The 51,448-nt window shown below is 37.2% G+C and overlaps 2 protein-coding genes and 1 pseudogene across 2 annotated transcripts; 1 reads left to right on the top strand and 2 right to left on the bottom strand.

Annotated features, from left to right (window-relative positions):
* Positions 1-2,222: 2,222 nt before the first annotated feature.
* LOC117211698 (forkhead box protein A4-A-like) lies at positions 2,223-8,888 on the bottom strand. The gene is made up of 2 exons (XM_033455868.1): positions 6,533-8,888; positions 2,223-3,161 (listed from the first exon to the last, which is right to left on the bottom strand). The coding sequence occupies exons 1-2, from the start codon at positions 7,737-7,739 to the stop codon at positions 2,899-2,901; spliced, it is 1,470 nt and encodes a 489-aa protein (XP_033311759.1). The 5' UTR covers positions 7,740-8,888; the 3' UTR covers positions 2,223-2,898.
* Positions 8,889-37,198: 28,310 nt separating this feature from the next.
* Positions 37,199-37,694, top strand: LOC117211635 (annotated as a pseudogene).
* Positions 37,695-46,864: 9,170 nt separating this feature from the next.
* Positions 46,865-49,603, bottom strand: LOC117211700 (fork head domain-containing protein crocodile). Its single transcript, XM_033455870.1, has 2 exons — positions 48,196-49,603; positions 46,865-47,348 (listed from the first exon to the last, which is right to left on the bottom strand). Exons 1-2 carry the CDS (start codon positions 49,554-49,556, stop codon positions 47,222-47,224), a joined length of 1,488 nt encoding a protein of 495 aa, XP_033311761.1. The 5' UTR covers positions 49,557-49,603; the 3' UTR covers positions 46,865-47,221.
* Positions 49,604-51,448: the final 1,845 nt, after the last annotated feature.

Genomic DNA, 51,448 nt, shown 5'->3' with positions numbered 1-51,448 from the left:
AATTTATTGTAAACAATAAGGTTCCTTTTTATTATCGACAATTTATGGTTGAACTTTTTGTTTCCTAATCTATGTAGTGTAAGTTGCGGAACGTTTGTTCCGACTTCGTCTAGCCTCGGATCGCATCGAGCAGTTTATTATTTTAGAGCGAACCCCTTCCTCTTGTATTCCTTGTCTTTCTTTATTCTTCACTCACCCTTCTTTAAATTCGTACCCTCTCTCTGTTGCTTCTTCTCTTTTTATGAACGCTTCGATAGCAAGGAGCTTTGAGATAATGCAGTCTCTCGAATTCTTTGGATCGCAGTTTTAAAAATCCACGTACATACGGCATTTCGTAGAAAAATCCGACTATCCTTGGACTTACACTGAAAGTCATTACCCTTTATTGTTCCCATTACTTTTGAACTTAGTAACAAGCTTTTTTATTTTACTCCACTACGCAGGATTTTCATCAGAATCATCACCCACTATGGACATACATGTATATGCGCTAGAAATAGACTCTTTAATTATTATGATTATGATATATTAATCTAAATATAAGTTCGTGTGAAAGAAGTCTATGATATGATAGGTAGGTATAGTTACTATAAAAGGATGTTATTATGATAGATAGATAATATTTGAATTTAACATTAAAATTGCCGAATAAAAATCTCTTCGTTTACCAGATAACACTAACAAAAAATAGAGGGATAAGCTTTTTCCTTAGACAAAAATGTATTGCAGAAATGAGAACACCATGAACCACGGGCCAAAGATGGCCTGTCAACGGCGTCATTGAGTGACTTCGTTTACACCTCGTGCATATTCGTCGTCTGGTTTACGTGCAATCCGGATGACGCAGTAAGAAGTGGTTCTTTTCGTACCACTTTAGTATCTGGACCAGGCGTTATTGATTAAGGAAAAAATCGGTCAATAAACCCGCCAACGAAACGGGACAGGATATCATAAACCTTACTTCATAAAAAATGTGATAAGTAATATATAATTACAGTAATATGTAATTAATCCATTATATCGTTAAGAAATAATCATTTACTTAATAAAAGATTTAAAATTCATTATAGAGAATGAGAGAAAATTTTGATTGTAAAATAGTATGACAATGAGATTTGAATACATTACTAAAGGAAATCAGAGTAATTTTCATTCCTTCACGAGCAGAATCCGATCTGCGGATCGAAGAAGAGAAAAATCTTAATGCGAAATTAATGTCGGTTATGAATCTGTTTCGTGTAAGCCGACACCACATGCGATCCGCCATCTCGCATAACGTTCTCTAATTTATTACATAAGCAATCCCGCGCCTCTTGATTCTCTAAGCCGATTCAAGGAAATCATCGATAGATAGCGAGGCTCGAATCGTCAAAACAAAGGTCCATCTATCTGTAAGTGACGACGGAGCAATGAAACTCGTGGTTGCAATTATATTCAAGTATACCAGCACAATATATTTTACCCTAATCGTAAGTACATTGTAAACATATTTACCATATACTTGTATATAAATACAAATTGAAACAAAATAATAAGAAAGAAATGAAGGAAACAGTATACTCGAATTTAACATTCTGATTCATCTGCAAGTTTCCCATGCTTCTTTGTATCTCCTCCCTGACCGCGATAATAAAACCTGGATCAAGTGTCATCGTATTATTTTTGGACGTGACATCGAGATCGATAATCAAACCAAATTTTCGCGGAAAAGTGTGGCACGTGATTTATAGGAAAGCTGATAAAAGGAACCGGCAATATTTAAACACGTGATGAGAAAAAACTTTCCGAAGAAACTCCATATTACTCAAATAAGTGCATCCTGGCTAGCCGAAAGGAGCCTCTGACTTGTTCTTGTCATTTTTATGGCAGGGACCGGCAACAAGCTGTTCCAATAGAACTCTGTCGCGTTACTACTGCATAGAGCACGTAACTATCGTTCACGACCATATTATCTCTTTTTATAACCTTCCTAAGAAAGATCCAGGACTACTGGTTCGTTTTTGAGTCCTCGAAAGTAACATTAGAATCTTTGCTGTTCGGTCCTTTTTACATCGCTTTTTTACAACGAAAAGAAAAAAAAAGGATAAAAAGACGAAGCAAGTTTTTGAGATCGTAAAACTCGCTCTCTTCTTCGAGTCTTCTTTTCCTTTTTAAGTAAAAAATTATGGAAATTACCAAGGATTCAAATGAGTTTTATTTTAAATAAGGAATGATCGAAGCTATGGAAATGAAAATCGTAAAAACTTTAATAACAATTTGTCATACGGGCTAACAAAAAGCATAATGTTGTTACGCAAGATGACGCTAACAAGAACCGGAATTCATGGACGAGAAGTAGGGACTAGGAAAGAGAGTTTGCTGCTATCAACAAATCCTTTATCGTCACCGCAAAACCATTGTTTGACGTGATTAATATTTAACTCACTCTGATACATCATCGGCAGTTATAGATTGTCTTAATTCGTAGAAATATCTATTTCAAAATCACAATGTATCATCGTCGATCCACTAAGCAAGATGAAAAAGCGGCAAAATGTGATTCAAGCAACATAGAACTTTCTCCTACTGTTTTCTCCTTCTTATAGCAAAGGATGCTTTAATTCTACATCTTTGATTCGCGGCGAACGGCTTAAATTAGTAACATTTATTCGTAATTATAAATATAAATAGGATCTCAATCTACACTGTTATCGAAGCGATCGTTTGAAAAACAGATTTCTTCTTTTCTTTACAAACTTGTACATCTGCACTCGAATAGATTTCATTCGCAATAGAGTTTCAATAGTGAATATTGTTAAATATTCGTTTTACCGCACTGTTTCGAAATTTCGTCGACACTAACGTTACATCGTTAATAAAAAGTACGTTGTTCCTCTTTGTTTCAGATAGTCACACGTTTCACATACTGTATTTGATCTGATCGTAGTACGTTGGCGGTGTTGTGGCTGTATGATGAATGTTCGACGAAACTGTGCCAGGTATATTTGATATACTCAAGCCACTACTCAAGCTGCCGATATTGCTCAAGTTAAGCGAGCTTAGAGAGCTTAACGAGCTCAAAGTAACTGATCCGGCCGGATGACCAAAGTAGGATGGTTTGCGATCAATGAGTCCACCTCCAGAACTGTTTGAATTGGAGTTCGAGCATTGCATCTTTATACCTGAAACAAAAGTAAAAGAAAAACAATTTTGTAAATAATCTTTTCAATATTTTTTAATATTTGGAACTTTGTGACATTTCTAAATTTTACGATATTTCAGTGGAGAGTGGAGGTGGACCACACATGAAGGGACAAGAGGAAATGAAGAGGAGAAGTGAAAGACCTCATGATACGAAATCAGTCCTTGTATAGGTATGATAAATCCGAAGCTCCGGCAGCTCTCAAGTAGTTCTTCAAGTACGCACTTCACTCGTGTCTCGACTCCTATCTTTCTCTCTTTATTTCCCTCTCGTACTTGTTCATCTTTTCTTTTTTACAAACTTTCCTGCATACTTATATTTTACATCTTTACGAAAACTATCAAATTCTGCCTTCATCAAGAAGATAAAGAAAAAAATGATACAAAAACGACATTAGATATTATCTAATCTGAATGACCTATAAGAAACGTAGCAATGCATACAGAAATCGTTATAGTTAAAAGTAAAATTATGCACGAGTTGATAATACCGAAGTAAAATCGCTGATAGATCGGTTTTGAAGGTAGCACGATTAAAAGCGAACGATGGCATCTCGATGGCAATTGGAATTTGGTTTAATTCCAGATCGAAGGCAAGTGTAACGAACGTCTTAAAACAGCGTCGTGTGTGGTCTCAATGGCAGTGCCGTCAGTCAAAATCTCTCTCGACCTCTCTACCTCCGTCGAATCCAAAGTTTTCTGGCTGCTTGAGCGATCTGTTTCTGCGCTCGTGCGCGCGAATTTCTCTGTCCTTTTCCTTTTCTTTCGAACACGGGACACGTACCGTGAATCGAAATACGATGGCAGTAAAAGAAGAGCACAGAAGCGGTTGCCTGAGCGAATATCAGCGCCCGTCGTTGCCAACAACGATGCCATAGTCGCGGAGTAGAGAGATCGGCTCCAGAAATACATCCCGAGACCGGGGTAGAAGAAAAAGAGAAAGAGGAAAACTGGGGCCTACCGAGGCGTCTGCAGATTGATCTCGTTTACACTTTACTGACTGAACGAGAAAAGAGAAGGAGGAGCAGGAGGAAGGGTGCGTGGGTGGTACGTTTATCCCTTGTCGATGCCATGGTGTATCGAGGTAGAGAGAAGGAATAGATTGTACTTATAAACGGGAGTGCGCGGATGAGAACGATCTGTTGATCTAGATAGCAAATATCGATTCTAGAGTAACCTCATCATAGATATCAGAGTTTTTAACCCTACTCACAAATATTCATTATTCATAAATATCAAAACTATAATGAAGAATTGTATATCTCAAACACGAAAACACGTAAAAGTTAAAGTTTCCATGACAGAGGATTATCGGGAATTATGAATAAGCAATAAAGAGCTACTATTTTTAAAAAATAAAATTAAAATATAAAATATACGGGGAGTACAGTATTCTATAGAGTTAAAATTGATCTGCATGAGTTTGATTTCGAAGAAACATTATTTAATTTTTTAAATGAAGAGTTGGATAAAATACTATTAGAGTCGTATAAATTTCGCAGAAGCTTACTATTAATTCATCATCATAGATAATATGTCTACATTGAGACCGCGGAACCACAGATCGAAGTCAGTTCCGTGGAAAGGTTTAATAAACGAACCAGCTAATGTTTGAGGTAGCTACATTCGATGTACTTAGATTAAAGAACATCTTGTTTACCCCACTTGTAAATGTTTACACGATAAGCGATTTGAGACCTCACTTACCAGCACGCGACTACCGGTAACTGATACAAAAAAACCGTGTATTTTCGTTCACTACGATCATTTGTTTACCACGCGATCGAACGTAGTAACTGTAGTAAACTTTTGCATTCACGAAATCGTTTCATTCATAAACGTAATGAATAGAACCAACGACTCTAGAACATTATTCTTAATGCGTCAATCGTAGTATGTAAATCTTTGTAGCTCATAATACAACACGCTTAACGATACACAGAATATTACAAGGTTGAACACATGTATAGAATACATAGAATATTACAAGATTGGTAGAATATATAGAATACATGGAATGCTACAAGATTGTATAGCACCACGCTCGTAGTGAAACATTAGACATTAGCCATATTACGACATAGTTAAAGACTCGATGAATTTCTCTGAGCCTTTTACTGCCGAAAAAAGTGGATGTTTAACGAATGTGCCGCCTCTGTGTTAACCGATTCGAGTTTCTACGCTAAATTAATCTAAACGGAAGACAAGCTGAGATTTCGTGTCATGCCCCGTTACACGTATAATGTTACGAGTTACGAATTACGACTTCTCGCATGGGCGTGACAGAAATGTCACCCTGGCTAATAGGTGCTGTCAGCTACGGTGATTTCATGTCTGTCGGCTCCGCGCGAAGAGTACTTTCGACGGTGCTATTAAACGGAACTTGACTTTCAAATTTATTGACTTTTGAATTTTGGCTTTGACTTTTAAATTTACGCTTTCAGGAAGTTGTTCCTTCTCTAATGTTATTTTTCATATTGCCTTACGGTGTATAATTAACGGTACTTATAATTAATATATAATATTTAACTATTAATGATGATAAAAATAATTTTCAGATAAGTTTTGGGTGCATTAATCTCAAGTGGATCTTTTATTGGATTTCAAGCTTGGAAAATGTTCAAGACGGACCACAGTTGTTCTTGTGAAACTCGTCGAAGAACTTTTTAAACGACTAGACTATGGTTCTAAGGAAACTGGCGCCTGTATGGTCGTAAACAGTCTGCGATTTTCCATATGGCCCCCCGACTGTCGTGAATTGTCATTGTTGCCTTCGACTTAAGAAAATCTCCTGCTAGTCTTGCAACTCTTGATTACAAGATCAATATCTACACTTTCAGAAACGTATAAGCAGGGCCTTTAATTATACTCATTATTTATACTCAATCATACATTTTTCCAACTGTCTTTCTGATCTGAAAATTATGTACCTATTTTCTTATTTTGTTTAGTATTTTATAGCGAATCAATCATTGTATTAACAAGAAGAATTGAACTTATAATGAATCAAACATCCTATTACCTAGGAGAATTGTGAAAGGAACAAAGAACGTAGTTGGTATTAAAATTACCAATGCAATGCATTCAATTCACCATGTTATTTTCCGTGCCCTTTTTTCAGAAATCTCCTCAATTATTGAAGTCTATTATTTAATTTCGACTTAAGTAAGTATACTCCTGACAGAGAAACCCAAACTAAAAACAGTTTCTTAATATTTCAATATCGCCTGATCCTCCAAACAAAATATACAATTTCACTTATTTTCTTCTTTCGTATTATCTTCATTATATCCATATGCGTATGTACTTACAACAGCTAAAAATTATCAAATAATATTAAATAACAACTTACCATTATCCGTTACAGGTGTCTGGCACCCACTGTGCGGCGAACTGACGTTTCCTACGGGACTGTTGTTGCCTGTCTGTTCTGGGATTCCCTGCATAGCGACGTTCACGTTGCTTCCAGTATTGTTGACCCCGGCGAGTCCGTAACCAACGTAATAATCTTGTCCAGGTGCTTGAGTAGTTGGTGCGGGATTAGACGGGCACTTATAGGTCATCATAGTTTCATTCTCCTTATAAACCGTCTCTGGATGATGCTGTTGATGATCTTTCACGGAGAACCCGTCCGTAGCTCTGTACGTCAACTGCTCCTGACTCCTCGCCGCATATCCAGGCTCGCTCTTAAATGCTACTATTTCTCCGTTTCTGTATACAGACGGTTCTCCAGTTTTGTATGTGACTTCCGTCGTCTTATATGTTACTTCCGATATGGGCGGTGTCTTGTATGTGGCCTCAGGATAGGACCAATCAGCGGAGACCGCGGCACCAGGTGCTGCGTACATCGCATATTCTTGATAATTTTGATACTGATTTTGATATCCATTCGCGTATTCCATGGCTCCAGGTGTTAAATTTTCGTATCCGGGAGTCTGGACGCCTACTGGACCACTCGCGGAAAAGTATTGAGGATACTGAGGCTTCAAGGCTTGGCACTTGCGACGGAAACCTCGTGGTCGTCGACGAAAGCTTCCTTCTTCAAACATATACTCTGTCGAAGGATCAATCGTCCAGTAGTGACCTTTACCTGGTCTTCCTAAACCCTTTGGAAGCTTGATAAAACACTCGTTCAAGCTCAAATTATGGCGCACTGAGTTCTTCCAGCCTTGATAAGCGCCACGGAAAAAGGGAAAGTGTTGCTGAAGAAACGAGTAGATCTCTGAAAGGGTTAATCTCTTTCCTGGACTCGCCTGAATCGCCATTACGATCAGTGCTATGTAAGAGTACGGAGGTTTCTCTTGGCGCCGCGCTCCAGGCTTCCTAGGTAACTCTGTACTGGCAGGGTTACACATCAACGGATCTAAACTCTGATCTTGGTTCAGACTGTTGGACATCGATAAATTGGTTCGAGGTACCACCGATGTGGAATTGGAATGAGCTACGGTAGACTGGTCTTGGATATGTAGATTCGAGTCACTTTCGTTCTTCATCGTGACTCTCGCGTTGTCCACGTTGCTTCCGCGAGGAGTCGACGGAACGATTACCGTTTGATCCATGAAGTCCGTCGAGACCAGTCGTCACGCTGTAGCGAACATTCTAAAACTCACAACTATAGTCCATTCACCTCACTGTAAATATCCTTAGAAATCTAAGGTGTATGTCTAGTTGTATATCTATGCTATTCTAACCACAATAATTTCACGAATTCCAATTCCAAAGGTATCTCGTACCACGGTAAATATGATTTGAAAAATGATCCGTAAAATTTTTAATGTCTTCCAGCAGTAATTTCGTACGTATACTGTCCTTGTCACTCTCACTATCAATCGCAACTGCGAACACGATCGAGTTTCGCTGTATTTACCGTTTATGTTTGCTGCATCGGCCGTTCCCACACGTCGTGGACGAATTCGTGTGGCGGCCACGCGTTTCCAAGCGTAATCACAATAAGGAGGAAAGAGGCCGTTATTTACGTGTGCCCGATGTAAATTGTTTGCACGAACGGTGGGGTCAATTATTTAGACTTGCCACTTGGCAGACGTTGCACTGATGCGCCACTAAGTGTTTTCGGATGACTGGGCCTCGGGATCAACTCCGGACCTGGTGGAAGCTTGGTACGTCGCGATGACGCGAACCACGCCGTCACGAACCAACCTCGTCCCCGGTAGGCGTGATGAACCGAGGGGACGTGGCTTGACTTTTCATTGGTCGATCAACAGTGTACGATACTAAAGCTCGCGTTCACGACCAATAGCGACTGGTTTCTACTACGATGTCACGCCTGATAGAAATAAGCTCCGGATACTGAGAACAACAATCGGGCACGCTGTGATTGCTTGACGAGAGATTGAAACGAAGAAGATTGCATAACTTTCCTCATTCTCGTTGTTGCAGTGAGATCTCGACGGTGTTTTGTTAAATTAGAGCTGATTTAATTAGCGAAAGACATGGAGATTTGTGCAAAATGTTTGGTGTTAATTCTTTGCATACCAGTGTTATATGAATGATATTCTTTTATCAAGAGGAGTCCTTAAAGTCCTACATGGTTTCTCTTCATTATTGCATTAGTTCCTGTTATTGTATTTTTGTTGTGGCTGCAAGCCTGCAAGTTCTATTAGTATTATAGATTCTGTATTCTGTTATGGTTTTTGAGTGATTCTACTTTACTTGGTATGTTAAGGATTAACATTGAATGGAACTTTGACGGCCTAGAAAGGATCCCATCTTTGTTATTAGTTTTAATTAGTTATACACATTATGGACATAAAAAAAAGAGTATTTCAAGAGAAGTTGCTTGTCAGTGTGATATATTATTTTCACGTAATGCAAATGGGATTGGATTTATCAATCTTTCTCTATCTCTATAAGAGATTATAATTAATTTCCGAATAATTTTACTCATAATATGGTACTCGCGAGTTAAATAAGACGTTCCATTTTATTCTCTTGTATTTTCTGATAACTGTTTTCGTTAATCCTAAGAAAATGTAGGTACTCAGAAAAGTGGAAAAGATATTGCAGATATATCTTAGTTAACAGAAACAATGCATAATTATCGATATTCATTTTTCGGTGAAAAACTACAATTTCCTTATTTTAATGGTATCTACAGAAGCGACTAACTCGCGAGCAATGAGTTTTACAATTTCAGGATACGCGCTTGCAGACGGTACGAAAAAGCTCGAAGAAACGATTGGTTCACCTGTTGACCAACGAGAAGTTAGAGCTATGCTCCGCCCGATCATAGAACCGCCCTCCATTTTCTGTTTTAGGTTCCTCTCGGAATTCGTACATCATCGATTATCCTGAAATTAGGGCTGATTATCTGGAAATTTTACTCGTGATGTCAGTTCCCGACAGATCTTAAGCGTCATCACGCACTTCCGTTCGTGGAACACAAAATGTCGGACTTCCATTATACCTTCTCATTTCACTTGAATCAAATTTCGATGAAAAAGCAAAATTGTTGTTAACACGTTCGCGATTTCAAGAACTAATTGTGCTTTTCACCTGAAAATTGTGTGAAATTTTCTGGCATAATTAATTCCCGAAATCGCGAAGAGCTCCACATTTTGAAGATCAATGTGAATAGGTGGAAAATCTTTTTACAAATTTTTTAAGTACTGTATGCTACATAAAAAAAGATATACATACGTACTTGTTAGTATTAATTTTATACTTCGAAACAAAAGAAGTACAATTCATAAAACATGTACGAATGGAAGACACAAATGATCTTCAAGAGCTTCAATGTGTCGACTTTATGTTACAAACCGCGGATATTGCGTTGGTACTGATTCTTGAATGAAAATGGAATAAAAATGATCCGTACTTTATTTTTTTAATGGCGTTATGTCAGCTTATTATGATTGTTTACAATTACGCCAATGAATTGAAGTGTCTTATCGCATCTGGTGAAAGTATCATTGTCTATCACAGGAGAAAAAGTATTATTTTCTTTTATTAAATTAGATTGTTAGATTATTGCGTAGATATGCGCGAAATCTAAAATTATACAACCTTGTGTTATTAATAATATAGATGATATATAAAATACGTATCTATATATAAGTACTTACATATAATTCATTATGAATTTCGTAGTCGATAACGTAAGACGTCGCTTTGTAATATTTACGAAGGAAGTCTCTAAACTTTCTTATCATAGTGTTCTCGATCCAATGACCCGCTGCGCATTAACTCGTTGATCGCAGTCAATCGAACCAAAGTGTTTACATATCGATACACGTGACGAGGTATCGGGTAACTGGTCCTGAAAGAATTGAGATCGACGTTTATCAACGATCACGATTCCAAGTACGTGCCTCGTTTCATTAGAATCTCCTGATGGTTTTGATCCATATAGGCTCTTCTATGTAGGCCTTTTTATTTAAAATCTTGTAATTAGTCTAACAAAATTGCAATAAACTCTATACGAAATTAATCTTAAATGATTCCAAAACCACTGTATAGAATAATAATATCCAATAATAGTAACAATATTACAATATAATAATTACAATCCAAAGATAAATATATAACAATGCAAACATCGCTAAAAATCTCTCTCTTGAATTTTTGTCGTTATCATATAAGTTATGCAATATTTAGAATTGAAATTATAATTCAGTGAAAATTGAAAACGAAATAGCAGATTAAATTACGAAGAACGAGCCTGAATATTTCCTAGCAATTGTTCTCTATTTATAATAATGAAATTCCAAGAAACATATGGAAACCTGGAAGTGGAGCATCGAGAGGGCAATTATTTAATGTCATCCAACGTCTATCCGGTGATATCGTACGCCCTGAGCTCTCTAGACCACGAATTCTCAAGAAGTTTGTTTGCCTTACAGCGAACGAACCGACGAAAGAGAAGCGTCACGGCCATCTTGTCTTTGCCTACTTGAAATCGTGCAACGTGTGTTTCGTGGTTCTGTTAACTCTTTGCCACACTGCTCTGAATGCCTCTCGCTACATTCTTCTTCTATAAATCCAATAAAAATTAAAAATTAACAGAAACGTACTTCCAAAACGTATATAGCATCTAACTGTAAAAAATACTGTAAAACAAAGTAGCTACATATTTTTCAATTAAATTAATTTAGAAATTATTCTGACAAATTTAAACGTTAGCCTGATTTAGAATAACGTAGCTTTTAAAACATCTTTACACTTATAAAGAAATTGAAACTGAGTATTTCAGTATACTCTTTCAGATTTATAGAATATTTAATAGTGGACCTCGTGGCTTAAGGGTTGAAAGTGAAGTACTCGCCCTTCCTTGTTGAGAGCACCCTCCGAAGAACATTTAGAAGTGTTTACCATTTTACTGCTTCCAAGATTTCCCCGTGTCGTTTTCTGCGACAGTCTCAAGTGCCACTTGAAAAAAAACTTAATTCAGTTCTTCGAGATATCTAGGAAAAAAGGAAAGAGCACGTTAAAGCGCAGAGACCAGAGTCTATCAGTGTCTCTATATCTAGCTACATTACAAGAAAGAAGATTATTGTCTATGGAAGGATTTAATAATTATCGTTCACCGTAAGAAAATAAGCGTCTTAAGTCTACGTAGCGTCCTTTGAAGGCCTCGAAACGACCATTTCTTTCTTTCTCAATAAACAACGCCACTCTTGGGGCAAATTGCGACAGTTCCGGATCAGTTTTTTTAAGATAAAACGGGGTACAAGGCGCCGACGACCAAGACCACCCGAAGAAAGCCAGTTTCGGTCGCACGTGTTCCCGTAGGAAAACCGCAGACCGGAACCAGACATTACAGGCTGTCTGTCTCACGTGCACGTTACGAACTTTCTCGTCTGTTTACATCCGGCGTCGCGGCCATTTTGATTCCTCCGGAGATTCGCTTTCTAAGCAAAAAAGCTTCGAGTTTCAAGATCTAGCAAATTTTGTCCTGGTCATATAGATCTCTTAATAATTGTTGACTATAGCAGAATAGGATTGTGCGACTTCTTTCGTATAGCAGAATTTCCATTTAGATTATGAGAACATAGATTGCATATGTGTAAGTTAAAGATTATCGTCAAAATTTTCATTAAGTCGAACAATACATAAAGATAGAAATATTTAAGATTGGATACTTTACATAATAAGATTCCAAACGTGAATTCCTGTGAGGCAAGTTCAATTTGAAAAGAGATATTCTTGTTTCTTCCTAATCTCGGAGAGATCTTAATAGATAGCGAGTAGAAGAATCGTTTTTGGTCAGTGATGTTGGCTAATTCGTTCGCGTGCTTCCGTTTCGTCGATTCTTCAGGGATTTACGCGATCCGGCTACACGACGAGACCGAAGTTAGAGTCTCACTGCTTGTGGAGAACACGTGAGGCCCTGACGGCCACCCAAGCGGCCATCAGACGCGCCGACGATATTCTCTGTTTACACAATACCGTAATTTTATACCGCCGATCGTGGGTGCACGTTACGAGCCTTACGTTCCTGTCGCATCTTCAACCCTATGCTCACCATCAGATCTGTTCGCGTACCTGTTCAATCCAACAATCGTTCTTTTTACACTGTAGATCGAAGATTAGAAAATTTATCGAAAATAGTTTACATAATTCAATCATATATAGTATAAATTAAAAATATTACACTTGTTCCCAATTTTTGAACATTTGTTTGTTGATCAAGTGTGAGGAATGTTGATACTTTGCTCGAAAAGTATACATTAAGTATGATGTATGGTTGAATACATTAGTTGCACCTCGAAGTGAAAACAACTCGGCTTCTTTTAAGGAAACGGATATCTTTTTTCTGGTAACGTGTCCCTGTTTTGATTGGGTCTTAAACTGTATTCAAGGCAAACAATTTTGTCTCTTCTCTCTTTTGTTGTGCCTCATCCCGGCCGCGAGGGAACGTGACGCCCGGTAAGTGGAAGGGGTAAAATGGAGCAGCACGTGGTTGCCATACCCGACGCCTTGCGTTCGTTCAGTACACCAATCTTCGAATCCTGTTAGTTAACCAGAACGAATAGAATTTCCTTAATTACGATAGTTACAGTTTATATTATAGCATAACTTTCTTCGATTAGATCTGAATTCTGAAAAGAATGGAATATTATTTAGTATAGGGTTTTCCAAACTTTTATGGCCCTTTTATCTTAAAAACGATAATTTCACGCGTCTCACTGGAAGATCATAGGAAGCGTAATTGTCATCGAGAATTGATTGATAAGCAATTCGAAATTGGTTTGATATAAATCAACGAGCGGAGAAGAACTAAACAGAAATAGTAATTCACATATGATGCTTAAGTGAAATGACTTTGAATTGATGAGTAAAATTCACAAATCTTCTAATATCAAATGATATGAAATTATATAAAATTTTCATTAACTCTTAACTAGTAGATATCGTTAGGCTATTGGAGACTGTAGCAATTTAGGGATAAATTATTTAGCTTTTGAAATGTTTCATTCAATTTAATTTTATTACTAATCTCTACTACGGAGAATGTAAAATAAATAAAAAAATCAAATATTCTAAATTTTACTAATCTATCGTGAATTATTTATAGTGGTCTGTAACCCAACGATACCATTTAATACGAAATTATTCTGGTTTCAATATTTATGAATAAAAATGCTTCTCTTTGTTCTTATCTCTTTAACAAAATCCTTCCAGATGATACGACGTTACGGCGTTTAAGATACTTTAAATTTCATCTATATATTGTCATCTACATGCTAGCCAGCAACGTGAGTGTCACCACCCAGGTCGTAGGTACTCGATGGCGATACGCTTTTTCCCACGAGAATTCTTGAAACGTTTCGTAGACAGTGGATGGACTGTTTTCACCACTTCAGAACATCGATTAGCATTCAAGAGGCACAGAGACATTGGGTGAAAAGGTACTACGTCTGAGTTGGAGGTCGCGTGCAAATCATCCACGGATCGATCTATCCAGAAGCTCGTAAATTTCCGTTGAACCGTTGGTTCGTCCTGGTTTCTTCGGGCGCCGTATAACTCCCTTAGATTTCTGCAGTCCATCCTTGGCGTACAGTGTCTGGATAGTGTTTCTTTTGCGTAAGATCAGGCTCGTCGGTGGAACAGGCCAAAGAGGAACGGAGAGAGAAGACCAGCTCTCAAAATAAGACATGTTTATCCGCTGATGCTGCTATTTTGGAAAGCGCGCAAGTCCCTCTCCTGTACGCGTAAGTTTCTATCGGAAGCTCCCCTTGGTTTCCTGCGGATACTCCACGAAAGCTCGGATTTCACGGTGTTCGTACGATTAAACGGCACTTTTCTGAAAATTTTCATATTTCTTTTCATTTAGATTGTTCCTATAAATGTGTAATTTTTCTTATATTAGCAATTCATTTGATTTTCTCATAAATACGTTTAATCCTTTTTAGTTTCCCAAGGAATTGCAGTAATATTTTTGTTGATTATTTTTATATCAAAGTTCGTTGGAGGTGAGTAGTAATAGCGTTTGTCTACGAATGAACGCCTTCCTGCTGCGTAGAAATTTTTCACTAACCGGGCCGCACCCCCGTGGAGACTGGTTGTTTATGCAACGTGTGTACCCCACTTAATCCACTGTTTTAGTGTTTAGATCTCGACTACCGTAGGGGGTTGTTCTGACACGACCTCTCCGAGATTCCGTCGTTTTGGGTCTTCGGACTCTTTTTTCCCCTCCTGTTTTTTCTTTTCCCGCGAAAAAGAAGAAAGGCAGAAAGAAATGGATACTTGTGTACACGATTTAATTTTCTAAGTACCGGCAACGGTATTACATACAACCAGCCAAGCATTGGGGTTGTAAATCATAATGAGTTTGGGAAGATATAAACAGAGATAGCAATACCAAACATCTTACTAACCTTGTTTGAAGATTTTAACAAAATAAGGAACTTTTTATAATATCCTTTCCTTTCAAAATTTTGTTTAATATTTGATCATGTTTTGTTCATCTGTTAAACTCTATATTCCCTATAAAATGAAGTAGGTGCATAAGTATATCATTTAATGCGTTGAAAGAATGTTGTGCAACGCTTCATTACGATGATATACGTCATAATATACATACATTCTTTATAGAAACTTTCTCATGATATAATTCGAACGATTTACTGTTCGCGCTACCACAATGTTTAGGCAATTACCATTGGAATCTGTAGCCGGACGCTTTATTTCATATCATTCACAAGGCTACGATTAATATTCCCTCATAACCTGGAAATAACATCTTGACGCGATAATAGAAAACGAATAACAGGTAATCGCGAAATCTACGGAACATAAATTACGCTCGCCCTGATATACCCCTCTCTTCGTGCTCGTTCGAGTTAGAACGAAGAGCGTTACAGCTGCAGCCATCTTGCCGGACCGACGTTTAACGGCATCGTTAAAAATTAACGACCGTTTGTTAAAAGACTCGGTCTACCGGAATAGAAACTGAGCACCGTGAACATACTGCGGCCTGCGTTACGAGTCGATGGTAACTACGCGCGATTTTTCAATTTATCAATTAGCCAACTGAAAATCATATTGGTGTAAGATACATGTTGAGAGTTTGGACATAATCATATATTTTAACTTGCGACTTTGGGATACCTGGTAAAATTATACAGGCGTATAAAGGATCCTTTGCAATTTTTCTGTTTGACAAATCATATATATATATTGCAATATCCCCTACTTTTTATTTTAATTTTTCTTCTCTCACAATTGATTATTTTGATTACTTGGTCGTCTAAAAATCATAGATAATAACAGATATGGTTTAGCTTTTAAATGTATTATGCTTTTAATATTATAATAAATTAAATTATAACTTTATTCTGTGTTACGACACATTTTCATGGTCTGTAAAGGTATAATCAATTTTTTACTATAATAAATACAGAACAATATTTTATGAAAGCTAGTGGTAAATTGGCTTACATCACCATGTTTCTTAACCCTCCAATTTTTAAACACCACTTCGGACGAAATATCTTTAAGCACTGAAAAATTATTTATTTATTGATAATTATTAAACAATACAGATTTTGATATCGATAGTAAATAAGAATATGGTAGGCTACATAAATAATAATTAAGTAATAATTACTATCAATATATGTAATATTATAGACATGTGTATACTTACTTATTTAAAGATGATCTAAAGGGGCGTAAATATTATATAGGTTAGAAAACACTATGAGTTAAGCATTTAAATCGAGCGATGTTCTCTTCATAGTAATGCTTTGAATCGATCTTAAATCGATGGTTTTCAGCAACCGCAATCTTTGCGAACCGAACGCCATCTTCTAAGAATCTTCTTCGATGAACCGGAAGTTATAAATCTTAACTCTTTCTTCCACCATTCGCCCTTCCTATCGATGAAAATCTTTAAGACAGATCTTCTTAAAGACGCTGGTTGTAAAGTAACTAAGAAACTGACAATACTTTCTCCGCCACCTTATGTTTACAAGACAGAGTATCGTTACGAGCTTTCGGACGTGAACCATCTGTTTGGACTGTCCAGCGGGAAGATGATACCAAAAAAGTATCTTTCTTTCCTGCATCTTAGTTTTTGCGTTATTCTCGTACGATTCTTCAAGGAAATAAGAATAAAAATAATTTTTAGCTTTTTTACAATTCTATTAAATTGTAATATTAGTAATAAGAATCGTTTCCTTTCTGAGTTTATATGCGTAAATGTTTCAATCAGAACCATATAAAATGCTTCACAGCAATATAAATACGAAATAAATTACTATTAACTGAATGACAAGAAGAAGCTTCTTTTTAGATAATCTAGATTTAAAGTGGTTAATTTCATACAATCTGTTATCGATATAGCAGTTCACACATTTTGAAAGTGAGTTACAGTCGACAAAGTAGAAACAAATAATGATAGCACTTGAACGTTGGTAAAGTAACTTTCATTTTTCTTTACTCCATCATGCTGTCTAGGGAAATCTACTTTATCGACATTATAAGATACGTTTCCACCTTTAGATGTCACCGAATACCTGTATTGATAATAAATTAATCTAATCAATATGTAATAATATAATATTTCAATATAAATCATGAAGGTGAAAATATGCAAATATCATAATAACAATTATACTATTTGAATCTTATACAATTTAAAGAATAAAAAGATATGAATTTCAGGAATCTGTAAAGAAAACATTCAATTTCTCACAAAGACTGAACTCATTCTTACTCTGGGTATTGAAAAATTAAAAGATTACATGTCGTAAAAATTCATAAAATTATGTGATACTTGGCATAATACGCAAAGTTGAGTTCTTAAATACTTTATCCCAGACTAAATAAAAACATCGTTCGAACCCCCTGTTTCAACCTGTTCACCGACTGATTTCGTATATTTTCTGAATCAATATTGAACCTTCCGCGTGACCTTGGCACAACAGGTAGGTTAGTTAGATCGAAACAGGTCTTGCTCATCGCTTCTTTTTCTCTTTATATTTTTACTGAACGAATTATAGTCATTTGTTCTCGATATCAAATTTATGTCCGTCAAAATCTTTCGTCTTAATGATCGATGGGCCAGTTTTCAATACCCAACCAACTATAATGCGCGATGCAATTTACATATGAATAGAAACACAGTGAGTCGACGAAAATATTTTTTCAGTTGCTGAGTTGCAAGTTCGCTGAAATAACCCTTTGCTTAATTCTACTCGTTCTCTTTTTTCTACCGATTATCAGGTGCAATTAAGAACTCTTTTTTTGCGTCAACGTTTTGCAATATTTTGATAATGATGCTATAACTCGTTACGCAATCTTTTTTTTTGGGAATGAAAAGATTTTAGCCCATTAAAAACCAACATTACGTTAACACAACATTTTACTTTCAAATCTTTAAATTTTCAAATTTTTAAATTTTCAAGTTCTCAGATTTTCAGTTATTCAGATTTGTTATTTTATAGCTACCTATTTTTTACATATTACCTCATTCCATGTTCCTTAATGGTTTAATACTTATATTTAATGATTTAACAATAATTTATTAATCAAAAAGAAGATAAGATAACTATATACTTTACTTTCCAGCAATTGTGGCTTCTATCATTTTCCATCTGTAATTCTCGATACAGAGAGATCGTTATCAATATATTACGATCTTTCAGAGAGACTTGTAAAATAATGAAATGCGGAGCCATTGAGAATGAAAACAGTCACTTCACGGCTTAAGGACAATTTCGAGGAAAGCGTCTCAAGAGTTTCAGTTGAGATGTGAAGAATAAGGTAATTCTGTAGGTAAGGTTGCCAAGAAGGTCGTGGTAAAAAAAATAATCGAAACGTCCTGGAAGCCATCACAATTAACATAGCTGGCAATAAAATAGAAAACGTATGAGTACACATGTCACGCCAAGTCTAAATATTCGATTTCGTTTCTGCCACTTACGAATCCTTCGAGTGTTCTCACTCTTGAGCTAAACGTTGCCACTTAAGGAATCAACTTGCGCCACTTTCTGCTCCAAAATGAAAGCACTTTTCTTTTATCGAATATTTTCCCTTAATGGCGTAAACGACGCATATGTAAGCACAGAATAATTTCGACAATAGTCGAATTTATAATTCAGTTTTCACCAGTTGCTATTCTTATTTTTAAATTCTGTAGTTTCTTCATAATTCAGTCAGTCACATTAAATTTTTATTTGTAGATATAAAATTCGTAATTCCAACAATACTTGGAATTTATTATGCAACTTACCTTTGTCACCCGATATGGTTATGTTTCTAACCTCTCCAACATCCAGTATTTTGGAACGCACCACAACTACACCTATATGCTTGTTAGCGAGTATGAACGTCATCCGTGAATTATATCGTACTTTTTGTTATCGAACAAGAGAGAGAACTAATTTGGACATCTAAATTTGCTTTCGGTAAAACATGCTGCGAAGAACATTTGTTTCTGTTCAGAAGGGAGTCTACACCGTGTAGGTAGGTGGTTGCCACGAGAAAACCTCTACTCCAGCCATCTGGAACGACTTAAAACACCAAAAAGCACGAGAGAAAAGAACGAACTAACCATCCATGGTCCTTCTCGATGTCCTTTTCTTTGGCCTCGTGCCCTTTCCCTATCTGCGTTCGGAGATGTACGTGCACAGAAAGCGACGAGTCGGATCTAAAAGAACGGTCAATATTTCCATTGACAGTGTGGCTAGATTAACTTGTAAATGGGTGTAGATTAACGTCTGGATTATGGATTTGATGTGAAACAATGCCACCAGTCGCTGAATGAGAGAAAAGGACAATTTGAAAGTTGTCATTTAGCATAACCTACATCAATCTTTGGATTAGACGGATTTAGTCGAATAACGCCACCAGTCGACTTGACGAAAAATCCTTTCTTATCCACAACTGCTCATTATTACTCAAGTAATACTCAAGGAATTATTACTCAAATTTTTACTCATGCTATTTTCTAACGGGATTTTTGTTAAAGATAAGTAAAATGAATGAGGTAGTTCACGTATAGTCTATTTACATATATATAATAAATACAAATATGAAATAGGTTACAAACACAATTATATGAAGTATTTCCTTAAAGGAACCAAGAGCCAAAACTGGAGATGAAAATAAATATAGATGCAAAATGAATGGAAATAGATAGATTAGTAGGCCTCATTGATTCCGACAACGAGCCCCAATTTCCAAGACAGATTCATACTATTCATACAGAAAAGATTCATACTAGCATATTTGGGTGAGTACAAAAATGACCTGAACAACCGTCAATATTTATAAACGCAATAAGATCTGCGAAAATCCCAAACGGTTGTTAACAAGAAAATTGTTTATAAAATTCAATAGCACAGATAAAACAAATAAAAAGACATAATAATTTACATCATATAAATTATAGTGTCCTTCAAGGAAGAGGAAGGAACAGAGGAAGTCTAGAAGATTCGTGAAGAAGACGGAAGGAGAGAGAGGCCGGAAAGAAGGTAGAGAAGGAAGAGAAGAACATCAAAGAGAAGCGACAACGGATACGCGTAAACCTTGAGCTGCGAATGCCGAAAAACCGACAGAGGTTCGAAGTAACTGACGCGTTCTCGGGAAAACTCATCAAAGAGCCGTGGATGGATAAATGTAACCGCCCGTTTAGCGTGAAACCCCTCGCTAATTTTAATTGCTGCCTGATTTACGTCTCGATACGTTCCTTTTCGCTCTTCTATTTTTTTCTTCTCTCTCCACTTCGTGCTACGAAGATCCCCTACTCCCCAGTGCTTTTCGCACATATGGGTAGACGTGGACGTCGCAGCAAGGAACTCGTTCTGTGGCCGCGAACGCGACGGCTCCCGTGAAAAAATGATAAATGCCTCGAAGACAAGCGGATACGGATTACTGTGATTTGTCGGTACTACAGGGCAACGATTTGTCACGGAATTTAATTACAGATGCCGCGAGGAGTGGTCTATGTGTTTACCTGACATACGACCTCATGCAACTGTGGTTATATGGTACAAGACATAAATCACATGCTATAGAATTGTTCTCTAGTTCAAGTGTTTGTAGATGTTAAACGATACAAAATTGAGAGGAAACAAGACATAGATACATCGAATTTTTATGAATTTTTCAGAAAGCTCAAAAGCTACGGTCACTGAATTATTAAGGAATGTAACTGTCATGTGCTCTTATTGAATGAAAAAGACACATAGACCTGAGATGAACCTCTGTACATAATTGGTGAACAAAATTTCTTTTGTCTTGATATTTTTCGCTATGAATTCTTACTTCTCATAAATTCTATTTCTTGTAAGTCTTCCTTTGTAACTTACATCTAACATAATAAATTTAATTTCAGAAAGTAAATGAAATGGAAAAAAGGAGAAGAAAAAAAGCGAATTCGTGTTGTGCACTGTCAAAAGGAGCAAGTCTCGTCGATATCTAAGTTCTATCTGTTTTCTAGTTCAGGCATATATATTTCAGTACAGAACTAGATTCCATTTTCCTCGCACGGTATTCTACCTTTCATACGTACCCAAGGGAACACGGAAGCGACCTAAGTGCGGACGCAATATTCAGTTTGGTTTGATGCCACTGTCCGTCACCCCTGCGGCTGTTTTCAGACAAAACAAAGAAACCCATCCCCCCCCACGTCTATATTCCCTCGTTCCTGTCATCGTTGTACTCCCTTCTCCTAGGGCGGTACTCTACCCCACCTAGCCATCCTTTTCTTCGTCGACCTGCGCCTTTCTTCGATCGTGGCACTCGGAAGTTTGGGGCTGCGGAAGCGGACATTAGGGGAGACAGTAGCGTCATTACCATTGGCTCACCCCTAGACATATAATTATGAAAATGATGGGGTTTGGAGAACGATGAGAGTAGAAGTGCCATGTACTTTTTATCGAAGTGAAGGAAGTGACTACTACGTTAGCAAGAACACGCATAAGAATTAGTATATTGAAACTAGAATATGATTCTGGCACGAATATTTATGGGAAAGAGAAATATTCAGATTTATTTGGTGTTACGCAAAATATAGCGTCAAGTTCGATTATACTATCCGAAGCATGGAATGTTTTAGCAAGAAAATTTGTTTTTAGAAAATGACACATTCGTATTAAAATATTTTGTGTTTGTGAATGCGATCATATTTTATTTCAATATATTGTATTCTGTTTTCTTCGTCCTAATAACCATGCATTGAAACAAACATTTTATATAAATACCACTTCTTACAATTATTATGACGAATTCAAAGATCAAAGAAATAAAACATGATCCGATAAAAACTATGGAAAATAGTACTTTTAGGTATTATTGGTTTGACCGAGTTACTAAGGATTTTCAAATATTCCCGAAGAAGGAAAGAAAGACAAGGATCAGCTGTACTGTGCGAACGTCGCCGCAGAATACTGTCTTCGGCAGACAGCGTGGCACCGAAGGTTCTCTATCCTCGTTTTTTTCTCGGGCGTGGCAATAAGGAAGTGGGCCCGCTGCTTAAGAAAACAGAGAGCCGCCAATATCGGGCAGGGCCTGCCGACTGCCTGAGAAAACAGTGAACCGTTTTCGGAATCCTGTCAAGGATACGGGGTGACTTAGCTTTCCATCATGAATGAAAACCTCAATGCTCGCAAGTTGTCACGAAAAACGTCGAAACGTTCCCCAAGCAACGGGTACGGGCAGGAATATTTTCGTGGATCGTACTATGCTTGGACTATTGGATCTTCTGAACCGCATATCTTAAATATAGATTATTCCACTATTGAAACTTTCAACATAGAAAAATAATTAAAAAATGTTTTGCAGGAACTTTTAATATTTTTATTACTTTACATTTTCATTCATTGAACATTTATATAAAACAAAGTAATATAAATCTATATAATTCTTATACATTTCAAAATATATATTTTGGTTTATTAACTATTTAGTTATTTTATTTCAATTATTCTGTTCTCATAGTTCATCGCCCGGATTAACGGATGAAAGAATTTACATGAAAATGAAGAGATAAAAAAGCGTTGTAATACAAGGTATACAATGAGATCTGCACAAAAGATGGACTTATTGTCTCATAAAAAAATGCAAGCTATCGTCTTTTCGGAATGTTTGCCACAAGACAGCGTGGCACCAGTGGCCAGAAAATCCGTCCCAACGCTCAGAGTAGGCGGTGACCGCTTAATTAACGGCCTGACGAAAGGCAGCGGCAATTAATATGATACCAGCTTCCTTCCAGGCTCGGGATCCCTTGGTCCAGCTTGCACGTGTGAAAAATCCAAGGACAACATTTATTACAATTTGTGACATGATATTCTTACTGTGACCTTTTCATCGCTGCATTGTCGTAGCATGTAAAACGATATGGTAATTAAATAAACAAACAATGTCAGGTAGTGAACGAGGCTTTACTGACAAAACAAAGTATCATTAACATCAATCTTATTTGCTTTGAAACAAAGCGTATTTGTTTCAGGACACAAAGGGCACTATCGACCACATTAATGGAAAACAAATTATATTTTATATAGCAAGTGGCAATACATCTAATCCTTCCTGAAGATTCAAAGACTTTATCATAAATTTTATAGATTCAAATAGTCGATAACTCTATTTGCAATTAACTCTGCTACTTTCTTTCGATCACTTTCGATCTAGTTATATATATTTTTGTAACGTTAGAAAGATATGTTCAGTTAAGACAAAATATGGAAAAAATGTTATCAATATGCATAATTTCCAATTTTAAGTTCTAATTAGAGTCCCAATTTTAAACATTTTATTAAAATATTACAAATCTTTTCTGATTTCTAAACTGAGAACAAAATTAAGATATAAAAATTCGACTTTCTAGCCAGCACTTCCGATTCGTCCAGCAGTTTGTACGCACCTTATCAATCTCAACCAAAAAAACAAAACTCGTTATCATCCTGTGAGCGACACCAGTCCTGTCTTTTGATTTAACGAGTTACCTTACGACCAACGAAAAGTTCGGTGAAGGTGCAACGCGAATATTGTGTACTTTTGCGTCGCGAAACCCATAATGGGACTTAATGGAGCTGACTGTCAGTGCAGAGTTTCTCCTTGTCTCGGTGGCAAAGTGTGACTGGACAATATATGCTCGGTAGTCATGCTGCCACCGTTATTTGACAGGACGTGTCCGCGCACACGTGGACATACGTACATTGTATGTACCATAAATGCACATAGTAGCAGAAGTGTAATGGTCGAAGGAAGCGAATGTCAAAACGGTTGAAACTGCGTTGTCAATTGCGACAAGTAAATTGTAGGTAACACAGTGAAATACCTACGCATTGCATAGTCTGATAAGAAGTTTATAATTGACAATTATTTTTAAATAAAGGACATAATGAGTAATGTATATATAAAGTTATAATTATTTATAATATTGGCATACTTAGTAGATATTGAATAGTTTCTGTTTCATATAATTTATATTCATTTTTTACGTTATTCCAAATTTATTATTGTCTCATTTATTAATGTTAAATATTTCTTTATACTTTTTTTGCGTTGACAACCCAACAATTGGCGATTTCCTTTCTCTTCAACTATTCTGTGGTGGCGAGTGTCGAAGTCAAGGTATTCTCAGAGGCTCAGTGTTTTGACATGATGGCACCTCCAAGGATAATCCTTTAAACGACCTCAACGGGTGGTCTCCGCGAGTCACCTTGCTAGGAGGACCTGCCCTGTCGCTTCTGCCTCTAATCCCGTGGGCCAATCCGGCACACGAGCACTTTCTGTCGTTCTCTAAGCAAAGAAAGTCTGCGGTTAATCCTGCGAAAGTCTGAGAGCCTTACACTACGCGCAGTTCCTGTGTACTTTTACCGAATTAGCGTATCTGAAAGTATGAAAATTGATTAGATCTCACAGATCTCTTATTTGCTGTATCTTATTGAATTTTTATTATCCTATTCAATAGTATAGAATCTATAGATGATAATTTTTCGTAAGAAAATATTTGACATATATTTTTCTCTATCGTAGTTGGAACACAATGCCATCATTGTCTTAGAATATAGACGAATACTGTTACAGTCACACATATGTTCCATGATGATGAACATCCTATAACCTGATATTCGAACAGGGATTCGATTGTCAGGCCGAGAATCGTAGAAACATATGAAGTTTGAATGGAACTATAGGATTTGCATTCGATTCGATAATTAGGAACTGAAACCTAGTACATACATCTCATTTTGAATATTATTCAAAATTAAGTATTCGAAACTTGCAAAAATTAAGATTACTGATAAAAGAAAGCTCTGATTATATTATTTTCTTTAGTTAATAGTAATAGTCATTTAATTTTGAGTTTAATTTAATTGTATGAATTTTATTTTTGTCAGGACAAAAAGAAATAAGTGGAGGGATAAAGATGAGAATAAGAAGAAAATTATCGGCTACTTGGCCTCTCCAAGGCTTGCGTTTTCTACGGGTGAACCTTTGTCTTCATTTCCCGGCATCCGGTTCCGGTCCTTATCTTACGTTACACATGTAACCTTCTATGCTATTTGGTCCATTGTTGGCCACATGTGCCTCGTCTCAAGAGGTTTGCTTATGTTGGCCCACCTAACATAGCAAAGCTATGCCGAGTCTCGAGTGTAAACTCCGCCGACAGACCGATCCTGGAATTCGATTGCATCTAATCGTTCTCTGGCAATGATATGACTCTATTTAAGTAACCGCAATAAGTTCAGGGCATGGTGAACGACTTATTTCGCTATTTCCTACAAAATATAACACAACATAGAATTAACTTCATTATGGTAATATTTATATTCCATCATTCGTAATTATTTAATATCCTCTTATTTGTAATTATTGTCTTTCATAGTTTATTTAATCCAAATTTAATGATAATATCAATCCAGCGACTATATATATTTTTTATTTAGTAGAGAGATTTTTACTTACGTTGTTTGATAATAAACGCTACAATTCAAGACGAAACTGTTTGTGTCCCGAGAATATGGTTACCCAAGTGCAAGCACATGTATACGAGATGTCATCATAGAAAACAAGATTTCCACGAGATTCGTGATCCTGTGGTTTCCGGATCGACAGAGCGAACGATGTTCATCCTCGCGTGAGTTCGAAACTCCTGGAATCTCGTATAAAGTTTCTACTACCGTCGAGTTTCCCGGAATGTACCTGCTACGAGATGAAATTAATTCCTGGTTAATCTCCGCAGAATGACTATGAAAAATCCTTCATGGTCATAAATCAAATGCATCCTATTATTCGAACATATTTTTTCTTCGAGGTAAAAGCTTTTATAAAATAGTAATATAAAAAGAAGAGATCCACCAACACGTCATGCTTGCAATTGCCAAACTATTATACTAATAAACGTATCTTTCTTAACTGCCTTAGATAGATATCGGACAGCGTATTCTAAACACCATATTGTGGAAACTCCACATAAAAATCTCAGTAATGGTAAATATGTACAGCTTCTTCCTTTCTAAAAGACACGATATTATGTAATAAAATCTAATCTCCATAATATTTACAGTCTTCATCATCGTCGCTAATAACCATAACGTTACAGTTACCATACCAAATACCATAACGTTACATGCAACTGATTAAAACCTATTAAAGGAAAAGGAGACAAAGAAGATAAAAATTAAAAAATTGCAATCGATGAAGTGTGAGTATTCCTTTTGATCAATCGAATGTCTCTCAAGTAACAATGAAGTGACACAATGGCAGGGCCGAATGTCAAATCCAGCGGAGGCTGCCGATCAGTCAGTGACATCTAATAAACGAGTAAATAATTTCGGTCACGTACCACTAGCAGGTACTGTCACAATGGCAGCTCCTTAAATAGGATTATATTAAGCTGTTTCACCAGCGATGAATGGCGAGTCAAATGGAGGATCGTCGAGGATGTTTTGGTAGGCGCGACTACGTGAGCAGTCGATGCCAGTGCCGATGCTGTGCCACCTCGGAGCAGTACTGGCACACGAAGAACACGAAGAAGAGGAAGAAGGTAGCTGACAGGTGAATGGTCATGGGCATCTTCGTCGTCTCTTGTCCATCAGCATTCCCACGTCCTGCAGAACTAAAAATCGCTGTCCTTTCGTTCAGCTTTTCTTCGTACTTTTCATGTCCCTTTTCTAACTCTGAAATTCAACGCAAGTGTCGAGATTATCGAATAAGGTGGTATTAAAGCGTGATATGTGTAGAGACTGTAGTGGAAAGTGGGGTGATTGTGTCTCATACGTATTTTGGCACTTTTAGTATATTAGGATGGTACAATAGTACAGATCAATAGGTGTTATATAAGTTATTAACTTATTAGAATCTACCATATTATCGATCGATGAAAATTGATCAATGATTATATAACAAAATACTGTTTTAATATTTTTTTATTTATATGGCAAGCTGTAATAGGTTCATTTGAATTTTTGATTTTTGAGATTGTATGTACACCGAATATTCTCGAAATTCGCAACTAATTTCGTCATCAACATGAATTTGTCATTGCAAATTCTCTGAATACCACAATCACAAATCAGTCCTAGACGTTTCGACGAAAAGGCCAGTATATCGAGCGCGCGGCCCGTTAAACTTTCATTTTGTACCGTACTCTGTTACTCATTTGCTCGGACACGTACACTTCGATTGAACCTCTGCCCATAAAACAGGGGGCTTTCATCGGATACAAGGCACCCAGTACGATCCGAAAATTTCGACGAACTATTTTGAAGACGCGACGGCGATTTAAAAAGCCCGCCAATAGGAGATTCTCGACTGTCGACCTGTCGTTGGATCGCCGCTCTTTGTCGTCGAATTATTTTAGCGGCCGATATTTCCATCCGTACTGCCACCTAAGCGAGGCTTCGAGCCAAAGTCAACACAGAACGAGCATCCTCCTTCTCGCTTCCTTTCAACCCCTTTCTTTCTATCTTGCTTTTCCCCATGAACTTCCAGAAACGAAACAGAATTCATGGATCGCGTATTTAGCGACTTCTCGTGTATGCATAACGCAGTAGGAAAATATCGTTGATATTCCAGGATTTCCAAACTTTAATTACGCTACATCAGATCGAAATGAAATTATCGCTCTTTTCAGTTTCGAAGTTAGCATGTTGGCAGATCATGGCATAAATCATTTCAAATTTCATGTAGGGTTTTAATATTCTTTGTACCAATTTCTTCGCACTTATTGTACTACTCTTTATTTTTCCTCTTGTATCTGATATGATAATTCGTTTGCCAGTTGATAAATTCACAAGAATTAATCATAGAATCATTTCTATACTAAATTCAAATATTGTTTGAATTTTAAGTTTACGAAATAAATATCGTTGCCTATATCGTATAACAGCGATATCTATACTTATAATAATGGGATAAATTTATGATACAATGATAAGGTAACTAAAATAATGCGTTACATATCATTTAGCATGATCTTTAATGGAATGATCGATCCAAAACCTGCAGTAGAGAGGGAAACGATCATCTGTAAAACGATACTATGGTTTGTTAAATGCACAGGTGTTGGCTTTTATTTTTATTTCCACGTTTCGGATAACTAGACGGCTTGGCACCTAGCATGCTGCCGTCATCGAGGCACGAGCAACTATTATTCTTCCGGTCGATTCGTCGATCGGCGGAACATTTTATCGTTGATTTATCTGTTGTTTGCTTTCTCAGTACGCGCAGAAACACAGCAAACGACCGATTTATGAACGGCCGATATAGGGACAGGATTTGAGAAGTCGCACCGACGGTAACTTTGCTACAACGAAAAACGGGGACACACGGTTTTACGTGTTGCATCATGCATAGAATTGCAGATTGCTTTATTTTCATAAACTTGACGATCCGCACGACAAAATGCTGTGCTATTTTGATTGCTCGTTAATCATTAAACGAAATGACGGATATAGGAGTACATAAGTAGATATACATACATACGTGGATGAAAACGAGTGAAGATGTAGGAGGATATAGATATACATGAACGCAGATGATGATGTAGGAGAATGTACGAATAAATGAATGCAGATGAAGATATAGATGGACACGGATAAAGACATAAAAGAACGTGAATGTAAATGAATGCAGGTGAAGATATAAAAAAATCTGTGATAATGGCAAGAATAAAAACTTCTGTAATAAAGGGTTATGTACTTATCATCGATAAATTTGTGCAATTTCTTTAGTGATATTACCTTAGTGTGCGATATTACCTTCAAAAATGATGGCAACGGTATTAAATATATCGCTTTCTCGGTCAACATTAGGGGAGCAACCATGCGGCCGTGTATTCTTAACGCTGAATCGTGAGTTGCAACGAGTCGAGTCAAAGTGATTCAAGTGGCTCCGCACGAAGGCAAATATTTAACAGGGAAAGATGAATTCCATTGGAATTCCACGGTGCCCGTAGACAGCACGGCACCATATCGCTACGGTTATCGATGGCGTCACTCGATAGAAAATTTGTCAAATGAACTTAATTTCTTAAAAATTTCTAATAAGAAGTTGAAAACTTTAATCTCTAATCTAAATAAAGAAAAAAGATATTTTAGTATAGGAATTTGAGGACTAAAATGCTTACTGGATTTTGCATCCCTTTTCTAAATTTCCTACTAAACAAAACCTTCTTGTTCTCTTCTCGGTTCTATATGACTCAAAATGAATACATATTATATTTCAATAGATATTAATATATAAATAGGGTTCAAGTTTCGGTTTTAGTATTTAATCTTTTACTTTTTGTTTATTCCACACATTTCATGAATGAGATATTCCTTTCTGAAATTTGGAAAGAAGAAACGAAGAGAACAATAATGTTAAAATATCTCAGACTTTACAGATCCATACGATTTCCTCGTCATGACATAAAACGTATAAAAGTTGACTGATGAATGAGCGCAACATCTCACTGCCAAAAAGCCAACGAGATTCGACGATTCACGAGCATCGTATCGAGCCGATTATTTATACTATAAGCAAAATACCGGGGCTCCCGGGCACACGGTCGTGTAGCGTCGGCCGCACTCGTAATTCGAACGGAGGATCATCCGGCGGTGCTGGCCTGTCAGAAAACGAAATACCATCCGGTCCACTTCGAGCCTCCACTCGAGGATGGGGTATTATGAATGAATCCCCGAGACGGGGGAAGAACGGGTGCAGAGAGAAGAGAGAGAGTGATTCGAGTCTCTCGAGCCTCTCCAGGCTCAATGGAACCGAGAGAAAAAATCCGTGTGGTCATTTTTCGATCGCACAATGAGGCTGACTGCTCGCATCACCTCTCTCGTTGCTACTTCGTCTCGCTACTCGCGTCTCCATGTTGCTGCGTCACAACAGTGACACATACAGGAGGGATTCCTGACTATACTTGGTGGAGACTAGCAACGAAGAAGGGGGAAGAGGGTGCGAGCGGGACGAAGAGGAGAAAGAGAAAGAAATTCGATGTGGCTTCACAATGAACCTCTTGGATGACTCGCACCAAGGAAGAGGTTCCATCCAGGTTATTTATGCGATCTCATTCTGAGACGAGGTGACACGACCATGTCCCGTAAACAATGCGATCTTACGAGAGAAGAATGTCGACTGATTCGATTAACGGCGATGATTGGTTGTATCTTGACTTTCGTCCGTTCCTCGGCATTCCTTGCGCGCCTCAACCGGATGAAAGGAACGACCGTTTCATGGTGTATCTGTAATATACAGACTTTTAGTCCAAGTGATAAGTATACGCGCTTCTCGTTGCTGGTAAATTATTCAGTCATTTTTATGTCTAAAGCGAAATCGTAAGTTTTCAGAAATAGCGGCGAGTCACGTAAAAGTCACACGATATCCGTTACCTCGATCACGAAGCTTCCCGATCGATCACATGGCTTTATGCGAAAGCGTGATCCAGACGGCATTTCGAGAATCCTTCGTCGATCCATCGGTCAAGTCGTTGACATCTTGACGATGCGCAAGGAACGTCTGGCGTCACGTAAAAAAGCCGTTCGTCTTCAGGAACGCATCCACCCACCGTCGACAGGTTTGACGCCTTCCGAGGGCCTGATGTGGGGTCTACGGTCTACCGAACCGCAGGCTATACATATACCGAGCGCTCTTCAACGACCAAGCTGTTTCAAATTTGCTTTTGAAATTTAACGGCTGTTAATTACGGCACCCTTAGTTAATTTTTGTAATAGGGTCCACTCATTTCTCATGATTAAGATTGATCAACGATGCAAGATGGAAGGTAATACCGTAATTGATGTTACTTGTTCGATATCACTTGGCTGACAATTTAAAAATTCTGTATTCAAATATGTTCAGGTAGTTTCTCCTTAGATATGCATAGAAGGATATTGTAAGTGTTACATAATTTATGTTTTCACAAGTCCGTTTTTGTCGTTAGGACAAATTGTTAGGTATTAACAAGCAGCGGAAGCAATTCTTGGTTACAATCCGTCTACCGATTTTAGCAGAACAGGAAAATGTTGTTGGGTAGGTGACCCTCGCAGGAAATAAATGATTGAGAAACCAAATGTCATTTGTGTAAACATGATCATTTGTCTCATGAACTGTAGTAGCTTGGTGCAGTCATTTGGTTAAAAACGGAAGTACCGTTTTAACATATTTATATTGTTCTTCATATTAAATACCTAAAATTAAAAAATTAAAAATTTCAAAACTTCAAGGATACGAATTTAAATCTTTCAAAATTCAAAGATTCAAGAATTTGAATATTCAAATGAAAAATTTGTAAATCTTTGGAACAGAGAAATCAGCATCATGTACAAATATTACATACGCTAACTGTTACTATATATTTCAATTTCATTTCATCTGGACGAATCATCTCATTGGATCCACTTTGCAGTATTTATTTACATACAAGTGCACACTTTCTTTCGATGCGTAGAAATTTAGATTTCTACGGTTGTCACTCCCATAAATGATTCTGACGGTTGCAGCCAATTTCCTCCTCTGAAAGGAGGCAAGCAGTGCCAACGCTGGGTGGGTTCCGCTATCAAACGGTTGAACGCCTTCGAAGACGAATGTCTCTTGTCTCTTCTCTGATTTTTTCCTTTCGTCGTCAGCCCTTTCTCCTTCTACTTCCTTTTCCTAACCGGCAACTTTCAAGCCCCATTACTGTCTCTTTGAAACACGCCACAGTAGCCCAATGAGCTTTTTATTGTTTTATTAGCGGCTACGGTTCGAGGCTCGCGCAAAAGATTGCCGAACATTTTGACAAAAAGCCGTCTCGACTTTTCGTTTTGCGCCACTGCAACTGACTTCGTAAATATCTATCTTTAATATCCTCTTCAACTTTACAATCTTAATTTCGGCGTCTACGCATGTCTTTATGTATGTATACGTAAACGAAACCTCGAGTCATCTTTAAATATAATTAAATATCTATATTTTGTGATTAACATCCGATTGAGTGCACCATATGCTCCGTCTTACTAGCATATCAGTTAACATTGGGATTTCCCGGTATCCGTGCAAAGTTCAGACGAGACTCGACTGACGCCGTGTTTGTTGACGTATCGACTTTTCCAAAGAAGATCTTTGATTTTGATCGACACGGAGATTCACGTTGATCCGGGTTATTAGTGGAGTCTCTTGGTCCACGGCGAGTGCACGAAATGCTGGAATCAAGATTTAAACAAGCGTCACGGTTAGAAAAACTGGTGAATCCGACTCCGACGGTTCGTTCATCAGATCTGGCTTCTAGTTACGTGCAAAATTTATCTTTTTATAATTGCTTGTCGCTCGCTTCATGATCCCTAGAGCGATTATTATTTCAGACTAGCGTGCGCTATCTAATTTTCTTGATCTTCGGATGGCATATCTGTCATAATATGTTCTTAATATTCAACGAGCAGCCACGACAGGTTGCGTTGTGTCAACATAACTCATTGCCAGTATCAACAAGAAACGGTTACAGCTTACGTGCGTGTCCAAGAAGATTCTACATGATCTCACAACCATGATCTTCCACCTCATTGTTATAACGGAGAAAAATTTGATAGTACTTCAATTACTTCATTTTCATTTTATACTTCATAAGCATCTACTTGATTATCTCTATATCAAGGAATAAGTTTGTATGTTAATTTTCTGATAATGGAATTTTATCGATATACAAATTTATATAGAAGAAAACACATACTTGGGCAGTAAGAAATCAAAAGGAAAGATGAAGCAACAGGGTGAGCAAAGAATTATTCAAAAAGTAGAATGCTTTCTTGTATGGAGCAAAGATTCTTATTTTGCCTGCTTACAGCCTACGTTCGGTCTTCAAAGTGTACTCGTCAGACAAGAGGAAGTGCTTTTTGTCCTGCCTGCGCGTCCTACGCGTATATTTAACTTGGCATACCTACTTCAACACCTTCTGCCCGCAGAGAACGATCACTTCTTTCTTCTATTGACCATTTCTTTAAAACGTTCGCTTTTTAGTTATAACTAAAAAACAAGAGGAAAGAAATAAATGGCTAACCTTGAATGTTAACCAATAGCGCAACATCTTAGAAAAAATAACAAATTCAATATAAGTTTCAAATATACATTCATTTTTACTAAAATCATTCTAAGCATAATAATGCTGTTAAGAATGATTCTATAATATTAGTCTAATAATAAGTTTTTATAGCAAGATTCTATTCTTTTCAACAATCATGAACTCAAGATTATGTGTACTTGTCGCACGCAGAAGCAGGTATAGTTACATTCGGTCACGCACTGAGAATATTTTGTCAATCGTCAGTCGTGCTCGTTAGCGGCATCCATCAGTGACGCGGACGCGTCTCGACCGCGACGCCTTGACTTCTCGAAATAATCATGTAAACGCATAGAACTCACTTTTTCTTCTTCTTCTTCTTCGCTCTGTCCCAGTCATGTTGGATAGATGAAACATAAATGCACCATGTCTGGAATTCGTACAGAACTAAATGCTATTTTCACTATCCCAATGTAAAAGCTTTCTTCCATTTCCAACAACAAATTTCATATAAACAAATAAACGAGCACCGTTTTGAATCCATAAACAGCTGCCATTTTCATCTGGTAGTAGACGAGAAGAGTTTGTCAAAATTGTTAACAACATGATTTGTTTCATAATCCAATCTTTTATTAGTTTGATTAATGTAATAATATTTGCACCTATAAATTAATACATTGACTATTATAATGATCAATGCTGGACGATATTAAACTTTTTATGATAAGATTAAATTGGCGGGAAAAATGAGCGGCGTATATATATGAATAAATAAGATCCAGAATGCGACGACGATACTCACGATGGTTGTTCGTTCGTGCAGGTGGTTTTGCACGAGGACACGAAGCGGTGCTTGCCTACTGTTTTCAGAATAAACTAGCGAGCTTATACTCATAACAAGAAAAATATTAAATCACCGTCATCGCCTGTACCACCCTATCGAGGCCCTTATCTGTGTAACACTTTTCGATAGTAGAACCGAGTGTCGAGTCAAGAAGCTTATTTGCGCTAACCTCGCCCCGATTATTTTTATTTTCACATCGAAACATTAATACATAATAAATTTACACAGGTTTTGATTGTTGCTGTTTCGTGTGAACGTTCACCACTTCGTTGAAAAAATACTCACCCAGAATAATTCATGGCTCGTAAAGCATTTTGCTGTCACGTTTAACACGCAAAATTAAAATAAATCTTCAGTCCGTGAACAGGCCTCTATGCTCACCACTAATGAAATCGTATCTTCTTGTTTCTTCCTGTCAAAAGATATAAATACACCTATTTTCTTTCGTTGCGTATCGCCTTAATGGATAAGAAATTGAAATTGAAATAAATCTTCTACAAATAGGCGCCTATACTTAACACAAGTAGAATCGTATCTTCTCGTACCCTTTCCTGAAAGATATAAATGTGTCTAATCTCCTCTGTTGCGTATCGCCTTAATGGTTATAGAAACGTTTGCTATAAATTTATTCGCTTGTCATAGCATGAATTCTATATGTATACCATGTACGTATATACCAATTTCAGGTCCAAGGCTTTAAGCCATATCAACGACGCACTGATGCACCGGTTGAGCCATTATGAACGCTGGTAATGCTATTTTGAAGATAGGATGACCTGCGGCACAATCCGCGTTGTGTTCTCGTTCTACCGTGACACCACAGGAGGCACTCGTATACAATAGGTTTTGCGTAAGGGTACGCCAGGTCCATGACTAAGGAACGCTCGATTTACCGTGAAATCGGTGAATGTAACCGTATGTGCACTCGCTTCCCCTCTGTCAACACGATGATCTTTTTCAGGGGATTGTGTTTGAACAAGAAAGTTGTTGGTATCAATCCATTTTCAATTAAAGTTAATTGTTTAGTAATCATGGATCATTGTTACTGCTAAGTGCTACATGAAATTGAGGAATGCATCTTTAACGATAAAAACACTAACACACATAGTGATATATAGAAGAATTACGCAGATTACACTGTCACTATTTCAGTATTCGCCACTTTTATATTACAGGTAATATTTAGCTAATACATATAATCTATATAAAATGTTTCCAATTTGTATAATTTTATCAATTTCATTAATGTTGGTGGAGGTTAGAAAGGTGGAGGTTCTTTACGATCATTGACAACTGTAAAACACAAGTATAAGGCTATGCAATAGATATGTGTTCTGATTCTGACGAATGAAAACCTAATATTAATCAGCTTTAGTTATTACATAGGGTGATTCTCTCGCTGAGAGCCAAAAGGAGAAGTCGTCGATTACTAATTAAACAACGTTGCGACATCAAAAGCCGATACCGCCTGTATTTAGTATATGTGATTCGTTTGAAATCGTTATTTTCACACTCTTGTTTTCACTTCTCACATATGTACACATAGAGTGATGAAGGTAACAGCGACTTCTTTTGAGCCCACCAATGAGAAATCACTCTGTATTAAATTTCGTATCATTCGGTTACTTTCATATGACTACAAAAATTTGATATAATTAAAACGAATTGTAGAAACCGATAAAGAACGTTTCATTGGAAAATCAGCATTCACTATAACCGTTAGCCTAATAATTCAACCCGACGTAAAAAAGCGTAAATCGATCGAACAAGGATGCGGCTACCTTCTCACGGGAGCAAGCACGGCGTAACTATCAGAACACAAACTCGAAACAATCAGTTCATTGTCTGGCTCTCATTGTATATCTTTCTAGGCTGGGAGGATCGCATCCACGGGCCTGAAGGTGCATCCACGTACAATACGCGCGCGCGATGTGCGCGTAACAAAGTAACAATACAATCGGTAGGCGACAGGAGGATATCACGCGCACCACTGGCCACCGGCAATGACTTAATGCTATTTGGAGACTGCGGCCTTCCTCTTGCACGCCATTATGCACGCGTGGCGGGTGTACTCGTCCGTGAATGCTGTAACACGAAGCCTAAAGAGAGACGCCGCGCCGACACAACGGAAATGTTTACGGTTTCGTGGGTCGCTTTGGGTCGCTTGCCCGGCAAAATGTGAACCGATTTCTCTCAGATGAAGTTAAAGATGCCAACTCACATGGTGATTTTCCTTTGTGTGACGCCTTCAATAGAATACAACGTTCATTCGCTGCGGATAGTTTTATATCTATTGTCAAATTATAATTTGTGTAACCTCGTTCTTAATTAACTCAGATACGCTCAGATTAGGCTAAATTTTTAGTTATTATCAGCTGATTTGCCAAAAGATAACCATTTTTCTTAAAAAATGTTGAATAGTGTAATCGATGTTGAGAAATCTCAAAATAAAATTATGCAGTCTGCAATCATCCTTTGAAAATGTAATGACAGAGAATTTAAGTACAGGAAGACCATTTACTGATGAAGTTTTGGTGAAGATGCAATTCCAGGAATATGGAACCGGTTGAATGGTTTAATGGCATTCGGTGTCAGAATCTCGTGGGACGTACGTACGTGTAAACAGGCACGGTGTCGGGCAACGTGCCGTACGGGGGTTGAACACCCTAAAATTAGCCCCGGAGCGGGACGCGACGCGTATACTCGGACGCAGTACATATTGAATGTGGACCCACACGCATGGAGAGCGTGAAAAAATGCTTACATTATCATCCGTAATTTTGTAAACACACCGCGGGTTGTACGGGGACTAGACTATGGGATCCCGTTGGTGCACTCGTTGCGGGTGGCCCAAGAAACCTACCGTCTTCCGTAGTTTCCACTCTGGGAAGTGGGTCTCCCGTGGAAGACACATAAAAAATGCTATACATTACGATTAAGAAATCCATGTGTACTCATGTGTTAATAGAATAAAAGATGGTGGTAATTTCTATTAATAATATTTATGTTAGGCTCCTTTTGCACAAGATTAATTCATTTATTTAAGGAAGCCCAGGTATAGTAATCATATAAATATTTTTAATAATAAATTACAGGTGTTAAAATTTATATTATTTACTGAAATATTAAGCCAGATAAATACAGTTGTAGTAAGTAATTTGTAATCTTTACAGGACGGAGGAAATACATAATCATGAGTCGAAAAATGAAATGAAAACGCTCTTTTCTACAAATGTGAAAATCATGATACCAGAGGAATTATTTCGTCCCTATGGTGGTCGATGTTGTAAACAATGCAGAAAACAAATATAAAGTATTCGCGAGCACAGTATCATTCGATGAAGTTGTACCGTGAGGGACGAAGATGGGTAGACGCATACGGTTAATTAATTGCCTATTTTAAATTCGAATTACCATGCTATAATAACGTGTGATGCGTTAGGGTAGCCTCCGGGGTTAATGTCATGGACGAAGAAGATAGATGCACGGAAGGGATGGAAACCGGCAGAGACATCAGTACATCGACGTTCCTTGATACGTTGGTAGGTGTGCCAATTAAATTCGAAATTACTGGCGAGAACGAACAAACTGTTGCGACGTGTAAATGTGTCTACCAATGTGTTCCTGGGAACGTTTCGCACAACCGATTTAGCATTCAACGTCATAATGACGTTTGCATTTTCGACTGGCGCCATTGTTTACTTTATTTCGAATTAAACCGCGATTAAGTGTGATCTCATCTACAATCTACACGAATATCCATACAATGATCGTTACGTTTCACTGTCCGCTTAGAAACTTTTGACAGCAATTACATACTCTATTTACCGAATGAAACGTTATCTAAATTGGAACATTTTCAAAATCAAGTTAATCAAAGTCTTTAGCCCTAAGTAGTTGATTACTGTAGGATAATAAATAATGTAATAGACAAAAATTGAAATTTGAAATTGATTGAATTATGTGCTTGTAGTAAAATCAGTATCAAAGAGGAAATTGCCAGATGCAGTGTTAAAGTCAAGTTCATTTACAAGCATTAAGTAATTTCTTGAAAAAAGTGAAGATGGATCTTGTTACTTATTACACGATAATAATTCTAAGAAAACTTTCAAGTTTTAAATGAAGAGATACGTTTCGTAATAACTATAGCAATATTCGGGAAGCGAGCTGGCCAAGTTCGATAAATATTTTTCTCGACAGAGATACTCATAACAAACCCGGGCGATGGTCGTGCACCGATAAACCGCTTTCGAGCGATTTTCACGATGGTGGTCGTGGCAGGGCGATGCTCCACATCCAGCGACTATCGATCTGTTCTTGCGGCTACCATTGGATAGCAACGGACCTCCGTTTCTACACCGACACGAACCAATTTCCATTGGTCCTTTCTTTTATTTTTACTTTTCGCTTTATCTTTTTTACCAATTCTTTGTGTCCTTTTTTCCTCATCTGAGAATGGGGCAACCGAATGCGCGGAGAAAAGAAAAATTACGAGGGAGATAAAAATATAGACGTGGTACGGAATATTGTAACTTTCTCGAACATTTGTAATTGCCAATTTTAATTGGTCCCTGTTCGTTTCTCATCCCCACACCGTTCTTTTCCCCCATTTCTTTCCCCATCTTCCCCGTTATCTGCGAATAGCTTTTTTTCTTTTTACCCTTTGCTCGGACAGCGCCACTGTGTTGGATGTAAATGAAATTCTATTTATCCACCACCACGCTCGGCCAGACTCTTCCGTACCTTTTTTTTCTGTTTCCACGTACACTTGCCTCTTGCTCCCGTGTGACCCTGTCCATTTGCTGGAATACGACGGAATGGAGATTTTGGTTCGTCTCTGTGAAAGTTTGTTCTAATGGACCAGGCGCCTCGCTCGATTATACTTCGCTGTTGCTCCAGCTCTAGGTGACTATTATTTTACTCAGTTATTTTTCTAAAAAAATATTATATAATCTCTAAATATGATTTTTCTCCTCTAATAGAACTTTAAGATAAAAATCATGTATGTACTGGAATAAGGAAATTTTTCGGATAACTTAAGCTGATTAGATTAAATATTCCATCACTGGATTATAGCATGTCGTCTTAAGAATATTGTAGAACTTCTTTTTTAATATATTTGAAGCCGTAGAACTCTGATTGGATTTATAGAATCATGAGATCGTGTGATACGTATTGCATCATTTAACGATTATAGTATCCATATATCACAATATCATGAAATCTCATTCTCCATAACCTTAGGTCGTAGAATTCAAATAGAATCATTTCAGGATTGTAAGACTTACATATTAATTTCTAAAAACATTATCTTGTTTTAGAAACTCAACATCATTTTCATTTGTAAGAAGCGAGACAAATAAATTTTACAAATAGAATGAAGAAAGGAAGAGGGAGAAGGAGCAGCGACTGCGACGATAGAAGTCGACTACGTGTATCGAGGTTAGGTCACGGTACTCCAGCAGCGATTCCAGTTTCGCGTTTCGCCGCGGGTCTCTGGGAAATGCACACCTGTCGTCTTCCCCTGAACGAGCAGACGATGGCGATGCCCCCTTTCTCTTCTACGCTTCTCTCTTGACGATGCGTTCGTTCTTCTCTTTTCATCCTCGTCCTCACTGTGTTGGTTATATCTTGTTTCCTTTGTTTGGATTTTTGCGTCAGAAATATTCTTTGAAAACTAACAATCTATAATCGGGAAACTCTTACGTATTCCTTATCTGCTTTCTTTTTTTCAATGGAACCTTTATTTATATGCTAGTAATTATATAATAATGATAGTAGTCTCATTAATTCTGAAAAATATACTGATATTATTATAGGTTTCTCGATTGTTTCAGGATAATCCACTATTAAGAAAATGATAACAGTAAAAGTCCTACTACATATTTTCATTTTCAATTTCCTTGTTTTTATGGTTATGTAATAATTAATTTAATAATGTCATATAATAAAGATCAATCATACCTTAATTCTAACCTATTGTATTGTATACTGATTTAAGATTATGAAAGTTAATAAACATTCTAATCTAAACATTAATTTCTCTTTTTATTGTAAACCATCGTTTATTGGAAAGGAGACAAGAAATCATTAGCGTTTTCGTTGTAACCTATAACCTTCTTTGTTACAGTTTTTCTGCTCCAAAGCACAATTCTGTAAGCTATCACTGACCGATTCTCGACGCAGCATGCATTTCATTGCTGGGTTGCTTAGAAAAAAACGGTTGTACGTAAGTCGGAAACGAAGAAGGTTTACGCTGTCGATTCTCTTTCTCTCTCCATCCATTTCGTAGAGCGTACTGTTTGTTTAAGTAAGCCGACGGCCAAACTTTTTTTCTCTTTCGTTCTCTTGTTTGAAATTGATGATTGCATGGAACCGCTAATACCGCCGCAACGGTTACGCGGGAAGAAACAGAAAAAATGAAGTAACGATAGAGTAGGAGGAAAGGGCGGGAAAAAGCGAACAAGAGGACCGCGAGTCGACGTTGCAGCTTGAGAAATGATCGTCGTTCAACCATGGTTTTTCCGTCAACGCAATGTTTACGCCACACGTGGGAACGTAGTTCCAACCGTTTTTACCATAGAGATTTTACTCTTCAAAGCGAAACTTTTTCCGATCCACTTTGGTCATTTCTATGGCACGACTAGTAATTTGGTAATCGCAAGGCGTTACAAAAAATCCCAGAAGAAACATGTAGTATTCACGAAAACAAGCAAAAAAATCTCAATGAACATGAGCCTAAATACCATTAATTTCAGTAGTATAAAACTTTTTAACAGTTTCGACATTTGAAAATTTAACCGTCTCAGTATTTGATAGGAATTTATAAAAAGAACCTAAGTTTTTGAACAATTTAAATAATAATTACCGCGTTTAAACTACGTACAGTCAGGAACAAAAATAAGTGGACAGCTAGTGAAAATACATATGAACAAAGTTTCATTAAATATGACTTGATTACACAAAAATGTCAATATTAGTTCTAATTATTTATTAAACAATCTATATATTCTAAAGGTATATAATGTATGTACATATTTCCTTCCACTATGTGTCTACTTATTTTTTACCTCGACTATTCTTTTTATTGGTAACATGTCACGTGACCCGTCAATATAGACTAGGTAACGCCATGTTAATTATTCATCTAGTGGGCGTATGTCATTGTAAGTGAATAGAGCTATGTAAAGAATGATTTCTGTTCTGTGACAGTGACAAAATGCATCTTGCGGTTGAAGACCAAGAAGAATTAAAAAGGATCAAGTTTCAAAGGAGATATGGGTTTTTCCGAGCGATTTCCGAGGCTATTTCACAAAGAAAGGTACGATAACCATTTAGGTTAAGAATTAAACCAGGGGGTTGGGCATTCTCCACAACGTATTTGCACGCTGCAAGGTGGATAATTTTAAGTGTTTGCCGTTGAGATAAAGATTGAGAGCCGGATGACTTCTGCACCCTCGAATTCTGCCGCTCTAAAATTGCCCCAACCTGAGTCGGTCGCATGGAACCGCGTGTGTTTGCTCGGTTTAGAGACTAATGCCAGCCCACCATCCCGACAGTTTACATTCCGTGCAAATACCTCTTCTGATGTCCATCACTTTCGCCTGTCGATCGCTAATTCGATTCTGCCTTTGATAAAGTGCCTGTCACAAGCAATTAATAAACTTTACCATAATTTTCTGTTAATTCAACAGGCGTCACGTTACCATTCGCCATTTCGGTTCTTTAAGTGATTTTCAATAAAAAAAAAACACGCATTGTTTTTGCATCCTTTTGAATTTGCCTTCAATTCTCGTATTTTTAGGTTAGGTAGAAGTTTTTAATAAATCCCGCCATAATTTTCATTCGCTATGTTAGTTTCCTAAACAATTTCCAATAAAAAATACGTATTATTTTTGTATTCTTTTAAATTCGTTTCCAATTTTCTTGTTTTTGAGTTAGGTAAAGATTTTAATAAAATACAGTTGTAGAAACTAAATGGAAGAACTAGCAACGAAAGAAAAAATATATGGCAAATTTCTGGAATACCTTTTAATAATTACGCTAAAATTGAATGTGATTTGACCAAAAAGAAATTACACATAAAATATTGCGTTAACGCAACGTTGGTTCTTAATACATAAATAGCTAAAACTCTGACGGAATTTGGAACCAACGTGCATTTTAGAATAGGGCACACGGTTATGTTCCAAGAGATTCTCGACCCTGGGTTTTCCATAAACCAAAGACCCTTAGGCGAAAGGAACAGGATAGACTAACGCGTGCTCGGAGAGATTCTGCTAACTGGTCAATAGGTATATACTCTATCTTTCGGCGAACTAACGGATTGCCGGCACGAAACGTCCTAAAGCCCAGCTTTATCCTGAGCACGTGTTTCGGCAGATGCAGTTCAATATTGCCTCGAGCGAAAACCACCGAACAACCGGACGAAACTTTACTCGTTAGTAAATCGTAGAGCTTACTGTGTTAGTTATGGAGCTCTTTTTCATATTAATAACGAATATTAATTGTTAACGAGACTTTCGAATGCAACCTCTAATAGTTAAACATAACCTCTTTATATCTTAATTTTACGGAATACTAGATTATAGGGCAACTATACTATGTAATACTTACTGAACTTTTTCTTATACTAATAACGCCTGTCTTTTGGTTATAACCTCTAATAATTGGCTTTGAACAACATAACCTCATAATAATCTGTATAATTAACAATGTAAATCATCGGCCATATTAATATCAAATGAAATATCTTGTAATTTTTATTATATATTTGCAGATTTGTTGCAAACTTTAACAATAGATCCATAATAGTCGAGACTCATAACAGTGCTATCTAATCAAATTTGCCAAGTTACAAGACAAATTATGTACTTAGCTTGACTCAATTAACTTGATCGTACTTTTTATTATTAGCATTGAGCTCTGCAAAAAGAATTCCATCGAAATTACGCAGGCATCGATGTCGTTCGATCATACAAATACATATCTCGATGAACAAAGTCGGCTGGACGTTGCAAGATATTCTTATCTTTCCATTATCGCCCACGTCGATACGGAGAAATAACGTTTCGTGAGTCGTGACTAGAAATAATCGAAATCGATCTCTGAGATGCAACAAAGTGCCAACCAAAATGCAGCGGTTGTATATACAATAGTCGAAGCATCTGTTTGAAAATTTCGCGAAGCTTCTAAACGAGTTCACCTTTGTATTATTTTCGCAATCCTAAACGATGCGTTACTTTTATATTTTTTCCCTCGTAAAATCGTTCGGTTTGTTAATCCGATTCAAACGATTGTTTGACCATTTCTCCTTTTTTTTTAATTCTACGTTTCATCGTGTTGAGTAAAACGAATATTTTTTTCGACAGTATCGAAAATTTTCCCTCACAATAATGGAATTAATTTTGATCAATGCTACGGATAATTAAATGGACCTATTATTTTCGCAGGTGTTTATATCGATCGTGTTTCGTACTGTATACATTTACACTTTTGTGAATACCGATGTTCATCGTTGAAAAAAGAAGAAAAAAAAACGAATTGTAACGAAATATTTTTTTTCCAAGCACTTCTCTCTCCGTAATACCAACAAACATTCGATACGTTGAACAATAGTTTTACAAGTGTTGTATCGGTCGGTATCGCCGAACCGTGAGACGTATGGTGGGGCAAGGAGAGTTGGATAAATCGAGAATTTCGTGCAAAGATACCTCAAAAAAATAACACAAGGTGTTTTCGTTACGTTTCATTACGTTTATTTCGTAAGGTTTTCGTATTCGCACGACTTATCCTACGTTAATAAGTTTGCGATTATTATTACTAATTCGTAATATCAATACGTTTTCTGTATATATAGATCTGTCTATTTATACATATATAGCTTTATCTATACAATCTATATATCTAATATATATATATATATGTGTGTGTGTATATATATACACTCTTTTTAATAATATACACGCAGAGATCTATCTACGATACGATTTTTTCCGTTTCAATCGTTTAATTATTCACACGATCCGTTTTGCAATAAATATATATTATATCTTAATCCTCGGTAAACTACCAATTTCGTGCAACCAAATCGCGCGCATTGGTTGCAAGGAATAACGTTACGCGAATAAATGCATAAAATGACGAGACACACAAACGCACTACCGAAAACGATCGTATTACTTTTTACGAATTTTTATCACCTTTGTCTCGTTCCATTTAATTAACTAGCAGAAAGAACTTTCATCGTTTTCATTGAATGTATAATTGGCTGGGGCTGATATTTTGAGGTTATAAATTAGAACATTAAGTCCGAGACGGATATACGAGAAATAACTATTGTTTATTTATTTGTTTACTGTACGTACATCAGAATAACATACGTACTTATGGGTTTCTTTCTGTTTCAATTTCTTTTATTTGCCTGTTATTGCATAATTGTATCGTATTAATAGAGTATTATTTGTACTTGCTAATACGTAAACACTATTTATAATTATAAATTGTCAGATTTCAGATTGAAACACCGATCGATGTTGTTTTTATGTAAATAGTTTAAATCTCAAACTGTAAGAATTATTTGTAAATCAGTATTTAAAATTGTGAAAAATAACAAATGATTTAGTTCTAAAACCTTATGCAATCTTTTTTATATCTCTCTATGTATAATTTAAGCGTCTTACCAAAGATTGAGTAATAAAATATTACTGTTATTTATTTAACATTACCATCCTGAACGAGGTTCGTGGCTTCTTATCTCCCCTTGCGTGTCTCGAATTACTATACAGAATTGCTTGCAAAACATGTACATAAATGTTAAAAATTTTATAACCTCACTATATCACTCCCATCAATTGTATCCATTATAGCCACAAGAACGTTTGATGAGAATTATCGATGTAACTTTCTTCATCCATCAATTCTTAACTCAATTGAGAAAACGACTTTGCTACAGTCACTATTCTGTATCAAGTATAATAATATTCCATTAATCCTCGATTGTAAATACCATTATGGTATATTCTCATTCCCAATATGGCGTCCAAGATTAAGAGCTATATAAAGAAGATCAATAAATATATAAATAATATTCCAACATATTGCGAATATTATTAATGAAATTGATTTTAAAAACTATCAAAAATGATCACTAAAATAAAATTTATCAGTTTAAAAATTATATTAACATCGTAGTGCTAAAACCATCTGGTATATTAAATTGCATTAATAATCATCCATTTCTTTATCAATTCTTCTATTTTACAGTCTAAAAATCTGTTTCTAAGTATCTTGAATATTGATCTCGTGTTTTTATCGGAAATGGATAATTCCGACAGGGACACGTGCACTGCCTGAAATATTTTTTTCTGTCTCATTAATTCGCTGCAGGTTTGTACAGTTGCAATGTGTGCAGGATCGTTCGTATCTTAGTGCAAACAAGATCATCGCGAGAAGAAGGAATTTTGAATCGGCCAAAATTACCGTAGATCAGTAAAGAGATCTGCCTTTGTTTGCTCAGGTGACGACGATCATCACTGATATTCACATCTGTTTTCACGCCACATCTCGCGTCATTCGCTCTTCCGATTCATTAATGAATGATCCAGCATGCAATAAAACTGATCACGTAAGTATTTAGAGATCGAAAGTATCATCCCGAAACCTCAATCTGTATAATACTGCCCTCCTTATACGTTTACGTAGTTAAAATGTCCTCTCTAATATTTTCTGATTTTTTTAAATTTGTTGGAATATTTAAAGTCTTCCGTGTCCATTGCTTTAATTCTTGCACTTTGAGTAAATTAAAGCTACAATTTCTGCATTTTAAGTAAAGTTACATAGATTGTTACGAAACAATTATTAAATATTTGTAATTGAATAAAGGAGACTATAAAAAGTAAAACCTCAACTTTCCCGAGTTTCTGGAAATGTTAGATAGGAGCAGAATTTGCTTTCGTTATTAAACTGCTCTACAACAAGTCCAAAGCATGAAATGAAAAATGCTGACATTTGATTTAAACGATAATTTATGTGAAAAGAGAAACTTTGGAGAAGAAAGCTAAGAAGTGCATTACAAAATAATATTATTTATTATCAGATTCTCAATCATCGAATTTTCTGCTATTTATGAATGAAAAAAAAAATTATTGCTGCCAGCCGCGGCCATTTTGAAGCTATATGTCAATCTGCTATCTCCTCAGATCAAGTAGTACATGTGTACTAAACTTTTTACGCCCCGAAGAAGGACACGTGTTCACTGTGATCGCGATAATGTCTTGAAAATGTCAAGTATGTATAACTTTAGTTGGCATACAACGATTCATTTCCTTCGTTCGTTATTTCTCGATCGATATACATACATAGAACCGGAATAAGATTCGATAGAGTATAAAATACCTCGAACTATATGTAGTTCCACTCCAACAACATGTCTCTAATCGAAGTGGAAATTAGCGAATGCTGTTGCGTTGAACTATTCGCACAATTCACTGCAAGCATTTTAATAATTGACAGACTCATAAGAAAAACAACCTTTGCCAAGAGATACAAAATTTTATGATTTCATTAAATATAATTCTTCTACAATATGAATATAAATATATTTATAGTAATTAAAAGACAGCGCCAATACATAAAATGTATTTTTCTGGATGAGAAAGAAATGCAGCTTTCGTATTAAAAAGTGTAAAAGTTTATTATTCCGAATATTAGTTGACTATGAATATATAGCACATTCCAGAAAGTGATTTGATTTTGATTAATCTCAAATTGCTTTTCCTTAGAGCAGTCCAATCTCATTATGGCAGTCCATTCAGTTGTTTAATACGAAGAATATTTCATTAAAGGGACTGAAATAAATAAAAACAGAAATAAAAGATGCAGGAGATAAATACGAACAAGGATCGTTTTTGTCATGAGTCCGTCAATTCTCTCCTATTCGTTAAAATCCTTTTTTACTGCACCTATAACGTGCTACGTTATACATTCATTGTACTATTATCAAGTACATGAACGATGAAATATCTACAGCTATTTTCGTATCGTTTAGTTCGTATAGTTTCGGCAAATTGAGATTCAAATTGATATTACTTTCACGCCGTTTTATCATGGATTTCTAGACTTATCTAATTCCACTCTTTGGCGAGCTCTTCCGTGCACGGGATCCACTCTTGTTTCACATAAACCAAGCTCGGGTCGTAGTGCTCGGTGTGATGTTCTTCAAGGCCTCGGTGATGAGGCCTTGAATTTCGGTATTCTCAGTACTTATGCAACGTGATGGGTAGATTTCCGCTAGTGTTGACAGTATTGCAGTCTTGGTAGTATCTGTGGTACAAGGGTGGAGACGGAGCTGCGCTCGATGAGAGAGGAGTTGGCGGGCTGGATCTGAAAATTGTGGATACTTTACCACATTTTCCAAAGTCGTTCTTGCAAAGGAAAACATCCATGGATAATAATTTGTAATATATGTAACACTGTTATTACATTTTTTTTCAAGTAATTCAATTTTGTTACATTTAATATCTCACTAGGTCATATTATGGTACAATTATGTTATATAATTTATGTTACATTATAGTTATTTTCTCTCGCTCACATTAACATAAAGGTTTAGGAAATTAAATGTCTTACTTTTAATGATAAATATCTATTCTGCTCTCGCTAGAATACGTTATAAAATTTATATTATGCTATATATTCGCACATCACAAAACTGCACTTTTGCTACATTTTAAGGCAATACAATTTAAAATTGTAAATAATTAATCTTAATACACTTAGCCATCACCAATCTCACTACACTATCTACATATATTGTAGTACAATTATATTTCAATATTATATTCATATTACTTATATTATACTTATTTATATCATAAAATTTCATATCGCTTTAATTACAATACAATCTTTAATTTCAAGTACTTAGATCCTTTTATTCTTTTATACATTTACCTATTTACTTATAAAAGACATCTTTGGAAAGAGATCTTACAAAAAATTTTTTTTAAGTTAAGAAAAAATGGTAATAAAACAAACAGCGAAACAATGAATAATTTTGATCTAGATACATATATGCAAAAATTGTACTTTCGCTACAGTACAATTGCAAGTTCTAAATAATTAAACTGTTCTGCTTTTCGTATACTACAATTCATTAGACATCTTCCCCGGATAAAGGATAAACGACGGTAGTACAGCGAAAGGATCCACCAGTGATTTCTGTTTTTACCTGTAAAGCTGACAGCTCGGCGATTGAGTATCCTGATAAATGGCGGCGGCGTCGGGACTGGCCGCCTCCTGGTACCATTGCGAGTGTCCCGCGGTGTTGTTATGGTTTCTCGAATTGTATTCCGTATGATCCATTATGTAACCAGCCGTGGGCGTGCAATAAGGTGCGTACATGGTTCCAGGCGGCGAGCCGTTGCTCCTAGACACGGTGCTGCTGTGACCGTATCCAGTAGTCGCCATCATTGCCGCGACGGCGGCCGTCGTCGTGGTTGTAGTCGCGCAAACGGAGGGCAGGTGGTCCCTGGAGACCACCCCCGAACCCATCGACTCCCTGCTCGTCATAATCGAGTGTGAGTGAGGGTGAGTATGTTGAAGACCGTGAGGATGATGCGTATGATGTGGATTATCCCTTGTCATTAGAGCTGCGTTGTTCTCTCTTGTCGTCATCAATGCATCCACGCTAAAACTAGTAGGATCTAATCCCATAGACACATCTTGAATGCTGTCTTGATGAACCTGATGAGCTTGGTGCACTTGATGACCCAGAGCAGTTTGGATAACGCTTTGGCCAGCTATTGCGACGGCTGACGTCGTCGTTACCGCTGTCTTTGTGTCTTGAATAGGACTGTGAAGACCGTACTTCGCTTGTACAGCCATGCAATGACTACCAGCGTCGTTTACCGGCTCCCTTTTCGGTTTACACAAAGTCGTGTCCAGGGTGCCCAATTTCTTCGTAGACGCATCCGACGGTGGCGCTATTACAATGTTACTAGGTTTCGTCTCGTCCTGATTACGTTGCTTCTCGGGAACCAAGCCTTGTCTCTTTAATGCTTCTTCTTTCTCTTTCAGGGCATCCTTCTTTTTAAAGCGCCGCCGACGCCTTAGATAAGAACCGTTATCGAACATATTGTAGCTATCCGGGTCCAGCGACCAGTAGCTTCCTTTACCGGGCTTCTTGTCATCCCTTGGCACCTTCACAAAGCACTCGTTTAAGCTGAGATTATGCCTGATCGAATTCTGCCAGCCTTGCTTGTTCTCACGGTAATAAGGAAAACGCTCCATGATAAATTGATAAATCCCGTTTAGCGTGATCTTCTTGTCGGGAGCGTTTTGGATCGCCATCGCGATCAAAGCTATGTAAGAATACGGAGGTTTTACCATATCCTTACCGGGATGGTGAATGTGTTGCTGGGTTATGCCTGAGACCGGGTAACCTGCCGCCGTCGCGTAACCGCCGTACCGGTATTGTTCGTAGTATCCTGGTGCGGCGCCCACTCCTGGATACGACGGAGTGCCCATCCCAACAGGAACCGCCGTTGCGTGCCTGTAATATGCATTCTGCTCGCTGAACAGCGTATGCATCTTTACAAGTGCACTTGATCTTGGCTTTACTTTAAACACGTGGAGGTGATTTTAAAAAAGATTCAGTAGCGTCTGCTCTGTGATACGTGGATCTATATAGTATGTCTAGATCACTGGCTATATATATTTGTAGAATAGTTTTAACGTAACGACATTTTTATTTAATACGTTAAATATCCTATATATCCTCCAAAGACGGCAGTGAACTTTGATTTTTACATTCACTCACTGATTTCGATCAGTCACATTTAGTTATTTACACTTAGTCACTAAACAATTGGATGGTGGAATCGATATATGATGATATAGGGAATTTCACTAGATATTTCTGAGCAAGTCGATACAGTCACTCACTGAAACTTTCGAATCGGCATGGTAGCCACTCGGTTCGATAGATCGTCGGCGAATTATCAATTCCGTCGGCGGTAGACGGAGACGGCGGCGTTCGTTTACTCGTTAGACCGTTTAAATGGTGTTTTGTTGACGCTTCGGAATATCTCTGTAGTCTGTTGGGAAGTTGGTCTCCGTCGATCGAGGAAGAGACAGGCGGCGCGGCGTGGTGCAAGACAAGGGTGCATCCAGTGGTCGATGCAAGGCTAACCCGTAAACCCGCGTGCACGCGTATTATGATACACAACAGGCCGGAGTTTACTCAACCCCGAGTAAAAACACACTGGGGCCTCGGCCTCGCGAGCGAACGAAGTGTTCGGTGTCGGGCAGCACGGCTGCGCGACCCGTACGTGCCGCTTCTCTTCGAAAAATCACGAGAAACCCCGTGACGGCCTGCCGCCTGTTATTCAACGGGCCACGTGATTGGCCGGCCGCCAATCATGTGACTCCACCTACGTGAGTCGACGAATCAGAGGGCTAGTATTAAAGGGAAATTCGTGGACGCCTCTACGGTTAGGTTGCCAAGGATCGTGCCACACTCCTAACTCAGTCACGCCCTCGTGACTCGCGCAGGGCCGACGCAACAAAAGCGAGACAATGAGCATCGCCCTGCGTGTGGTGTGAGAGCACACGCGAAATTTTTCCGCGCGCGACTACGCGGCCGTCGGATACTTTTACACCGTATACCCATCAATCGACGGATTTTACAAGATCGAAGGCTGGGCGTTGGATTATTGAGTTTCTTTGTCCAGAGAGTTTTTGAGAGTTTTGATTACGTTGTTTGGTTCGACAGATAACGACGGATTTGGTCGCGGGATCACGGAGAATTTAGAAGTGACGACCACGTGGTGATTTCGTTCTGATCGATTCGCGTTCCTCTTACCTATAACAGTGTTCATTTTCTGGGGGATTGAGTGACATATTTTTTAACTAATCGGAGTTTTGCAACTATATACATATATATGTAGTGGTTTAAGGTATATTAACGGATACTGTTTAATTGACTAAAATATAGTGAGGTAGGGTAGTTATCAAGGATTATATGTACAGGAAAGAGAATTGAATTATTTTGTGTGATATTAGAGAACTTTTGAAATTCTCATCTTTAACTGTAGAAATCTTCAGTTTACTGTTTTAGGGTCTTCGTAAAATTACCAGCAACGAATATATTAATTTATCACTGTAATTATTATTGTGAACTGTCTTTCAAATCGAATTATTCGATGACAATACATGTCCATATTTTTCAATTAATTTTCACATAACTATTTATTCAACTGTAAAAATTCAATATTTTTTCATCAAATTTCTATCTGGTATTTATAAATAATTAATAATACGTGTTTTTGCGTGAAACTTCGAGCTGATAATTGTAATTCTATTGATTTTATCTTCGTGGTACCGTCGAAAATAAGAGTTGCTTGTATTTTATAGACGTTCGTTTTGAAAGACGCGACGAATGGAAGTACGACGCGGTTCTTGCGCGAGAAATACAGATAGGT

Source organism: Bombus bifarius, unplaced genomic scaffold, assembly GCF_011952205.1.
Source record: "Bombus bifarius isolate JDL3187 unplaced genomic scaffold, Bbif_JDL3187 scf7180000008240, whole genome shotgun sequence".
Classification (NCBI taxonomy): Eukaryota; Metazoa; Arthropoda; class Insecta; order Hymenoptera; family Apidae; genus Bombus; species Bombus bifarius.
This window is presented reverse-complemented; position numbering and strand designations above follow the sequence as displayed.

Coding starts and splice junctions, on each gene's coding strand:
- LOC117211698 (XM_033455868.1), bottom strand. CDS start 7,739: ATGGATCAAACGGTAATCGTTCCGTCGACTCCTCGCGGAAGCAACGTG. Junction 3,162..6,532: donor GACACCTGTAACGGATAATG/GTAAGTTGTTAT, acceptor CTTTTGTTTCAG/GTATAAAGATGCAATGCTCG.
- LOC117211700 (XM_033455870.1), bottom strand. CDS start 49,556: ATGCATACGCTGTTCAGCGAGCAGAATGCATATTACAGGCACGCAACG. Junction 47,349..48,195: donor CCGAGCTGTCAGCTTTACAG/GTAAAAACAGAA, acceptor CACAATTTTCAG/ATCCAGCCCGCCAACTCCTC.